The sequence below is a fragment of the Pinus tabuliformis genome, chromosome 9 (assembly GCF_031772625.1).
Source record: "Pinus tabuliformis cultivar Carrire ecotype Pingquan chromosome 9, CPIR1, whole genome shotgun sequence".
Taxonomy (NCBI): domain Eukaryota; kingdom Viridiplantae; phylum Streptophyta; class Pinopsida; order Pinales; family Pinaceae; genus Pinus; species Pinus tabuliformis.
Genome location: NC_142307.1, coordinates 1,977,590,241 through 1,977,662,329, shown reverse-complemented (window position 1 = coordinate 1,977,662,329; position 72,089 = coordinate 1,977,590,241). Strand labels below are relative to the sequence as shown.

General features: G+C 38.8%; 2 pseudogenes; one reads left to right on the top strand and one right to left on the bottom strand.

Annotated features, from left to right (window-relative positions):
* Positions 1-61,592: 61,592 nt before the first annotated feature.
* Positions 61,593-61,898, bottom strand: LOC149156936 (sm-like protein LSM8 pseudogene; annotated as a pseudogene).
* Positions 61,899-62,174: 276 nt separating this feature from the next.
* LOC149156935 (putative pyridoxal 5'-phosphate synthase subunit PDX1 pseudogene) lies at positions 62,175-62,962 on the top strand (annotated as a pseudogene).
* The last annotated feature ends 9,127 nt before the right edge of the window (positions 62,963-72,089 follow it).

The following is a 72,089-nucleotide window of genomic DNA, read 5'->3' as shown; positions in this document are numbered from 1 at the left end:
ATAATGAAAACTACATTGCATCCATAAAGAAGGAATTGAAGAAAGGTTTTGAAATGACTGATTTGGGCTATGTTCATTACTATCTTGGTATTGAAGTAACTCACATCCGAAATCCATATTCCTTTCTCAAAAGAAGTACATTGGAGATCTGTTGAATAGGTTTGGCATGACTGAATGCAATCCTATGACTACTCCAATGGAACAAAACTTAAAGCTCACATCCATTGAAGGAAAGGAATTTGAGGATGCAACAAAGTATAGACAACTTGTAGGAAGTCTCAACTACCAAACTACTACTAGACCAGACATTTCGTTTGCTGTTGGAATCCTCTCCAGATTTATGCAAAAGCCTTGTGAGGGACATTGGTCTACTGCAAAAATATTTCTAAAGTACTTGAAGGGAACTCAAGACTTTGAAATCAAGCATACACAGGTGGGCAACTTCAGCTTGATTGGATACTCTGATTCAAACTTCGATGGAGACAAAGAAATTGGGTTATCTACTTCAGGTTATGTTATGAGTCTTGGATTAGGAGCTCTCTCCTGGAGATCATGCAAACAATCAGTTCCAACATATTCCACAACAGAGGCAGAATATGTGGCAGGAACTGAGGCAACAAAAGAAATTGTGTGGCTTAGGAAAATTCTTGAATATTTTCAGGTAAAACAATTGCAATCGACTCCACTCACGATTGATAATACCTCTGCAATAAAGTTGGCCAAGTACCCATAGTTCCATGATCGAACAAAGCACATCAATACTAAATATCATATGATTCGACATCATGTTGAGGCCAAAACAATCCATCTCCACCATTGTTCCAATAATGATCAAATTGCAGACATCTTCACCAAAGCACTTAGAAGAGAAAAGCTTGAAAGATTCAGAACGATGCTTGGACTCACCAACATCCCTTCAGATTAAGGGGGGAATGTTGACACCTAATCATAGGGATTGGGTGAACAACTGTAATTAATGTAAATAAATAATAGAGAAGACAGAGAGTCATCAGGAGATGAACCGAACAGTCACTCCCTCTTGTATATAATAATGAACAACCTGAATGAATAAGATAGAGTTTTCATTTGAGGAGTTACCTCCTGGTCTGACATTTCTTTTCATTGAGCCACCTGTAAGCTTGCTTAGAGATCAGGATGTTCTTTGTTTCAAGCTTATCAATTTTCTTGTTCAATTTTTCATTTTCTTTGATTAGATTTTTATTGTTTTGTTTTTACATCTTATTCTCTTTCTTTAAATGCCTTTCCAAAATCTTTTTGACTTCCAACTTCCTTGTCAACTCTTTTATCTTCTTGAGGTGTTCTTCTTGATGCAGCTCTTTTTCTTCTCCTACGATCTCCTTGGAAAATGAATGTGATGAAGTGGCTCCTATCCATGCATGCTCAAAGTAGGAATCCTTTTCCAAAGGCTCTTCTTGAACTTCCCTTTCCATTCTTTGCAATATCTCGTTAACTTGTTTTGATGTTGTTGGAGGTTCAAAAATTTCTACCTCTTGGTCTTTTTCTTTCTCACATGGCTCTTCTTAAATTTTCTTCCTAGGCCTTCTGGGAAGAGATAGGAAGGATCTTTCTTTGTCAATCATGCCACTATCTTGTTTCTTCTTAGATCAGGTCCTAGGATACATAAGAGAGTTCATGATGCTTGTAGTAACATGCATTTGTTCAAATTTTTCCTCTGTTGTTTTCTCATCAATATGATGTTGAACCAAAAATTCTTTCCAAATCAATCCCTTGCTTCTCACCTGATGCTCTATGTTGGGTCCCTATAATACTAGTGATTACCCCATTACTATTGTAGTTATACCCCTTATTTATATTGTTGTGCCCCTATTACCCCCATATTGTTATTTCTGTGCCCCATAGAATCCCTCTATTGTTATTTTTGTGGCTTTATATTATTATTGTTAGGTCGGCTGGATTATATTGTGACTCCTTAGACTCCTATATATAGAAAGGAGGTTTTGTCATTTGTATCATCCAAGAATTGTTCATTTATGTAATGTAAAGGAGGTTGCCCCCTCGAAGAGGCTGAATTCTAAGGCGTTGATCTTTCTTTTCTATCTTTTCTTGAGCTGGTTCCATAACATTTGGTATCAGAGCTTTGGATTCTAGGGTTTCGCTGCTCCAAACAGGTCATCGTGGAATTTTCGCTATAACTTTTTTTCTGTGACGTTTCAGAGTTTGCAAAAAAAACCCATTTGAGAAGAAATCACGCTGAACCTTGGGTCCGAATTTCATAGCTTTTCGCATGATAGTTTCGGAGATATGATCTGAGGAAGTTGGTCTTTTTGCAGACTCATGAATTACACTCAAAACAGGTGACCTGGGGAAAATCGTCATAACTTTCTTTCTGAGCATCAGATTGAAATTTTGTAAGAAGGTACAGAAAGAGGACGGACTGTAGTTTTTTTTTATATATTTTTCAGAGTCAAAGGTTGAAGCAGTGACACGTGGCACTTCATACAAGTTCGCTCTACTGAAATAGTCTATAATCAGGTCACTGCGGGAGATTGTGCATAACTCATTCTTGGAGAATCCAATTTGGATCAGACTAGTGGCATTGGAAAGAGGACATACGAGGCTACTATAGGTCATAGTTTTAGAACTGGATGATTCGAAATTACAGAGATACATCAGATTCAATATCAGGCTTCTACAAAGTAAAAAAAGGTGTGTAGTTTTTTTTTTAATTTTTGCATAAGCTTGGTTTGAAGGAATTCAAAGGGCATAGTAAAGCATTATTATCGGTAACTGATGCCCCGAGGAAAGAAAATGCAAACACCTAGTAAGGAACCTGAAAGCTCTAGCATGACTCATGAAGAAGAGGAAGAAATGCTACATGATATATCAAAATTACAAGAACAAGTGCAACAAATGTCACGCTCACAAAAGCTAACAGATGCTAAGATAAATGGCGTGGAATCTAAGATAAATGGCGTGGAATCTAAGATAAAGGGCATGGAAGCTAAGATGGATGATCTGAAGACAGATTTGAGGACAGATTTGAAGACAGACATGGCAGATTTGAAGACAGATTTGACAAATTTTCTACAAGAAATACTTACTAATGGTGAAAAGGTTGTAAAGGAAACTCATGATGTGAACAAAAGAAATGTTAATCATGATTCCATAGACTCTAATGTTGGATCAAAGACCCACCATATTCCAAAAATCGATATGAGGAAGTTTGATGGCAAGGATCCCGCCACATGGATATTACAGATGGAGCAATTCTTCGATCTCAATAATGTGCAAAACACACAAAAGGTACGTATGGAAACTTTATATTTGGAACCAAATCAGTTTGTATGGTATCAATGGCTTTGTTCTCGTAAACAATTTATCACTTGGGCAATTTTTACGGAAGAATTGATAGCACATTATGAGGATACAAAAAGCAACACTTTTTTTAGCCAATTGATAAGTCTCAAACAAAAGGGTTCAATAATGGAGCACATTGAGGAGTTCCAAAAATTGAACATAAGGGTAAAAGATATTCCAGAGGAGCATAGGATTGATGTGTTCATAGGGTCTTTAAAGGATAATATCCAACATGATGTGCGCCTTTGGGAACCTGATTCATTAGAGAAGGCATTCAGGTTAGCAAGAAAAATGGAAAGCAAAATTATGGCAACTAGGAAGCATACCATTCACAACTATAAAGACGGAAGTGTTGTTGCCCATAGTCTTCCACAACCTACAAGGTTGACACCACAACAATTGGAAGAAAAAAGAGCAAAAGGGCTTTGTTACAATTGTGATAGCAAATACACAAAAGGTCATAAGTGTGCTGAGAAGAAATTATTCTACATAGATTGTGAAGAGGAAGAAGAAAAGGAGCAAGAAAGGTCAAAAGAAGAGGATATATTCCAGGAACAAAGCCTAGATGAAGAACAAATAAATCCGACCATATCTTGTAATGCATTGGCGGGAATTACCACTCCTCAAACCATCAAGATAGAAGGACAAATCAAGAAGAAAAAGGTAATAGTGTTGATTGATTCAGGAAGCACCCACAATTTTATTCATTGTAGGGTAGCAAAAGAATTGAATTGCTTCCTATATCCAGCACCAGAGTGTCAAGTGATGATTGCAAATGGAGGAACAATAAATTGTTCTGGAAAGTGCCATAATATCAAGCTATCCATGGGAGAATATGTATTGACTAGCCCAATGCTTTCCATTCCAATGGGAGGTGCTGATGTTGTACTAGGAGTCCAATGGCTACAATCCTTGGGTACAATAGCTTTTAATTTTCAAGAACTTTTCATGAAATTTTCTGTGGAAGGAAAGGAAGTTGAATTAAGGGGTATTGCAGGGAAACCAGGAAAGATAATCAGCTCTAATGGCATGACAAAGCTTCTAAAAAAGGAGCAAAGAGGTGTAATTGCACAATTATGTTCGCTAGATGTTTCCACATTGGAATCATCTATTTCTCCAGATCTCCAAAAAGTCCTGGACAATCATTCCAAGGTATTTGAGACTCCCAAAGGTCTCCCACCTATGCGTGATCATGATCATGCTATTCATCTGATTCCAGGAAGTGTTCCTCCAAACATCAGGCCGTACAGATATCCATATGTCCAAAAAAGTGAAATTGAACGTATGGTTGCAGAAATGCTAGAGGCTGGTATAATTCAACCGAGTCAAAGTTCTTTCTCAGCTCCAGTAGTATTGGTGCACAAGAAGGATGGATCATGGCGCATGTGTCCAGATTATAGGGAGCTCAACAAGCTCACTATTAAAGATAAGTTCCCCATTCCTGTCATTGATGAATTACTGGATGAATTGCATGGATCAATTTACTTCACCAAGTTGGATCTTCGTTCGGGATATCATCAAATCAGAATGAAGATTGAAGACATTCCGAAAACGGCATTTAGAACTCATGAGGGTCATTATGAATTTTTGGTCATGCCTTTTGGCCTTACCAATGCACCTTCAACATTTCAAGGTTTGATGAATTCAATTTTCAAACCATTCCTTAGAAAATTTGTGTTAGTATTTTTTGATGATATACTAATCTACAGCAAGTCTTGGAAGGATCATGTTGAACATGTTGACAAGGTGCTACAACTATTGGAGGAGAAACAATTATATGCAAAAAGATCCAAATGTTTCTTTGGAGTCCAGGAGGTGGAATATTTGGGTCATATTGTATCTCATGAAGGAGTTAAGGTAGACCCTAGCAAAATTAAAGCCATTAAGGAATGGAAAATCCCCACATCCATAAAGCATCTGCGAGGATTTCTTGGGTTGACAGGGTATTATCGCAAGTTTGTTAAGAATTATGGGAGAATAGCAGCACCTCTAACAACATTATTGAAGAAAGATTCATTTTCATGGACTCCGGAAGCAACAAAGGCCTTTGAACATCTTAAAGAGGCAATGTGCCAAGCACCGGTCTTAGCTACACCGGACTTCACAAAAACCTTTATTGTGGAATGTGATGCTTCAGGAAATGGAATTGGTGCTGTTCTAATGCAAGATGAAAGACCCATTGCTTTTGAAAGTCGTCCAATCAAGGGAAAGTTTTTAAGCAAAGCTATTTATGAGAAGGAAATGTTGGCAATACTCCATGCACTTAAGAAATGGCGACCCTACCTAATGGGAAGACACTTCAAGGTAAAAACGGATCATGATAGCCTTAAATACTTTTTAGAACAAAGATTATCCTCTGAAGAGCAACAAAAGTGGGTCACAAAGATGTTGGGTTATGACTTTGAAATCATCTACAAAAAAGGGAAGCAAAATGTGGTGGCAGATGCACTCTCAAGAAAGGATGAGGATGTGGAAGCATTGTTGTGTGCCATTTCTATTATCCAACCAGATTGGATAAACGAAGCAAAGGAGGAATGGAAGAATGACGAAGAAGTGTGGGCACTTATTCGAAAGCTACAACAAGATTCCAGTACTTCTGATACATTTAGCTGGAAAAATGATTCGTTATGGTACAAAGATCGCTTATACCTCTGTAAGAATTCCCAGCTAAAACAAAAGATTCTTATGGAATTGCACACTTCTCCCTTAGGAGGGCACTCAGGATTTTTAAAAACTTACCACAGGGTTAAGAAGGAATTTTTTTGGGATGGCCTTAAATCAGATATTCAAAAGTTTGTGGCGGAATGTTTGGTTTGCCAACAAAATAAAGTTGAAACAATTAAGACACCGGGTCTATTACAACCTTTATCCATTCCAAGCCAACGTTGGGAGGAGGTTTCAATGGATTTTATCACAGGTTTACCCAAGTCTGAGGGAAAGAGTGTCATCATGGTGGTAGTTGACAGACTTACCAAGTATGCACACTTTTGTGCATTATCACATCCATTTAAAGCCAGTACAGTTTCTACTGCATTTATGGAAACAGTTCAAAAGCTACATGGAAACCCAAAGATTATTGTAAGTGACAGAGATCCCATTTTCACTGGAAATTTTTGGACAGAATTATTTTCTTGTCTTGGTACTCAGTTAGCTCATAGCTCATCTTATCATCCTCAATCTGATGGGCAAACTGAGATAGTAAACAAATGTTTGGAAGGATATCTTCGTTGCTTTGTATCTGATAAACAGACACAATGGGTCAAATGGTTGCCTCTGGCTGAATGGTGGTATAACACTTCCTTCCATACAGCAACAAAAATGACCCCATTTATGGCACTTTATGGGTATCAACCACCATCAATCACATCATATTTAAGAGAAAATTCTAAGGTTCAGGCAGTGGAACATCACATCGAACATCAACAACAAGTCCTCCAACTCTTAAAGGATAACCTCGTGTTGGCACAAAATAGAATGAAACAACAGGCAGATCAACATCGCAGTGAAAGAAGTTTTGATGTAGGTGATTGGGTATTCCTACGGCTACAACCATATAAGCAAATGTCCCTAAAGCAAGCTAAGAAGGATAATAAATTATCACCAAAGTATTATGGTCCGTACAAGGTGTTGGAAAAGATTGGTACTATGGCATACAAATTGGAGCTTCCTGCAGCTTCTCGATTGCACCCAGTTTTCCATGTTTCATGTTTAAAGAAGGTTATAGGCAACAAGCTCCCAGTTCAAACAATATTGCCAGAACTTGACGAGGAAGGAAAAATTATATTGGAACCGGAAGCAGTCACAGAAACAAGAACTCGACAGCTACGAAATCGATCAATTTCAGAGTATCTTATCAAGTGGAAGAACTTATCCGCTGAAGATTCCACATGGGAGGATGAGAATTTTATGCAGAAGTATCCAGAACTGCTCAAGCATTGAGGACAACACTTTTTTGAAGGAGAGGGTCATGTTGGGTCCCTATAATACTAGTGATTACCCCATTACTATTGTAGTTATACCCCTTATTTATATTGTTGTGCCCCTATTACCCCCATATTGTTATTTCTGTGCCCCATAGAATCCCTCTACTGTTATTTTTGTGGCTTTATATTATTATTGTTAGGTAGGCTGGATTATATTGTGACTCCTTAGACTCCTATATATAGAAAGGAGGTTTTGTCATTTGTATCATCCAAGAATTGTTCATTTATGTAATGTAAAGGAGGTTGCCCCCTCGAAGAGGCTAAATTCTAAGGCGTTGATCTTTCTTTTCTATCTTTTCTTGAGCTGGTTCCATAACATTCTACAAGTATTTTAATGAGCCCTTGATGATAAATATGTGCCTCTTTTACTTCATTTTTATTTTTAACACCCTCTATCATTTTGATCAAGCTTCTTGAGAAGAAATAGGGTAGATTAATCTTGGATTCTCCCTTTATGTGTCGAAGTAGCCTAATGTGTTAAAGATAAACTACACTGAATCGATTGTCACGTGCAAAATATATTTGGAGGATCAATACTAATTCTGACCATGGTTAACTCAACTAGTCCCTTGGGATTCCTTTTGCTCTATCGAAGGATCCTTTTCTTTGTTTTTTTTTTAAATGTCCAACCTTTCTCTTTGAAATGTAATCCTTTGTGGTATTCTTCTCCTGTTAAGGGAAGATCTAGAGCTTGGGAAAGAAATTATGGGTTTAGTGGTATGGAGAGGTCACCCGCTTTTGTTTGTCCCTGTTCATAATGATTTATGAATTCTTGTGTAATCTTGTCATTATGCCCATTAAATTTATGAAGAAGCCCTATCAATCTTGCTTGATAAAAAAATTCTATGCTTTCTTTTCCCTAGTTCTCTATCTTGATTTCATTTGGCTCAATTATGGTTGCCATGTGCTATGTATACCAATTAATGTATCCTTGGACAGTTAACATCCTCATCACAAACAAAATTAAATGTATATATATACCTTTGTCTTCTTATTCATGCAATTTTTATTCATGGATAATTATCATGGCAAATAAGCTTACTCGATCTTTGAAGTTCTTTGGAAAAATTTAAATTATTCTCTTTCTTGAATCCTTTTCAATTTCCTCGGTTCTGCTACAAAAAGAAGTCCACTGCTCTTTAAAAAAAAATTTCTCACCATGTAAAAGATATCATAAACATCTTATCGATTTTTTACTGCTCCTAAACTCGTGCTTCAATCTCTACTTTCCCAAGTTTTCTCTATGAAAATCCCTTCTCTATTTGTTTAGAAATGCTCATTTTGCATATGAAAAATAGGACTCTGCGTTTTTCAAATATAGAAATTTCACAAATATGTATGAGGGAATTCGAGATAGGATGGCTGAAATGGAAGAAGACTTGTGAATGTCTCTGAGTTAATAACTTGTTTTCCTGTGTTTAAACAATGTCATTTTAATTAGAACTCCTTTCAACATCTTCAAAGATTTATTCATGACACAGGTGGCAAGGTCTTTTTAATGGTGGTAGAGTTTTCAAATCGACTACTAAAGTCTTTCTCCTTCATAAAATGACACATCTTAACCAACATCTTGAGCTTAACTACCCTTGGAATTTGTTTAGTTGCTAATAGAAATCTAGGATTTGGCTCTTACCTCTTCTCTTGTGGAATTTCTGGAGTTTTTTCGGAAGCACGGTCAACTTGGCATAAAGAGAATCTCAGCCTTAAATCTCCTCGTTAAAACCAATGTATCTTTCTTTATTTCTCCACGGACTCTTTAATCTCCTTGCCTATTTCTTATGTGCTTCCTTCTCTGTTCAGGGCTTCGTAAAACTCTTTGTTCTGGCTTCTCTGTCTTATGCAGACTTCTCTTCAATTTTTGCGTTTTCTCTGCACGTTTTCTTCTTCTGTGAGGGTTTCTCCTTATGCTGTGTAAATTCACATCGATGCTCTCACCTTCTGAGCTCAGTTCTTTGCTATGATGGCAGAAGAGAGACTTACACAGAGATCAGTTTATGTTATAATGGTGAAAGATAGTATGACACAGAGTTTTGTTTGTTTGAACGTATTTTGACCGTTTTACTGCTCCTAGCTCATACTTTGTCCTATGTTTCGTGGTTGCCTACGTGTCACAGTCTTGAATGCATTCTCTGCTTCATGTACACTCTTCCATTCACGAATTTGTATGCCTGTCTTATCACCATAATACTTGCACTACCCACATTCTGCTATGTTCATTCTTCAATCATAGTTTCGTTCATTTCTTTGTTTGCCCACTATAATTTGTAATCATATCCCGCATGTTTGCAATTGTATGTAGTTGATTTAAAATGACCATAGTTTTCATGTGGATAAGAGTTTTCTAACTTGTTGCATTAATATAAAAATTTAGAATACAATAATTATGATAAGAGGAAAATGGGCTTGCTACAATAAGAAAATCATAACCTAGGTGTCAACCAATGGCTTCAAATGCCTGAGAAGCCTCTCGAAGAAATTGCACCCTGCCCAGTGCAAAACTACTATTGGAAACTGGAAACAACCCTATATTTACCCCTCAAAATTGCCCAAAAAATTCTATAATTTTAATTGTAGTCTCCACATAAATCCCACAAAAACCCAAAATGGGTTTGGGAAAACTTTACCGACCACCAGAGACCCCAATTTTAAGCTTGCTTCTTCCAACTAGCTGCTAAATAACTACATAATTTTTTTTTGTATTAGAGGTCAAATTCCTCTAAAAATGCAGTTGATGCCTCCACTAAATTTTCACCACAAAACCTAGGAAGGAACTGGTCCCTAACCTCACCATTGCAAAACCCAAAAAAGTATGAATTTCCAGTCTCACCAGCTAAACACACTGCCTGGAAATGAGTTGTTGCTACTCCCCCAATCTTCCAAAAAACCCAAAATTCCTACAATTTCCCCACAAAGTCTCCCTTAATTCCACCAAGCCCACAAATTATGTTACTCCTATGCCCTACGTGTGTTTGTGCTAGAAGACTGTGCAGGCCCTAGAATGAAATTATTTGCCCCACAAATCCCCCTCATTGGCTGACCTCTAAACCACCCAAAATATCCTGAAAATATAGTTCCAATTCAGCCCTGAAAATTTTGGTAATTAAGCTTCTCCACAACTGGCTCCCTCAAGAAAATTGAATTTTCCTCCAGCATCCATGTGTTGCGTAGAAGTGGAAGCAAGCTCCTTATCCCATATCTAAAATAGCTCCAAAGGTATCAAGTGACTCCCCTAGCTTGGCACTCTAAGTCCACTAAAGAGAGAGCTAAGATCTCCACCTGGAAATCTCCTTGTCCTAAGCAACATTGGTAGTCCTGGCTAAATATCTCAAGAGTACTCTAATTCAGAAATTCAATTTGTCAAAAAGTCCCCAAAATGATGTCTCTTCCTTCTATTTATCTTTGTTACCCCTCTCTCTCTATGGGTCCAATAAGTCAAACTCCTTCCTTGACTTTTCCTCCCCAATGAATTTCCTTCCAAGGGGCTCAAATTTCCCTCCTTTAAGTGCCCCCACACTCCACCAACAAATTAATTTTCCCTTTCCTCTAATGTTTTCCGATCTTTCTCCCCAAAATTAAAAAGTGTCTTCACAACCCACCTTTCCTAAATTTTGATGCCAAAATTGAAAAAATGGGGAAGCTTACTTAGCAAATTAATTTGTGGAGACATTACGTGTAATTTCTCCTATTCTCCTAAGTCCTCAAGTCTTTAATACCAAAATTGTCTCCAATGCTCAAATTTCAAAATTGTGCTATGCTTAGCACCAGCCCAAAGATCCCGCTAACATCCTCAGATGAAAAATCAATATTGGGGATATTACACACTGCCTCCATGTGATCCTTCCAGGAAATGAAATTTGAGTTGCCTTCCAAGGCATAATCTAATCTCAGTCCATTGAAGGTCATTCTCCCAATTCTGATGAAATCCTGCTACACTAAAGCTGCAAATTCGAACCTCCTGAGGAACAAATTTGAAATTCTTGTTCTAATGTGAATCCTACTCTGATACCATGTAGAAATTTGGTAGAGTTTAAATTTCTCAAGGTATTTAATCTAAATCAAGAGACATAATTATACACTATCGCTCAATGGAAATTAATTCACAATTTAGAACAACATTCACAAACATGCATCAATCACATACACAAGTACAAAGATTTATCTAGGGGAAACCAACTGGTAAAAACCCCTCAAGTTTGCTTGCATTAATTAGATGATTAGAGAATCTATTAATTGCTAGCTCCAACTCTGAGCTCAAGCTGCAAAAGAATAATCATTCTCTCTGCTAAATGAGAAGTTATGACTAATACTTTGTCAATTTTTGTCCCCACCTGAGCTCCTATTTCCTTGTGGAAATCTTGAGGAAATTACCCCCTATTCTTTAAGAATTTACTCCAAAATGATTGCATTATTTCCAAGGGTTGATCATTGATTGTATGCAACACCTATACACTCAACACTAGTTTACAACTGATGTTACACTTCCTTGGAATATGCACCACAACTGAGCAATTTGAATTCCTTGCATGCATGAGCTATTTTTGGTTGAATGATCAGTTAACTGGATGATCTCTGAGTTAGACTGTTGTCCCACCATACAATTGACCTCCAACTAGTTTTATTAACTGTTAGAACTAGTTTAAATGAGTACAATTGGAAATAACTAAACTAGATTGCTATAAATTAGCAATCATACATGCATAACTGAACTATAAGCCCTCTAACTTGAATTTACTGAGATAATTGAGTGGTAAAAGCCATGTCACCTCAGTTCACTGCCTCCAAGTTGTATGCTAATGTGGAAATTTCAAATTTTCTCAATTTGACCAAGGCTACGCCAAACTAGGCCTTTCTCACTACACTTCTCAATAGAGCGGTTGAAATTGGCAAATGAAATGTTGAGTTTTCATGTGGATAATTTGGCTTAGTGAGAGGACATCAATGCTAAGAAGGATGTTAATGAAACAAATGATGATATCATGGCCATTGACTAGGATGCCGCCCCCTTCTCATCTCCATCCAGAAGCTAACAAAGGCCACATCGCTTATGTTATCAAAAATATGTTTTAATTTAAATAGTTGTTAGTTTTATTATTATTATTATTATAAAGTAAATTAGTTTAGAATAGATTCTATAGCCCAATTGTGAACTGTTTCAAGCAAGTGAAAGGGAAGCCAAAGGTCAGGTGTACCAGTATAAGAAAACAGAGAATTGCCTTTATGAGTTTTTATTGGCAAACTGGAAGAAAGAAGGAAGCCGATGGTCTAGCAGGATAGAAAGAAGGCGAAGGTCCAGCAGGACAAAAGGAAGACAAAGGACCAACTGTAGAGCTGTAACAAGGGTCTTTTTCACCTCTAGTTATGCTACATTAATAAGTCAATCCGGGAATGCTTTGTTATTGCAAAGAGTAGCTCAATCCGAGGCTATTCGTCAGAGTAATGTTCGTAGTACAGTGTCTAGAAAATACAAGAAGGATGCTAAACTAATTTGCGTTCAAAAGGAAACACACCAGGCGATTTATCAGTCGAGGGTGCGGAAGCGATAACCCATCCCCCTAGAAACTGATGGAAGGAAAAATAGAGTATGGACCAAAGTCTTGGGAGCTAAGCAGCGATTTGCTGGCTCTCTACAGCTTTCGACCTCCTCTCACACCAAAATAGTAAATGCAAGGAAATGGAACAACAGAAAGTAAAATAGATCAGCAAACGGAAAATGGAACAGCAAACCTGAAATGGAACAACAGTAAATGGAACAGCAATAAAAGGAACAACAACTCAATAAACTAGAACTTGCGAGTTAGAACTGAACTGGCTCTACTGAAATAAACTCCCATTCCACAATCAAATAACAATCTTTAAAAGCAACTCCAATGATCTTTATGTTATGCGGCGATATTCACAAATGAATTATGGAACAACATCTATCATATATGTACAACACACTTTATTATAGCAATCTGATGTTTCCAGAGAATACGACTTCTGCTTCCAAATGGAATAATATTACTTTCAGGTTCCCACAAATAAGAGTTCGAATGAATCCAATAGCAATATTTAATATAAAAGCTCTGTAACAGAAATGATTGGCCTAAATAATAATCATGCAATCAACTCTGAAGAGATTCATTCACACGATACAGAGTTACTTACATAAATCTCCCAAATGAAACCATTAATGCAGTAGTTATAACAGAGCATGGAACAACATATGACAAACACGTCAGATTACCAAATTATACAGACAACCCACACAGAAACCAAATTATAATGATACAAAAGCAAGTGTACTTCGGAGCCGGGCCCTTAGCTTCCAAGGATACACCGCTTTAGATTACTCCAGACGCAGAGATGAAATAAAGCACCAAGTCTTTCGTATTAATGCATTAACAAGAGTACAGCAAAACAAGTCTTAACGAGAGTCGATGATCAAAGTTCAACTGAAACTGAAATTTTACATATATGAAAAAAGGTCTCCCAGCTTAACATTGCTGCCCCTTTTTATAAGAGAATTGGCGGAGGTAGCTAGGTAGCAAAAATAAGCAAAACAGCGATCCCTCAGGATCTTGGTAGCAAAAATAAGCAAAACAGCGATCCCTCAGGATCAAAGATCCTGAGGGATTCGCCAAGCCGTTACTCCTTGATTTTCCTTTCCCTGCTCCGCCGAATCGATAATTCTTCTTTCTTTCCCGAGTCGCTCTGCTTCGATCCGCTTGATCTTGTTCGCATCCGGTTTCCTCCCAAAGGGACAGCAGTTACTCTTCCTTTGTCTTTTTCTCTTGAACAGTAATCCCTTGTTTCCACCCTTTTCTGCATAGAAAAATAGCAATTATTAGTGATTAAGCTTTTCATACTAATTCTCACATATTCTACCAAAAATGCTTTATCTCTTTAAGTTCATTATGCAAAAAGGGTTACAATTGCTATCGAAAAGTCACCAAGTTGTTGGTCAAAAACATACCTTTCCAGAGCTCCACACACCCCCCTGCTTACCCTGTTTCATGCCCTCATGAAAACATTATAGTTGATATGCAGAGCGGTAAGAGAGTAGGCCGGAGAGGGAATCTCGTGTGGAGGCCTACAACCGTGATGAGCAACCAAATCATCAAGAAACTGATTTGTTTGACCTTCAGGCATTTCATACAAAGCCTGGTACCCGGGTGCAGGGTGCCAAATGATTGGACTACGAAATCGATACCCTAACCAGGATGGCCCTGCTTGCAAAATTCGCTCGCCATAAAGGTTCAAACGGCTGGCTGCCAGCTCAAAATTTTCATATCTGAATGGTTCCCTGAGCTGGATGTTTGGGTTCGAAATCTGATATCGAAATTTTGCAGCATCGGTAGCAAGGTCCTTAATAGTCAGAAAATATTCCAAATTTTGTCTGATTAAATCCTCATGCATGGGTCCTAATGTCTCCATAACACCTGGGGTTCTCATAAGGTTCCTATGTGCTCTCCATAACTGTACTGGATCTCTAGGCTCTGCCCTTACCCACAAATCTAGGCTATTTTCCTGTCTCTGGAAAGTGGTATAAGCCCTGAGCCATTTTAGCTGATTAACCCTGAAGGAAACAAAGGCTTGCAATTGTATGTCCCCAACGAAAGGGCCAGGATTTAAATCAGTTTCCTGATCTAGCACGAGGTTATGCAAGTGAAATTCACATAATAATCTTTGGACTTTAATTCCATAATGCTTGCAACAGTTTATGAAATCATTAAGAGTATTGATTTGTATAGGGGCACCTGCCCTGACAGCTTTTATCTTTAATCGTAAATATCGTTCAAGCAAGAATAAAGCATAGTTTTTAGCAGGAGCCCTACAGGCTAGAACATCATTATATAAGGAACACACAGTGTCCATTTGTTTAACAACAATATCTAATCGACGAGTTACCTTTGCAACCTTTTCCTGCTCTTTTTGCCAGCCTTCGAAGGCTTGGCTCTCGGATTGGCTAATATTCCGAAGTTGCTGCTGCAACTCTTCATATTTCTCCCGGGGGACTGTTTGTTCCTTCAATTGTTCAGTTTCCTGTTGAGCTTCCTTCATCATTTTATGCAAGGTTCTTGTTTTTGGATCCTTTTTCCATAAGGCCGTAGAGGCCGGGAGTTTTACCTGAACCTTTTTATTATGCTGCTTAGAGTTCCGAACCCGGATCACCCCTGAGGGTGGTGCCTCTGTTTGGATTTCCTTATTCTCCTTTTCTTTCTTGACATGCACAAAAGGTTGCTGGGGTTCCTCTGCTAATGGAACGACAGTCTGTTCTTCAGTAGCAATTGGAACAGCAGTTTGTTCCTCAGTGGCCATTGGAACAGCAGTTTGTTCCTCAACGTCATTTGGAACAGCTGCAGGTCTTCTAATCGGATTTCGACCAACAGTGCGAGTGTAAGTCCTTCGGCGTCGGGATTCTGCTGTAGCGGTCCTCTTCCTCTTCTGTGTGGTCTTTTGTATCCTCAGGCTCGCTTTCAGAATGCGAATTTTTTGTCGGAGTCGGGCTATAGTGCTCAGTAGCCTCTGCTGTTTAGTCTTCAATTTCTTGATTTCCCTTGCCTCGGCAGAGGGTTTGGGGCTGGCCCTTAAATCTGCCCCTATATCTGGAATTTCTTCCGGCGCTTCGGGAACAGGTCGTTCCTGGTTGGATTCCCTTATTTCTTCCTCATGAACGGGTGGATTTCCTTCTCCTTGGTTCTCTGCATGTGAATTCTCGGGTATTTCTTCCTCTGGCGGTTCATCAGGAGGGCCTGCTGGGCTGGAGGGTTGGCCATATTCCCCCAGGCTGGCCAGGATTGCGGCCAATTCTTCTTCGCCCACAGGGTCTCGTAGCGGACTGCTTTCTGGCTGTCTTACTTCCTCCTTCCGGTTGTCTTGCTCAGTGACTGCCTTGGGGTGTTCAGCTTCAGAGTGCATTTCTCCTTCCTTTCCTCCTTCTTCGGCTTGTTCAGCCTCGTCCTCAAATTGGCCAGCATTTCCATCAGAAGGTATTTCTTCTGGTTCTGGAGGTTCGTCTGTAATCTCAATTGGTTGGCTGGTGTTTCGAATCTTCTCCATCCTCCCTCGTATTCGAGCTAGCCGAATTGATTTCCTTGGTTTTTCTGGCTGTTCAGGTGTACAAGCAACAAGTTCTTCTGCTATCACTTCTCTACGTTTTTCTGGTCGCTCCGGTGTGTCTGAAGAATGCTTTCGTTTCGAAGCGACACGTTTTCCAGCTGCCACTTCTCTCCGTTTCTCTGATTGTTCTGGCGTGCTGGAGGAGGTTTCAGGTTTTGGAGGTGGTGCAACCGATCCCCCCTTAATTACTGCAATGAGTTCCTCCCAGCTGCTCTGCTGTTGAGTGAGACTATGGCTCACTATTAATCGAATCAATCCATGGTGGCTAACAACTGCGTCTTCATGCTGGGCCATTTTTAGGCTTCGGGCCGCATCATGCAATAGTGAATTTAAAAGTGCAGGCATATTTATAGAACACTTTTCTTTTAAAACAGCTAGGAGTTTAAGATGGCGAGGTCTTACCACGTCCTTCCTTCCTTCGCAAGTAATGTAGCTCTGCACTATCTTTGCTAGCTCAGTCCAGGGTTCTCCTAACGTAGCTGGCAGAATTCCCTTCCCTTTCACTGTCAAGCTTTGGCCTTCGTCCTGAAAAACCTCCATAATCTTCTGCAGTCTTTCTTTTTTCAGAGTCCATACAGGTCCAATGGCTGGTAGGCCTGAAACTTCTGCAATTACCTCGTCGGTGACCAGTATCCGTCTTCCTCTTACTGTGGAGCGGTCTTCCTGCAAGTTTTGTAGAAATTCCAACGCTACTGTCTCGTTTGGTTCTTGCAAGCGATTGAAATAATTTAGCCATCCAGCCTTTTCCAGGATCTCTCGAGCAGCAGCAGAGGCTGTCAATTCCTGGGGCTCGCTTCAGACTGCCTTGCCTCCCATAGTTCTACTGGAATTTTTAATGGAACAACAACTACCTGAGCTGTTTTGGGATGCAGAGAAGGTGATCGTCGCGAGAGAAGAAAAAAAACAGAGCATGCAGAAAAAATAGACTGCGGATGGCAACTTTGCGTAAATAGACTTATCATACCGTTAAACCATGCCTTTCCTTCGTACATTATCTACCCCGAATGATGTGGTGACACGTACCCCGGAGAGTAATGAGATTACCTTCCCCCCCACGATGTGATAGGCTGCCCCAGCCGTCAAATAGAGGAGCAGCAGCCATCGTGTTACCAGTCATAAAGAACAGCATATAGAATTGTGCCATGTTTTGGATTGACAACTAAATACCGAAATCGAGGCAAAAAGATGGATCGCGTTTTACATAAGAGCTTTCGTAATATGATGCGAGGCCGGGGGATGGGACGTCTGTCACTCGTACGAAGTCCCGAGGGGTCATTGTCAGTTCCTTTGCCATGATTGGTATTAATGAGTATTCATGCGATATATTAATCGGGGAATAAAATATGCATTATTCATAAGATAGAAGAAACAAAGAGGTTTTAAGATTATTCGTGCTGGTGTAACCATTTATGACTTCGATACCATTAACAGAGCTCTGCTGCCAACAGGTGTTCATAACCTTGGCAAAGTTGTTTATTTCACCCATGGAACCATGATCCTGCATGTGTATAAAAATATTTTGTCAAAATACAGACCATTATGCTGGCTTGGTAACCAGGTAGCCATAATGCCATTCACCAGTAAGGCGCGAAACGTGGACAGGCCGGCTCGTGATGAGACCCCCTGTTCCAAGGTCTGCTTAGTAAATGTACCTTTGGACCATATCCCTGGTATGGTGGCCATGCTGGGAATGCCACTTCGCTTCCAACCTGATGATCATGGTAGGCTGGCTCTTGATGAGACCCCCTATCCTGCATTTGACAATAATTCACATTCGTCATCATTTTTCTTTTTCTTTTTTTCAGTACTTTTCTTATATATTTACACATGAGGGTGGTTCAGCACTCCTTAAGAGTGGGAATGGCGGAAGAAGTCTTATCATCCCAACAGGAAAATCCTTTGTTCTTATTCTTATGTAATAATCAAAGAATTTTTTTTTAAGGAAATCGCTATGATAAAGATAACCAACCGGGGCAATGGGAATGAGTCAATGACCACGGGGACAAGAAGTAAGTATGTCCCCCCTCTTGTCTTCTTATCAATACTCGGCTCTCTAAAGATAGCGATTTTATGATATGCTGACTTCGGTGTGTTGTAATCGATGCTAATGGCATAAGTGTATGGCTGTTTCTTAAAGACTGGAAAGAGGATGGTTCACAAAGCATCCTCAATATGAACCATCACTGAGGCAAAGATATGACTTATGGTATTCCCTTTGAAAGAGAAGAATCCATACAAGCAAATAGTTGGGATGCCGTTCTCCTAAGATCATGAGTGTTGTCAAAAAAATGGTCAATTGCTGTTCCTTTGAAAAGGAACAACGAAAACTCAAAACAGTAAAACTCAAAATGCTGTTCCTTTTTTCGAAAAAGGAACAGCAAAAACTCGAACTGCTGTTCCTTTTGAAAAAGGAATAGCAACGACACGCACTGCTGTTCCTTTTGAAAAAGGAACAGCAAAAACTCAAAATGTTGTTCCTTTTGAAAAAGGAACAGCAAAAACACGCACTGCTGTTCCTTTTGAAAAAGGAACAGCAAAAACTCAAAATGTTGTTCCTTTTGAAAAAGGAACAGCAAAAACACGCACTGCTGTTCCTTTTGAAAAAGGAACAGCAAAAACTCAAAATGTTGTTCCTTTTGAAAAAGGAACAGCAAAAACACGCACTGCTGTTCCTTTTGAAAAAGGGACAGCAAAAACTCAAAATGCTGTTCCTTTTGAAAAAGGAACAGCAAAAACTCAAAATGCTGTTCCTTTTGAGAAAGGGACAGCAAAAACTCAAAATGCTGTTCCTTTTGAAAAAGGAACAGCAAAAACATGCACTGCTGTTCCTTTTGAAAAAGGGACAGCAAAAACTCAAAATGCTGTTCCTTTTGAAAAAGGAACAGCAAAAACTCGCACTGCTGTTCCTTTTGAAAAAGGAACAGCAAAAACTCAAAATGTTGTTCCTTTTGAAAAAGGAATAGCAAAAACATACTAACTGTAAAGAGTAACCGAAAAGATAAAAACCTATATACAAGAAGTTATATACAAGTCAAAAGAAATGAGTTCCTTACTGAATTGTAGGTGAGGAAGATTTTACTTCCTCTCCTAAAATTTTCATGTCAGCATCTTGACGTAGCTGCTCACAGAAGGATTCCCGAGTGAGTGGCTTGCGATAGGGACGAACTCGATGGCCATTTACCTTGAATGCATATCCAGAGCCATCGATTGTAATGAGAGTAATAGTCCCATTATCATGTACTTTCTGGATCTCATATGGCCCCAGCCATCGAGTCTGCAGTTTCCCTGGGAAATCCTGAAACCGAGAGTCATATAACAGAGCCCAGTCCCCTTCATGAAAGACTTTGTTCTTGATGAGTGCATCATGCCATTTAGCTCGCTGTTGTTGAATAAGTGCTGTATTCTGTAATGCGGAAAGCCTTATTTCATCCAATTCATTAATCTGCTGTAGTCGATTGATTTGTGCCTCACTTAAATCTAGGCCGACTTCCTGTGCAGTTCGGAGGATTTGGATTTCGAATTCGATGGGGAAAATAGGTTGTTTCCCAAACACTAATTGATAGGGTGAATAACCAGTGGTACTTCTCCAGGTGGTTCTATAGGCCCAGAGTGCTTCAGGTAGTCGGGCGGCCCAATCACGTCTATGTGAAGCAATAGTTTTTGTTAAAATTGATTCTATTACCCTATTGCTGTTTTCTACTTGTCCATTCGCCTGCGGGTGATATGGGGTAGTAATTTTGTGCTGGACGTGATAGTTGTTAAGTGTTGTAGCTAATTTGTTTCCGGCAAATTGAGGTCCTCCATCTGTAATTATTTCTCTCGGCAGGCCATATCGTACAAACAAATGGAATAGGAACTGAATTACCGAATCTTCTGTAGCTCTAGGTAACGCTTCGGCTTCAACCCATTTGGTAACATATTCTGTGGCTACCAAGATATATGTTCTCTGATTTGATGATGGGTTGATGGGTCCAACGAAGTCAAGAGCCCACCATTCAAATGGTTCAATGACCAATTGTGGCCTCAGAGGCATCTCGTCGGCTTGCCCAGGTCGTCCCGCTCGCTGGCAACTGTCACAGGCTTGAACGAATTTCTTCGCATCCTTAAAAATTGTAGGCCAGTAGTATCCCGTCTGCAGCACTTTATGTGCTATTCTCTTTTCTGCAAAGTGTCCCCCGCAAGGTCCGTCGTGGCAGGCTTTTAAGATGTCAAAAATTTCATCTTCTCGAATACATCTCCTGATTTGCATATCTGCCCCTGTGTGAAACAAATAGCCCCCAATCCACGAAAATTGAGTGCTCTTCTGAACAATCTGCTTACGTTCGTTAGGGGTTAAGTGCTTTGGTAGTTTACCTGCTGCAAGGTAATTGGCAACATCAGCATACCAGGGTGTTTGGGCAGCAATAGCAAAGAGGTGTTCATCCGGAAATTGGTCTTCTACTGCTGCTGCTTCAATTGGTTTTGGTATCCGTGAGAGAAAATCAGCTACAGGGTTCTCCTTGCCGGGTCTATCTTTAATTGTGATATCAAATTCCTGCAATAAGATCAACCATCTTGTTACTCTGGCATTTGTGATAGGCTTATTTGCTAAATATTTAATAGCAGAATGATGTGTATATAAAACAACAGGATAGCCTGTGATATAATGTCTAAATTTATTAACAGCATGTATTACAGCAAGGAATTCTTTTTCGGTGACAGTGTAATTTAGTTCAGCAGGGGTTAAATTTTTGCTGATATAATAAATAGCATAAGGTTTTTTATCCTCCTCCTGTCCAAGGACTGCACCGATTGCTGTGTCTGAGGCATCAGATGAGATTTGGAATGGTAAATTCCAGTTTGGTCCTCGAAGGACTGGAGCTGTTGATACGAGCTTCTTTAAATCCTGGAAAGCGCAATCACATTTCTCTGTCCACATGAAATAAACATTACCTGTTAGTGCATATAAAGGTGCAGCAATCTGTGAATAATGTTCTATAAATCGTCTATAATACCCAGAAAATCCAAGAAAGCTGCGTACCTCTGTCTGAGTAGTGGGGGTGGGGATAAGCAAAAGAATCTGAATTTTAGCCGGATCTACCTGAATACCGGCTGCTGAGACGTAGTGGCCTAGAATAAGCCCTTCTGTCATCATCATATAACACTTTTCGTAGCTTAAGCAAAGCCTGGTAGCAATGCAGCGCTGTAGGACTTTTTCTAGAGTGTCTAGAGCTGGATCAAAATCATCTCCATACGGTGTAAAGTCATCCATATAGACTTCAAGCCCATCATTTATTAAATCTGCAAAGATGCTAAGAATGGCCCTTTGGAATGTGGCAGGGGCATTACATAAACCAAAGGGTAGAATTCTATAAGCGTACGTTCCCCAAGGACAAGTAAAGGTAGTTTTGTCCTGGTCTTCAGGGGCAATCTGAATTTGATTGTATCCACTGAAACCATCTAGGAAAGAAAAGAATTTCTTTCCTGCTAACGTGTCCAGTACTTGGTCTATGAATGGGAGGGGAAAATGATCTTTTTGTGTGGCTTTGTTTAGCTCCCTATAATCCACACAAATTCTCCATTTCCCATTCTTCTTGGGCACAACCACAAGTGGAGATACCCACTTGCTATCAGAAATAGGATAAATAAAATTAACATCTAGAAGCTTCTGAAGTTCTGTTTTCACAACATCTTTTAGATGGGGGTTGAGTCTTCTTTGCGGTTGACGGACAGGTCTTGCATCTTTTTCTATGTAAATATGGTGGGTGCACAATTGGGGATCAATCCCTTTCATATCAGGATAGTCCCACGCAAATGCTTCTTGATATTTTTGTAACAGATGGATGAGTTTTATTTCTTGATCCGGTGTAAGGTTGGCATTGATGTTTAGCGTTTTTCCCGGTTCAATTTCCACTACTTTATTATTAGCAACAGAAGTTACAGGTATTGTTTGGTCATGTGTATCTTTTAAGGGATCTTCTTCCAGTTCATTCTTGAATGCAGCTTCTATCATAAAACACTGTGCATGAGGTCTAGGTTCCGTTCGACTAACGAAGTTATTGATGGCGTCATCTTCTGTTATATCTTTAAAATCTAGAGCCTTTTGTATAGTTAATGGTGATCTGATATTGTCAATAAGGTATGATACCGGGTGCTGGTTGGTTTTTATTGCTGTAAGACTTGGCTGTGCTGGAGGATATAGGACTAAACTTTTGATATTTGGTCCTCTGGTTATTGTCATATTCCCCTGCTGACAACAAATGTATGCATCGGCTGTGGCCAGCCAGGGTCTACCTAAAATTAGTGGGTGCCCATCCAGTTGGGTTTTTGGATTAATTACCAGGAAGTCAGTCGGGTATTCCCAAGAATCTACAGAGACCATGACGTCGTATAGAGTTCCTTCTGGTCTCACTACAGATCGGTTGGCTAATTCTAACAAAGTAGAAGTGGGTTCTACCGATGTAATCCCAAGCTTTTGGCACGTATAAGTTGTCAAAATATTAATGGCAGCTCCTAAATCAACTAAAGCATTGGTCAAGGTCTGTCCATAGATTTGAACAGTGACTATTGGGTTTCCCGGATCTTCATGTTTAATGGGTATTCCTGATAACAAGTCAGATAAGGTACCGACTACTTGGATTCTTGGGTTAGTGGTTGGATTCCTCCTTGTTTTCTTTATGCACAATTCTTTTATAGTTTTTGCGTATATGGGGATGTCTTGAATGGCTTGGAGGAATGGAATTCGTATGTACAGATTTTGTAATTCTCCCAGAATGTCGAAGTCTGGTTGCTGTACAGGTCGTGGTAAGACTAATCGTTCTGGGAAGGGAGGAGCGGGTTCATTTATTTGATGAGGAGTCTGCTCCTTATTTACGTTCTCTTGTTGTAACGGTTGTTCTATTGGTATCTGATCTTCAATGTGTATTGTTTTATCTCCCTCTGTTTCTATTATTCGTCCAGATCTTAACTGAAGATCATTGCACTCCCTCAGTTCAGGTTCGATTTCTGTTGATTCTATAATTTGGAGAGACTGAACTGGCCTATTATTAGGATTAGGATTAGGTTGGACTGGGAGTTGCGGTCTCAGATTAGACTGGGGGTTTTGTTGCAAGGCTGGCAGAGTCGGTTGAGGGAGTGGAATAGTTCCTGTTGGCTGATATGTCGATCTTGGCCAATTTGTCTGCCAGGGTGAACTTTGTGAAGTAGGGGGGGTCCATTGCGGAGGGTATGAGCTATTCTGCCAATATGGTGGAGTGTAAGGAGAATTCGGCCAACCAAATTGGCTTGGGTGATTCATCCATGGATTTGGAGAAGGAAATGGTTGTGATGACCAGTTCGGAAATGGGGATTGGTTTTGCCACATGCTATATTGCTGAGCGTTATATTGTGGAGGTTGAAAAGAAGAGGTTGGATCTGAAAACATACCTGATTGCCTTGATTGCCATTGGTGACGCTGGTTAACAAAGTATGCTGACTCTGGTTCCTCTTCTGCTTCCTTATATACTGCCTTCAATCCAGGAAGTGAGGGGCAGCTTTCAATAAGATGATCCTTTGTACAGATAGCACACGCTTGAGCTGCATCCAGTGGACATTCCTTGTGGCTATGTTTTCTTCTACATCGGGGGCAGAAGATCGCCAAATTCTGTTCTGCCTCAATCTGCTTCTGTTTAGCCTGCACAATATCAAGTTGTGTAGTTAATGTCCCCAGAATATCAGTTTTAAAATTTTCTAATAAATTGCCAAGTTCTACACGTGTTACTGCTTCTGTTGGTGTTTTGTTATCTCTGACAAATCGATCATACTCTGCTGGTTTTATCCTTGTGCTGCCTCTTGAACTTATAATGCATAGATCAATGATGTCAGCAAAACTTTCTTGATAGATATCCCCTTTTCCCATGATATTTAGTGTTTCGATCCACTGCTCTTTCATGCCTCTGATTAATGCAGTTTTTAGTACATTATCAGGCAGTGGTAATGATGCATAAGGCGATCTTTGTAAATTATACTGAAAGCGTTCTACATATTCTTCTAATGTTTCATTTGGTCTAGCTATCATTTGGAAGATTTCATCTTTCAATTCTCTAGACCTACAGTAGTCTTGATATTTCTTTAGAAAAGATTCCTTCATCTGCTCCCAATTATTTATAACCCCACCACCTAAACCCATAAACCATCTTAAGGCCGCTCCTTTCAAGGTGGAGGGGAACAACTTTAGCTTTTGGGGGTCAGTGGTGTAATCATATCCCCTGCATAATACATCAAATTCAAATAAGAATGCATCCGAGTCTTCTGATGTAAGTCCATGAAATGTCGGAATGTGTTGAAGGGGAATTGCTTTCATAGGAGCATTTGCTGCGGAATCCACTGTAGGATATTGTAATGTAGAGGTTTGAGTATTGGGTTGATTCTACGCCATAGGATCGAATATGTGCCAATACCCTTCTGGGATTTCTAAAAGGGTATTCTTAGGCTGAGAAGGTGCGGTTTTGGTTATCTTAATAGCACTTCCTTTGTCTGGAATAATGAGAGCGCCTGTTACTTGAGGAGATTGAATCCCTTCAATGATTTTTACAGCGCTTCCTTTATCTAGACTTTCTAATGGGTGGATTACCCTAGGAGATCTTGGCTCTTCAACTTCTCCTGTCTCCCCTTCTCCTTCACAAAGATTGCTTAGATTCCCTTCCTGCAGTTGTTCTGGAATAGAATTTTCAATTTCTTGAAAGTCCTGTTCATCAGTCTGACTATGCACCTCAGCGAAGGCTACAGATGGTGATCCTGTGGCCTGAAGGGAACCAGTAGGCTGTTTGGAGTTAGTTTTTCTAAAACCTACTGATGGCTGAGATTCAGTTTTCTTATAGATTTCGTCTATGAAGGTCGTTCGGCCAAGGGTTACCGGCCCTTTGGCTTTTTCGGGTTTGAATGGAGGTTTGATAATTTTTTCTGGCTTTTTCTGCTTAGTCATTCATTCTATAAACTACCAAATTCTATTCAACCCACAATTCTGCCAGGAAAGCGGACGGTGGAGCAGGGCTTTTACATGCTCCGTACGCAGGTTCTTACCTTCCGTTTTTAAAATCCAACTCTCCCCCAGCAGATTCGTACACTACTCTGTAAAAGACAAATGGCTGTACTCTTTCCACGGCAACGGCGCCAAAATGTAGAGCTGTAACAAGGGTCTTTTTCACCTCTAGTTATGCTACATTAATAAGTCAATCCGGGAACGCTTTGTTATTGCAAAGAGTAGCTCAATCCGAGGCTATTCGTCAGAGTAATGTTCGTAGTACAGTGTCTAGAAAATACAAGAAGGATGCTAAACTAATTTGCGTTCAAAAGGAAACACACCAGGCGATTTATCAGTCGAGGGTGCGGAAGCGATAACCCATCCCCCTAGAAACTGATGGAAGGAAAAATAGAGTATGGACCAAAGTCCTGGGAGCTAAGCAGCGATTTGCTGGCTCTCTACAGCTTTCGACCTCCTCTCACACCAAAACAGTAAATGCAAGGAAATGGAACAACAGAAAGTAAAATAGAACAGCAAACGGAAAATGGAACAGCAAACCTGAAATGGAGTAGCAGTAAATGGAACAGCAATAAAAGGAACAACAACTCAATAAACTAGAACTCGCGAGTTAGAACTGAACTAGCTCTACTGAACTAAACTCCCATTCCACAATCAAATAACAATCTTTAAAAGCAACTCCAATGATCTTTATGTTATGCGGCGATATTCACAAATGAATTATGGAACAACATCTATCATATATGTACAACACACTTTATTATAGCAATCTGATGTTTCCAGAGAATACGACTTCTCCTTCCAAATGGAATAATATTACTTTCAGGTTCCCACAAATAAGAGTTCGAATGAATCCAATAGCAATATTTAATATAAAAGCTCTGTAACAGAAATGATTGGCCTAAATAATAATCATGCAATCAACTCTGAAGAGATTCATTCACACGATACAGAGTTACTTACATAAATCTCCCAAATGAAACCATTAATGCAGTAGTTATAACAGAGCATGGAACAGCATATGACAAACACGTCAAATTACCAAATTATACAGACAACCCACACAGAAACCAAATTATAATGATACAAAAGCAAGTGTACTTCGGAGCCGGGCCCTTAGCTTCCAAGGATGCACCGCTTTAGATTACTCTAGACGCAGAGATGAAATAAAGCACCAAGTCTTTCGTATTAATGCATTAACAAGAGTACATCAAAACAAGTCTTAACGAGAGTCGATGATCAAAGTTCAACTGAAACTGAAATTTTACATATATGAAAAAAGGTCTCCTCAGCTTAACATTGCTGCCCCTTTTTATAAGAGAATTGGCGGAGGTAGCTAGATAGCAAAAATAAGCAAAACAGCGATCCCTCAGGATCAAAGATCCTGAGGGATTCGCCAAGCCGTTACTCCTTGATTTTCCTTTCCCTGCTCCGCCGAATCGATGATTCTTCTTTCTTTCCCGAGTCGCTCTGCTTCGATCCGCTTGATCTTGTTCGCATCCGGTTTCCTCCCAAAGGGACAGCAGTTACTCTTCCTTTGTCTTTTTCTCTTGAACAGTAATCCCTTGTTTCCACCCTTTTCTGCATAGAAAAATAGCAATTATTAGTTATTAAGCTTTTCATACTAATTCTCACATATTCTACCAAAAATGCTTTATCTCTTTAAGTTCATTATGCAGAAAGGTTTACAATTGCTATCGAAAAGTCACCAAGTTGTTGGTCAAAAACATACCTTTCCAGAGCTCCACACCAGCCAAACAGGAGGCAGTTGAAGGACGAGCAACTCTGTTGATCGTGTTACCCTGTGAAAGACTCAGACCTGTGATGAATTAATTAGGTACATAATGCATTCTGAAGAACAATTATGTGATATAATAAATAAAGTTTTATCTGACATCGTTTGAAGGGAGCAGTAGCTAGCACTAGCATTGAATCATATGTGATTTTGTTTCTGGGAAGTAAGAGAACAATGAGAAGCAATCACGCCTGAAGCATTTACTATGACTGGTAGAACAGAGGCTTGAAACAGAGAGTTGGTTCTCGTGCAGAGCTTAGTACAACTAATAGTAGACTCACTAAAGTTGTGTGGAGACATTATCAGAGATTATGATGGCTATTTGATATCATCATGAGATAACTTTTGTAGACTCTGTGTGGACAGTATGAAGAGTTGTAAAGACTTCTTCATATGAAGATTGGTTGCCATTGATGTTGTAGCATGGAGACTACAGTGAAGCTGTAAACAGACAGAATTCAGTAAAGAAGAGTTTTGGGAGCAAAGAATCACTATCAAACATGCCTTAACAAGATTGGGTTGGAGCCCTTGGGGTTTAAGCCTTAAAATTGGAAGGATTGGTGTCCTTGGGGTTGGTGCCTCAGAAGTGGAAGGATTGGTGTCCTTGGAGTTGGTACTCCTATATCCAAGGTTGGTTCCTTGACAGTAGAGGGTTGGAGCCCTTGGGGTTGGTGCCTCAGAAGTTGGAAGGATTGGTGTCCTTGGATTTGGTGCTCCTATATCCAAGGTTGGTGCCTTGACAGCAGAGGGTTGGAGCCCTTGAGGTTGGTGCCTCAGAACTGGAAGGATTGGTGTGCTGGGAGTTGGTGCTCCTAAGTCCAAGGTTGGTGCCTTGACAAAACAGATTTGGTGCTCTGGAGGTTGGAGCCTCACAAAAGTCCAAGTTTGTGCTTGGCAACAGATTGGAACCATATATATATATATATATATATATATATATATTTTATTGCAAAGATTATATTAATAAAAACATTTATTCTTGTTGTTCATCTTGTGTTCTGAATATAAATGTTTTAACTGGTAAAATAACAGTTGAAAAGAAATATTGATTCCCCCCCACCAGTATTTCCAACAATTAGTATTAGAGCCATTACCTTCATTCAAAGCCTAACAGCTTGAAGGTTGATCTTTAGAACACAAATAGCGAAGTTAAGGAAGAAAGTCTCCAATCCTCCTAAGGATGTGTCTCCCTCTACCACTAAAATAGAAGACAATCAATTTGAGGAGGCTCCATGGTTCAATGGGAACTTTAATATATGGGAAGCAAGAATGAGGAATTTCTTAAATAGTCAAGGCATTGAAATCTGGAAATCAGTAATTGTTGATAGCATGATGGATGGAGAATCCAAGGAGTACAATGAAAAAGCAATGAAGGCAATCTTGAATAGGCTACATGATTCTATAAAGAACAATTTAGGAAAATATTCATTAGCAAAGGGTATATGGGACAAACTTCATGACCTTCACTCAAAAGGAGCATTGACCATGACCATCAGTCAAGAAGATGATGGAAATGAGGAAGGAAATCCAGAACCCATCATAGAAGTTGAAAATGAGAATGATGACATCAAGGCTAAAGCAGACCTAGAAGATGAAGAAAATGAAAAATATTTTGTAGAAGATCTCCTCGGTCAAATTATAGCTACCATGGAAGAGATTGTCAATTTGAAAAAGGAAAACAAGGAACTTAAGAAGAAAGCACTAGCTGGTAACCAAGACCAAACAAGGAAGAAAGTTGACCTTATCCATCTTCAAATACAGGAAAGGGATGAAGATCTTGTCAAGATTAATAAGGAATTTCATCAAAACAAAAGAAAGCATCATGAAGAAGTCATATCCATGAAAAATCAATTGGATAAAGCAAAGAAACAGGAAGATACCTTGTCAAGTCAACTTGAACAAAGGCACAAGAGCTTGAACAAACTTGAGGAAGGGATTGGTCAGTACAAGGTAGAGGCCTCCTCTCTCAAATATCAACTACAAGAAGCAAGAAAGTTAGCACAAGGAGCTGAGAAGACAATGGAAGCATTAGAAATCATAGAAGAACAGGTCGATGAAGCAGAAAAGGAGAGAAACACCATGATATGTCAACTAAAAGCAAAGGATGAAGAAATCTTCAAATTAAAATCTGATGTAGGAGAATCCGACACTCTTAATTAAATGAGGAATCCAAAGCGGGGCAAGGAGGACATGGACCATTGGAGCAAAACAGGGGACACATTTATGTTAAAATAGAGCTAGTTTGATGGACTTAATTAAATGTAATCTGCCATATGTATGCGTATAGAGAGATTAGGGATTTGTTGGGTGATTGTGGGAGGAAATCATGCATCTTAAATGATCCACGACTATTGTAATCTCTTATAAAAAGAGAGTTTGTGTGTGTGAGAGTGAGATATATAGGGACAGGAAAAAACTGTGAAAAAAGAGTGTGGGATACAATGTAGTCAAAGTAGAACTTGTGCCTAAGGCTGAAATGCCTTAGATTGTAACTATTCTGTATAATATAAAAGTGTGCTTTGTGTTGAAATTGTGCGTCTGTGTGTTGTTTCATAAATAGTCTGAATATTCCGTGTTGCAGGTTTGATCGACCATCGATCACTGTAAGGATCGATGGTGATCCAAGGTTAAGCGAGTTATTGTTGTATGGTGTGTCGTGAGAATAGAGATGGCAGAGCGGAACTGTTTTAAAATGAATTCCATCAATAAGCAGAAGATTAACAGCATAGGTGACAAAGAACGGGAATCGTTAGATCGTTTAGATCGATGGGAAGTAATGGCAGAAGGTGAGAATCATCGGAAGTTGATCTGGATCGTAATATTAACAGATCCGTTAGATTGAAGGTTATCGCGTGGGTAAAATGCATGAGTGTTAATGCGCGAGAAAATTAGTTTCATAACAAAAAATGGTATTTTGCATGGGCTCTAAGTGGTAAGTGATATTGAAGGGTAGTCACCCGATTCCATTAATCGTTCGACATGTAGCAGCTGAGGAGAGAGGAAAACAGCTTTTTGGGCGGGTAACCCTCGTGCTATTTGTCCACCCAGAATCTCTGACAGCCGTCGGATCAAGTGTGTTAGATCAACAGTGGAGGATTGTCTTGCAAGTTGATTTGATCGGTGACCAGATTTTGGAGAATGCGATGTGCCGATGGCCAATAAGCAACATCATTGATATCCAATAAAGCTAATTAGAGATCGGAGAATGGAAAGCGCAGCGAAAAGGTGATGGACTGAGAGATGGACCCAACTATTTATGAATGCGGGTTTATAATATTTGAAGTCTGGCTTATGTGTTCGGAGCGGGATTTTCCCGTGTAATCCATGTATTTTGATATTTTGTATGGTCCCTGGTTTAAAATCATAAGGCCTTAATAACGCTTCCAATAGATTTGTGGGCCATAACCCACAGGCCTCAGGATCGAAATTTGTAAATGAAAGGGATTTAATTTTATGTTCTTTACTATCGTGCAGATAGGGGCAACCGAAGGTAAGAAGACTTGCAGCAACCTAGAGCAAGGAGTGCTCAATTGGTTCCAGAGGAGGGAACCAAAAGGATGCCAAAAGATTAAGCTCAGAGGAGAAAGCTTGGTGAGGTATCATGTAGCAGAGAAGACTTTTACTGCAGAGGTTGGTTGTAGCTCACAAATGATCATGAAGGCAGTTCCACTGAGAAGTGGGTAGAATTGCTAAGGATAAGGAGAAGCATATGACCAGGAGGTCATCAATTTTTGCGCCTCGGGAGTCTAATGCAGGAGCATCTGACACTATTAATTAAATGAGGAATCCAAAGCGGAGCAAGGAGGACATGGACCATCAGAGCAAAACAAGGGACACATTTCTGTTAAAATAGAGCTAGTTTGATGGACTTAATTAAATGTAATCTGCCATATGTATGCGTATAGAGAGATTAGGGATTTGTTGAGTGATTATGGGAGGAAAACATGCATCTTAAATGATCCATTACTATTGTAATCTCTTATAAAAAGAGAGTCTGTGTGTGAGAGAGTGAGATATATAGGGACAGGAAAAAACTATGAAAACAGAGTGTGGGATACAATGTAGTCGAAGTAGAACTTGTGCATAAGGCTGAAATGCCTTAGATTGTAACTATTCTGTATAATATAAAAGTGTGCTTTGTGTTGAAATTGTGTGTCTGTGTGTGGTTTTATAAATAGTCTAAATATTTCGCGTTGTAGGTTTGATCGACCATCGATCACTATAAGGATCGATGGCGATCCAAGGTTAAGCGAGTTATTGTTGTATGGTGTGTTGTGAGAACAGCGATGGCAAAGCGGAATTGTTTTAAAATGAATTCCATCAATAAGCATAAGATCAACATCATAGGCGATAAAGAATGGTAACCCTCAGTTCGTTTATATTGACGGGCAGTAATGGTGAAAGGTGAGGAATCGCCAGAAGTTGATCTAGATCGTTAGATTAACAGATCCGTTAGATCGATGGTTATCACGTGGGTAAAATGTGTGAGCATTAGTGCGCGAGAAAATTAGTTTCATAATAGGAAATGGTATTTCACATGGCCTCTAAGTGGTAAGTGGTATTGAAGGGTAGTCACCCGATTCCATTAACTGTTCGACACGTAGCAGCCAAGGAGAGAGGAAAATAGATTTTCGGGTAGGTAATCCCCGTGCTATTTTTCCACCCGAAATATCTGATAGTCATCAGACCAATTGTGTTAGATCAACGGTGGAGGATTTTCGTGCAAGTTGATTTGATCAGTGATCGGATTTTGGGGAATGTGATGTGATGATGGCCAATAAGCAACATCGCCTATATCCAATAAAGCCGATCGAAGATTGGAGAATAGAAAGCACAACGGAAAGGTGATGAACCGAGAGATGGATCCAACGATTTATGAATGCATGTTTATAATATTTGAAGTTCGGATTATGTGTGTGGAGTGGGGTTTTCCCGTGTAATCCATGTATTCCAATATTTTGTACGGTCCTGTGTTTAAAGGCTTAAGGCCTTAATAACGCTTCTGATAAGTTTGTGGGCCATAACCCATAGGCCTCAGGATTGAAATTTGTAAATGAAAGGGATTTTGCCTTACCCAAAAATCTCCTTTCATCAAAATCTAACATCAAACTTCTCAAGGCCGAAACATGTAAAGCTACAAGGATCAAGGAAGAAATGGAAAGCAATTTAGCAAAGGAAAATGATGAAATCTTCAAAATGAAGTAAGATATTATCTCCTTAAAATAGAAGCAAATGAAGCTGCTCATATCAAGGAAGAAACTAAGAAACAACTTGCTAAGAAGAATAATGAGTGTGAAAGATTGGAAGAAGAGATTGTCTTCCTTAGGAAAAAGGTTGAAGGGATGAACAAAATATTGAAGAGCTCTCAAGCCTTGGATGACATGCTCAGCCATCAAAGATGTCCATTTGATAAATCAAGTCTCAGGTATGCAGGTGAATCCTCAAACAAGAATGATAATGCTTCAAACAAAAGGGATGTGAAGAAGCCAAAAAGAAATGGTGATGCTCCTAGTTCTAGCAAAGGCAAGGAGAAAAATCAAGGCAACAATGGAAGAAATCCTGCTCCAAGAAGAAATGTAGATAATTTCAAGGTTTCTAGAAGCAATGGTTATCATCAAAGGATCTCAAGACAGAAAGACTTCAGAAGTACATCAAGGAAATCTCCATCTCCCAGGTACCAAAGTTTATTTCTTGGTTATTGTTATTCTTGTACAAAATTTGGTCACATGGCAAAATATTGTAAAGCATATCATAAAGATAGATGTTATGGTCCCCAACCATATCATAAAGATAGATATTATGGTCCCCAACAATCTCCAAGGAACAATTTTGCAGGAAGAAATCATGAATTCTTATTCATGAACAATGTAGAATGCTTCAAGTGTCATAACATTGGTCATATGGCACGTGATTGTAACTTAACTTGGGCTCTTACACAAGCTAGAACCATGCAAAAGAAGAAATTTACACATGTATGGAGAAGGAAGCAAATACAATCTGAAAGTCCCTTGAACTCTCTAGCCAACAACACATGTTGTTGACTTGACATTCAACAATCTTAGCATTTGATGGGAAGACTCTGCCAAAAGAGATGATGCATACAGTCAGGGGGAGCTTGTGATTCTTGATCATTATTGCAGAAGCTATTCATGAAATGGTCCTTATAAAATCCTTGTTGATCTATATTAACAATCATTCTTTGATAAAGATCATTTCTCAGGAGTACTCCATTGAAGAACATGATCTTGTAACCATTCTTTGGACTGTTGTTGAAGATGTTTTCCACTTGATCACTAAGTAGAAATTGGAGCAACAGAGAAGGTCATCTAATACTAGAGAAATAGGGCATATAACTATGTTGTTGTTACTACAGAAGTTTATTTCTCGACTTAGGGTTTCAATGTGAGAATAGGTAAATTATGGACACAAATAGAGGAAACCTTCAAACAAACAGATACATATGGGAATGAAGCTTGAAGTAAGAGCAGCTGGCAGCATAAAACAAAACTGAAGCATTGCAAAAAGATGCAAATCAACAAAAAGAATTTGAAAGTCAGTCACAGTTTGGATATCAAAATCTGCTAGTGGAGATAACTTGCAGAGACTTTTACAAGAACTCAAGGAAAAGATGGCTCATTAAAAGACTATAGAAAGGAGAATGTTGTGAGAAGCACAGAGATACAAAGGAACTTGGATCTAAAGAAAGATATCAATTTCAGTGGAATCTTTTTTCCTTTTGATTCAGATTATGAAGGCCTCTTAATTCTGGCTGTGGAAACAACAAAATATGGATTGAAGCATAAAAACTTCGACTTGAACATTTGGTGTGTGGCTATTTGCAATCCATTTGAAAGCATTGAAGTGGAGCATCTTTAAGCATTGTTGAAGCAATGATAAAGTAGTTTTGAGACATGAAGAGGGGATAATGTGGTAATTGATGATAAAGCATCAATCCTTCTATCTTGAGTAAAAAGAAGAGCACTATTACAGGGGGAGTAACATACCCATAAAGATCTACTATTCATAAATAACAGAAGTAGTTTGATAGGGGGAGTCCCTGATCACTCCTTTTCCATTGATGTCAAAGGGGAAGAGAAGAAGAATATTGCCATCAATAACAAAGGGGGAGATTGTTGACCTAGATTGTCATTGATGTTAATATGGCAATATTCTAGGATACTAAATGATGATATGAAGCCAAGGAGAAGTAGAGAAGATCCGTGAAGAAGCAGGAGCAAGAAGGCATGAGGAGAAACTAGAGGAAAGCCAAGATAGTCAAGCCATTGGAGAGAATATCGGAAGTCATAGGAGCTATCATAGCAGAGCTATCAAAGCAGAGAAGAGGTATTGGAGCGGTATCGGAAGCCACAGGAAAGCCAAGTAAGTGTAAGAGTAGGAGATTGAGGAGGAGATATATCGAGAGTATCGCATGTAATATATGCCAAAGAAGAACTATCAGAATCCAAAGGAGCTAACAGAGGAGCCATATCAGACCAGAAAAGAGCAGAGGAGTATATAATATCGGCAAAAGTCAAGAAATGGGTTAAAGTCAAAGTGAGGAGATAGCTGAAGAGTGAATGCACGTGGTTATATTCAAAAAACAGGTTTGTAATAGTGCTAGTGGTTATCAGGTGGACGCTAGGCAGTAAGTGGTATTTAGAGGAGCTCCCCCAATTCCATTAACCGAGCGACACGTAGCACTCGGGTGGAGAGATAATACCACCTTTTTTAGGTGGTTATTTCCCTTCCAAGTGGCTCACTCGAAATTCATGTAGGCCGTTGGATCTAGTGCGAGTTGATCGACGGCGAAGGATCAACGGACGGTTTTAGGTTGATTGGGTTAAGTCAGGACCGTTAGATCTGGAGAGAAGAGATCTACGGCGTAGCAAGCTTTCGATGGATTGTGTTGATCGGACCGAGTGTTAATCGTCAGATATAATACAAGAGAAATCGATGGTGCGGAATGAGGACCACTATTATAACACGCCCTAATGTTATATCGCGTTCGTTGTGTCCGAAGTTATGTATCGCAAGTTATAAAGGGATGGTACACTATAAACTGTGATTGCGATATATATATATATATATATATATATATATATATATATATATATATATATATATATACAGACCCGACAGGTATATTAACTTCTGTTTATTGTTATATCGCATCCATCGCATATCGCAAGTCGTGAAGAACTGTAACTATGTCAAAACGCTAATTACGATATACTACACGGACCCGATAGCTCCATCAAATATACCTTTATGTAATATCGCGTCTAGGTATCAGGGAAGTCATGCAAATCATAAGGGTTGTCGTTGCCAGACCGCCGATTGCGATTGAGATAGTGACGTGGCATGTGGGACCTCCCTATTGGTACAACCTCTCCTATGAAATCCTCTGTAAATAATGAAGTCTATTGTATGAATATTAAAAAGGGATGAATATTAAAAAGGGCCTCTTTGATATTTTTTAATATGTAACTCTATTGTAATTCAGCCTCTCTTCTGAATTAACGTGTCCTGTGAGCGTTGGTGAACACAAAGAGACAAAGGAAGCCAAAGATCGGGAAGTAGAAGATCAAGTGATCAAAGGAGGAATCCAAAAGGTCGAGCGAGCACAGAGGAAGCTGAAGTTAAAGTGAGCGAAAGGGAAGCCAAAGGTCAGGCGTATCAGTATAAGAAAACAAAGAATTGCCTTTATGAGTTATTGTTGGTGAACTAGAAGAAAGAAGGAAGCTGATAGTCCAACAAGATAGAAAGAGGTGAAGGTCCAGCTAGACAGAAGGAAGACGAAGGTCCAGCCGGACAGGAGGCAGTCGAAGGACAAGCAACTCTAGTGATCATGTTACCCTGTGAAAGACTCAGACCTGTGATGAATTAATCAGGTACATAATGCATACTAAAGAACAATTTTGTGATATAACAAATAAAGTTTTATCTGACATCGTTTGAAGGGAGCAGTAACCAGCACTGGCATTGAAGCATATGTGATTTTGTTTTTGGGAAGTAAGAGAACAATGAGAAGCAGTCACGCTTGAAGCATATACTGTGACTAGTAGAACAGAGGCTTGAAACAGAGGGTTGGTTCTCATGCAGAGCTTAGTACAACTAATAGTAGACTCACTAAAGCTATGGGGAGACATTATCAGAGATTATGATGGCTATTTGATATCATCATGAGATAACTTTTGCAGACTCTGTGTGAACAGTATGAAGAGTTGTAAATACTTCTTCATATGAAGACTAGTTGCCATTGATGTTGTAGTATGGAGACTATAGTGAAGTTGTAAATAGATATAACTTAGTAAAGACGAGTTTTGGGAGTAGAGAATCACTATCAAACATGCCTTGACAAGATTAGGTCAGAGCCCTTGGGGTTGGAGCCTCAGAATTGGAAGGATTGGTGTCCTTAGGGTTGGTGCCTCAGAAGTGGAAGGATTGGTGTCCTTGGAGTTAGTACTCCTATATCCAAGGTTGGTGCCTTGACAGTAGAGGGTTGGAGCCCTTGGTGTTGGTGCCTCAGAAGTTGGAAGTATTGGTGTCCTTGGAGTTGGTGCTCCTATATCCAAGGTTGGTGCCTTGACAATAGAGGGTTGGAGCCCTTGAGGTTGGTGCCTCAGAACTGGAAGGATTGGTGTCCTGGGAGTTGGTGCTCCTAAGTCCAAGGTTGGTGCCTTGACAAAACAGAGTTGGTGCTCTGGAGGTTGGAGCCTCACAAAAGTCCAAGTTGGTGCTTGGAAACAGATTGGAACCATATATATATTGTATCTATTTTATTGCAAATATTATATTAATAAAATCATTTATTCTTGTTGTTCATCTTGTGTTCTGAATATAAATGTTTTAACTGGTAAAATAACAGTTGAAAAGAAATATTGATTCACCCCCCCCCCCCCCCCCCTCTCAGTATTTCCAACAATCAGGTGATCTATAGTGAGAATTTTTACATGGTATCGGAGCAAAGGTGATCAAAGGGAAGAACAGTATACAAAGGTATACAAAGAAGGGAGAAGTTCGAATTTTGAAGTTCCTGATTATAGAAATTGAATTCTTATCACATCTCAAATTTCACCAATGGTGTTCAACGGTTTGAGACTCGAGTATGCCCTTGATGGTAGCTCAAATTATATAGCCTGGAAGGATCACATGGAAGCGGTAATAGAGGACAATGGTTTGAAGGACTTCATTGATGAAGAAGTCCCAAAGCCTGCAACAGCTAATGCCCAAGAATTGGCAAAATGGAAGAAATGTGTGGCTAGAGCAAGGAGGATCCTTCTAGAGGGAGTTCGAGACCACATTGTCTTGAGTCTCCATGGGAAGGAGACACAATTTTCAATGTGGAAAACATTGAAGGATCTATATTAGAACAACAATGATTAGAGGAAGATGGCACTGAAAGACAAGCTTCAAAAAATCAAGTGTGAAAAGAGAGACACGATCTCTACATATCTGAATAAGCTCATCACTTGCAGGGATGAGCTTGAAAGTGTAGGGATCACGATAGTCGATGATGACATGGTGAGTCTTGCTCTCCTCGGTCTTCCTAAGAGCTGGCATAGCTACCAAGACTCGATAAATGGAAGAGATAAACTTCCATATTGGGAATAGCTTTGGTCGGATCTGATGCAGGAGGAGATAAGGAGAAGCACTAGAGATGGATCTTCATCAAAACAAGATGATGAAGAAAATCTAGCCTTATCGAGTAAGCCGAGGAAAGGGAAAGGGAAGGCATCCCATTCCAAATCCAGTTCTTCCCATGGTGGGAAGAAGCTTGAAAAATCAAAAGTGCGATGCTTTCATTTTCAAAAGGTGGGCCAATATGCTACAAATTGTCCACAGAAGAAATACAAGAAGGGATCCTCAAAAGGATCAGATGGTGAGGCTCTGGCCTCACAGTTCAATTTGGATTTCACCCTCATTGCATGCATGGTTTCATCGATGGTGGGATGTCTTTGGTAACTGGATAGTGGAGCCTCATTCCACATGACCAGCGACAAGAGTCTTTTTAGTACCTTGGAGGAGAAGGATCTCTAGATGTGTATCGAGATGGGAAATGATGGAAAGTACCGTGTTTCAGGTGAAGGTACAGTTGTGTTTCAGAGGGAGCATGGAGCTCCTCTCACCCTGACTGATGTAAAGTATGTACCTGGTCTAAAGAAGAATCTTGTGTCCTTCGCTATGTTGGAAGACAAAGGTTATGATGTAGTCTTTAGTTAAGGAAAGGCATTCCTGAGGCATATCAGCACTGGACAGACTGAGAAGATTAGGATTCAAGTAAAGAATCTCTACAAGCTGGAGGTAGATGATTGTGTTGCATTGACTTCCAAAGCAGAGTTGGTGTAGAGCCAAGATGTTGGCGAGCTATGGCATAGAAGATTGGGCCACTTGCACCATGGGGCCTTGAAGATCATGCAACAGATTTCTACCAAACTACCCAAGGGAAAATTGGAGCAAGTGGATACATGCAAAGGTTGTACCTTGGGTAAGTATGCAAAATCTTCCTTTCAAGATCAAGACAGTCGAGCTGGAGAAATCCTGGAGCTAGTTCATACAGATGTGTGTGGACCATTCTCGAAAGCCTCCACTGCTAAACAAAGGTAATATGTTATTTTTATTGATGATTTTTCTCATATATATTGGATCTACTTTATGTAGAAGAAGGATCAAACCTTCTCAAGGTTTTGTGAGTTCAAAGCCTTGGTTGAGAAAGAATCTATAAAGAAAATAAGGGCCTTGCGAAGTGATAATGGTGGAGAGTATTTCTCTCGACAATTTAAGGACTTATGTGTAGTAGAAGGAATTAAACGGGAGTTGACGGCACCCCATAACCCATAGCAGAATGGGATGGCTGAAAGGAAGAACAAATCGATTGTGGGAGAAGCTTGGGTGATGCTGCATGACCAAAGCCTACCACTTCATTTGTGGGCTGAGGCATACAATACAACATTATACTTGCAGAATGGAAGCCTGCATCGTATACTGGGGATGAAGACACCAATGGAGGCCTTTTTCGGGAAGCAACCAGATGTGAGTCACTTTCGGATCTTTGGATCATCAGTCTATTGCCATGTTACCAAAGATGCTCGGAAGAAGCTAGAGCCAACAACTGAGTTGGGGATACTTGTGGGGTACACTGATACCCCCCACAACTATCAGGTGTTCTTGCCTACCAGTCAGAGGACAGTGGTATGTAGAGATCTGAAGTTTGACGAGCAGAAAGCCATGCGAGAATCACTTGAGAGGGAGCTCAAGTTGCATGCAGAGGAAGAACTTTTGGTTCCAAATGAGGAGGAGCCTCATACTGATGTAGAGTAGCCGCACGCATAGGATCGGGGAGTGGAGGCATACACTCATGCAGAGTCTTCTAGAGATGGGTGGAAACGCTCAAGGGAAGCTGAAAGATTGATGTTGGATGTGAGTGACAATGTGGGACAACCATCTTCTCAGTGCAGAGAGAGGAGGTCACCTAAGAAGTACACTAGTTACATGGCCCTGGTTGGGGAGTGTGTAGATACCGAAACTTCTTCCGTTGAGGAAGTAGTGCAGCAGCCAGTCTGGGTTTATGCTATGGTGTAGGAGTGTGACTCCATCGTTCGGAACTGTGTTTGGGATTTTGTCCCAAGACCTGAGGACAAGTCAGTGGTGAGTTCTCGATGGCTTTACAAGGTAAAGCAAGCAGTTGATGGGAGTGTTGGGAAACATAAGGCAAGGTTTGTTGCCGGTGGTTTCTCACAGGTCGAGGGGATCGACTGTGATGAGACTTTTGCTCCTTAGCAAGGTACTCATCTATCAGATCAATGTTGGCACTATCAGCACAGATGGGTTGGAAGATCCATCAGATGGATGTGAAGACTGCCTTCCTGAATGGCAAGATTGAGGAAGAGGTGTACATAGAGCAGCTAGAAGGTTTTGATACCTTCGATCATGAGTCGCATGTGTGCCGACTCAAGAGAGCTTTATATGGGCTGAAGAAAGCACCTCGTGCTTGGTACACCAAGATCAACAGCTATTTCACTGGGTTGGGCTTCACAAAGAGTGAAGCCGATGCAAACCTTTACCACATCATGGTAGAAGGTAAGCCATTGATCATTTTTCTTTATGTTGATGATCTGATATTGATAGGTGATGATCAGTTGATCAAGTCTTGTAAGGAGGACCTTGCAAGAGAGTTCAAGATGAAATACATGGGTCTTATGCACTACTTTCTAGGCATGCAAGTGTGGCAGAAGGATGGGGAAGTGTTTGTGTCTCAAGGCAAGTATGCAAATGAGATACTCAGGAAATTCCACATGGAGAAGTGCAAGCCCATGCAGACTCCTCTAGCTGGTAAATGGAGGAAGGAGGATGCTACTTCAAGTGAGGTAGTAGCTACTATTGTTTATCGACAGCTTGTGGGTTCACTGATGTATTTAATGAACACACGACCAGATTCGTGCTTTGCGGTGAACCAACTGAGTCAAGCTATGGTTCAACCTACCAAGTTGTTTTGGAAGGCAGTGAAGCATGTGTTGAGGTACCTCAAAGGCACATCTCAGTATGGATTGTGGTACAGACGGATAGAGGGAGTGAAGCTTCAGGGCTTCAAAAATGCAGATTGGGTAGGGAGTCTATCAGACCGGAAGAGCACTTCAGGAGGAATTTTCAACCTTGGTTCAGCTACAATTTCTTGGTACAACAGGAAACATAGGTTAGTTGCACTTAGCTCAGTAGAGGCTGAATACATGGCTGCCAGTCAGGCAACATGTGAGGCCATTTGGATGCGGAAGATTCTAGTTGGATTGTTTGGTTAGAGGATGGATCCAACAGTGATCTATTGCGATAATCAGAGTTGTATCAAACTCTCTGAGAATCCAGTATTTCATGACAGGTCCAAGCACATCGATATTCGATATCATCATCTGTGAAGAGGATCATGTTGTTGATGTATGTTTTGACTGAGGAGTAGGATGCAGATATTTTGACTAAGGCATTTTCAAAATGCAAATTCGAGTTCCACAGAGACAAGATTGGGGTGACTGATAATCCCTTTCTTATTGAGAGGGAGTGTTGAAAATAGCAACAAGAAATGCTAAATATAGAAGTGCTAAAAATGGCATTGCTATAAATAGAATTTCGGGATACATTCCAATTTTAGTTAGTCGTTGAACTAAAATTGAGAATTAAAATTCGAATTTGATCTTAGTAGCAATTTGAAATACAATTAATTAATGCATATTGAGTTAATTAGTTGGAGAAAATCAAACATGAAGTCAATGTGAAGACATGCAACAGTTATCCCTTTGATTTAGGAATTTATCCCTTAATTAAAGAGATGATGATGAGTTGTAATTAGTTAGCTCAGTTAACTGAGTTGAGTCCAGTTAGATTAGTTCCAACAGTTTGTGGAACTGATTGTGAGTTCAATTAGTTAATGCATGCATGCATGTAACTATTGCACTTCAGATAATTGAATATTCTCTCATAAATAACCAATGCATGTCAGTTCAATCAGAGACCCTATTGAGTGTTGGGTTGTGTTATATTCTTTCCACGACTAACCTACGTAGTTAAACGGGGGGTTAGAGGGGGCGGTAGCCCCCCTTCGTTGCGCTGATTGCGCAACGGGGGGCTCACAGGGGGGCGGCAACCCCCCCTGTCCAGGGGGTTTGAGGGGGGCGGGTAGCCCCCCTCTACGGGGTCCGGGGCAACGCCCCGGGAAATTTTTTTTTGGACCCTATATTAGGTTGGGCGAACCTACCTATGGTTTTGTGCATGATTTTCGCACATGGTATTGGACGCGATGGTTTTTCGGTCCATGGTATTGAATGCTTCGGCATGTATAAATATGTATTGTAACATTGAAAGGAACATAATGAAAAATCAAGCTGATAGTCCCGGTTTTGGGATCCAGGGAAAAATCTCTGTGCATATGTGTTTTATGGGTTATGCTCTCGCATTGTTTATTTTCTTTGTTTAAGAATTCGTATGCAGGTAATTTCTGTACAGGGTTAAAACCTACATTTGGTATCAGAGCTGTTTTGGCTTCAAGGGGACGCCTTTGTTGCTGAGGGGTTTCGCTCGGGCCTGTGGTAGACCCTGTTCAGTGGGAGATCTGCGAGATCGATTCTGGTGGTGAAAGAAGATGGCGAGCAGTGGAAAGATCGAGATTGAGAAGTTCAATGGTCAGAGTTTTGAGTTGTGGAAACTCAAGATGGAGGATCTGTTGGTCGATAAAGATCAGTGGATCGTGGTAGATCCGGGTACTAAACCATCGGGAGTGACCGATGAAGAATGGAAGAAATTGGATCGGAAGGCAAAGAGCACAATACGATTGTGTGTCTCAGATTCAGTATTGTTGAATGTATCAGGGGAAGCTACGGCGAAGGCTTTGTGGGTCAAGTTAGGGACTTTGTACCAATCTAAGTCTCTGGTGAATAAATTGTTCCTACGGAAAAAGCTGTATAACCTGAGGATGAAAGATGGAGACTCGGTGATAGAGCATCTGAATGCGTTTAATACTGTGGTAAGTCAGTTATTATCTGTTGATATTAAAATTTCAGATGAAGATAAGTGCATCAGTCTATTGTGTTCTCTACCAGATTCGTGGGATAGTCTGGTTATTGCAATAGGTAGCAATGCAACTGCTTTGCAGTTTGATGAAATAGTCTCAGCCTTGCTGACGGAGGAGATGAGACGGAAGAATATGGACAACCAGAATGGTGATGCCTTGTCTGTACGAGGACGGTCCCAGAACAGAAACAAAAATAAGTCATCGAGTGGGAGATCTAAATCTAGAGGGAGATCTAAATCTCCAGGAAAACCTACAAAGGTGGTGTGCTGGAAATGCGGAAAGGAAGGGCACTTCAGAAGGGATTGTAAATCTAAAGCTCCTGATAAAGGAAAGGGATCTGATGATGCTCCTTCTGCAGAGGTGAAAACCACCTCAGATGAAGGTGGGGATGTGTACTTGGCTTCTTCAAGTACACATGTAGATCATGAGGCATGGTTGATTGACTCAGGTGCATCCTTTCACTTCACTCCCCATAGAGAGTGGTTCTGCGAGTATGAGAAATACGATGGTGGTGATGTCTTCTTAGGAGATGATAGGAAGGCTAGAATCATTGGTCGGGGAAAAGTAAAGTTGAAGTTGCAAGGTGGAAGGGTTAGAACACTTCTGGGTGTTCTACATATTCCTGCATTGGCCAGAAATCTGATTTCTGTAAGCAAGTTGGATGATGCAGGTGTAAAGACGGTGTTCGAGAAAGATACCTACAAGATGGTTCGAGGAGCACTGATATTGATACGGGGAGTTCGGACTGGAACTCTGTACAAGCTGCAAGGTAGCATTGTTGTTGATGGGTGCAACAGTTCTGCAGTTCCTGAAAGTGGAGCTGAAAATATAGTGGTCTCTGGAGAGAAGACCATGTTGTGGCATCAAAGGCTTGGACATATTGGAGAGAAGGGCCTTCGAATACTTCATGTTAAAGGTATGGTAGAAGGTATGAGTAATAGCTCTCTGGATTTTGATTTCTGTGAAAATTGTGTATATGGGAAGTAGAATCGGGTGAGTTTCCCCTCTGGTGCTAAGAGGGCGAAACAGATATTAGAGCTTGTGCACAGTGATGTGTTTGGACCTGTGAAAGTTCCATCACTGGGTAAGTCTGTGTACTATGTATCATTTATAGATGACTTCTCAAGGAATACATGGATATATTTCCTTAAGAAGAAATCTGAAGTCTTTGACAGGTTTAAAGAATTTAAGGCTCTGGTGGAAAATCAGACAGAGAAGAAGATAAAGGTGCTAAGGACAGATAATGGTGGAGAATTTTGCAGCAAGGAATTTGAAGAATTTTGTAAGAAGTGTGGTATAGCACGGCAGAAGACTACTCCATATACACCTCAGCAAAATGGAGTCGCAGAAAGAATGAACAAGACGTTGATGGAAAGGGCAAGAAGCATGCTCAGTGGTGCCGGGTTAGGACAGGAATTCTGGGCAGAGGCGGTGGATACTGCACGTTACCTGATCAACAGATCACCCTCATCAGCGTTGGAGGATAAGACTCCACAAGAAGTATGGACTGGTAAGAAACCCTCTCTTTCACATCTGAGGGTATTTGGATGTGATGCATATGTACATGTTCCAAAGGAGAAACGAACCAAGTTGGATAGTAAATCTGAAAAGTGCATCTTTATTGGGTATAAGGATGGTTTAAAGGGTTATAAGCTTTGGAACCCAGTCACACGGAAGGTTGTGTACAGCCGAGATGTGGTGTTCAGAGAGGTAAAAGATGTTATTCAATCTGAAGTCCAACCAAAGGAACCTGAGAAGATAGAGTTTGAGCCAAAGGAGGAAGAATCAGACTCTGCAGCAGAGGAGGAATCAGAAGATGAAGAGCAACAAACTCCGGCTGTGAGAAGATCAGGTCAAGAAAGAAGGCAGCCAGAAAGGTATAGTCCATCTGCTTTCAGTTCAAATTTTGCTTTGTCTGTTACTGATGATGATCCCAGAACTGTGAAGGAAGCAGTGGATTCAGAGGATGGAAAACTCTGGAAAGAGGCCATGGTTGATGAAATGGCATCTTTGCACAAAAATGAGGCTTGGGATCTGGTAGAGTTGCCGGCTGGAAGGAAACCCATTGGCAGCAAATGGGTGTTCAAGAAGAAGACTAATGCAGAAGGAAAGGTGGAGAAATACAAAGCTCGGTTGGTAGCAAAAGGTTATTCCCAAGTGTCGGGAATTGATTTTGGTGATATTTTTTCTCCTGTTGCCAAGGTAGCTTCTATTAGATTACTTTTATCTGTTGCTGCTGCTTTTGATTTTGAGGTAGAACAGATGGATGTGAAGACAAAATTTCTTCACGGGGATTTGGAAGAGGAAATCTACATGAGGCAACCTGAAGGCTTTGCGGTGAAGGGTAAGAAAGAACTGGTATGCAAGTTAAAGAAGTCTCTGTATGGGTTAAAACAGTCACCAAGGATGTGGTATCAGAAATTTGATACATTTATACGGGGACTTGGCTTCACCAGAAGCAAAGCAGATCATTGTGTGTATTTTAAATTAATTGGTGACCGTGTTATTTATCTGGTCTTGTATGTGGATGATATGTTGCTGGTTGGAAATGACAAAGAAATTATCCAGGATTTGAAGACCCAATTGTCCTCCAAATTTGACATGAAAGATCTTGGTGCTGCAAACTATATTTTGGGCATGGAAATTAAAAGAGATCGGGCAAAGAGGAAGCTCTGGTTAAACCAGAGGAAGTATGTCGAGACAATACTGCAGAGGTTTAATATGCAGGATAGTAAACCGGTGAAGGTTCCTATTCCTGCAGGTGTGAGGTTATCTGCTGAACAGTGTCCCAAGACACAAGAAGAGGAAGAGGACATGTCCCGTGTTCCATATGCAAGTGCAGTCGGTACCCTGATGTATGCAATGGTCTGTACTAGACCAGACATTGCACATGCAGTGGGAGTATTGAGCAGGTTTATGTCAAAACCTGGGAAGGAGCACTGGACAGCAGTGAAGCGGGTTTTCAGGTATTTGCGTGGCACTAGTGATTATGGTTTGTGCTACCAAGGAAGACTAGGATTGGACAGAGTGTTGGATATTCATGGTTTTGTTGATGCAGACTGGGCTGGAGATCTGGATCAGAGAAGATCTACAAGTGGGTATGTGTTCAACCTATTTGGAGGTGCAGTCAGTTGGATGAGTAAGAAACAATCTGTAGTGGCACTATCAACTACAGAGGCAGAATACATGGCAGCCACTCATGCAAGCAAGGAAGCAGTTTGGTTGCAGAGATTGTGTTCAAGTATGGGGTTAGTACAGGGAGCTATAAGAATAGACTGTGACAGCCAAAGTGCAATTTTCTTGGCAAAGAACCCTGCTTATCATTCAAAGACAAAGCACATTGATGTTCAGTATCACTTTGTGAGGGATATGATAGAAGAAAAAAAGGTGTTGCTGGTAAAGGTGGAAACTTTGAAGAATACTGCAGATGCATTGACAAAATCTGTGAGCTCTGAGAAGTTCTCTTGGTGTAGAGAAACAATGGGTGTTTCAGGGCTGGAAAAATGACTAAGCTCTCCTGTGGCCCCTTGTGGAAAGAAAACAACAAGTGGGAGATTGTTGGGTTGTGTTATATTCTTTCCACGACTAACCTACGTAGTTAAACGGGGGGTTAGAGGGGGGCGGAAGCCCCCCTTCGTTGCGCCGATTGCGCAGCGAGGGGGTCACAGGGGGGTTTGAGGGGGGCGGGTAGCCCCCCTCTACGGGGTTTGGGGCAGCGCCCCGGGAAAATTTTTTTTGGACCCTATATTAGGTTGGGCGAACCTACCTATGGTTTTGTGCATGATTTTCGCACATGGTATTGGACGCGATGGTTTTTCGGTCCATGGTATTGAATGCTTCGGCATGTATAAACATGTATTGTAACATTGAAAGGAACATAATGAAAAATCAAGCTGGTAGTCCCGGTTTTGGGATCCAGGGAAAAATCTCTGTGCATATGTGTTTTATGGGTTATGCTCTCGCATTGTTTATTGTCTTTGTTTAAGAATTCGTATGCAGGTAATTTCTGTACAGGGTTAAAACCTACATTGAGATCAGATGATGGGATAGTGTACTATCAGTTGCAGGAATATTCCATTGAGGATATCTCTTGCATGTATAAGGAATTCATCTCCTTTAGGATTGTGCAGTTATTTCTGAGCTTTGTGAGTTATGTGAGAGGTGAATTCACACAGGTGGTAGCCAGAGGACCCAGGAGAAACTGCACAAGGAAATAGGAGGTTTGGAGGATTGAAGGAAGGCATATGTTGTGTCTATTCAGTTTATGAGCAACATTGAGGGATTGTACTGAGAGCTGCATAGCTTGTGAGCTAAAGCTTTGTGTAATCCGAAGATATTTCCACTTGTATGATAATACAGATATTGGGGTTTTTTAGCTGAGGCTTTCCCCAGTGTATTCTTCTGTGTTCATGTGTGATTGATTTCTCATTCTCTGTTATATGTGTTCTATTTGATCTTGCTCAAAATTAATTAAGCTTCTACAAGTTTGTTTGTAGAAGTAGATCAAGTATTTTGCTTTAATATATTGCATTATCAGGTGATCTACAATGAGAATTTCTACAATAAATTCCCTCGAGTGTCTCCTCTTCCTTGTGATGTCTTTCTTTCTAGCAACTAGCTACATAAAACTGTGTCATACCAGAAACCCCCCTTTGTTGAAGCTTCTATTACGCTGCTTCTCTGTTGTTGACAAATTTTTATCTGGAAATCCTCCCTCTTCATCGACTCACTCAGAGAGAGATTTACCATCAAAATCTTGCCCTCTTGGCCTAAACTGTGCAATCCCTTTGGGGATTCGAATTTCTGCATCTGCAGTAATTTAGAACTCTCTTCTTCCTTCAACGATGGGCTCTTCCGGCACCGTTATTTTGTTTCACCTGCACCTCTGATACCATGTGAAATTCCCAAACCTGGAATCCCTACTACAACAAACAGATGTTACTTCTCCTACTTGGTAATTCATACAAGTTATTTACTATTTTCTACAATTAATATAGAAGTAAATTCTCTGTAGCATTCACTCTTTAATTATTGTATGCGGAAACAAGAAATTAAACAAGAAAGAAATACACAACACATATACACAATTATTTTTGGACAAATGTCCCCTAAAATACCCAATGCGGGGAAAAAAACGTGCAAAAACTCTGAGGGTTTTATTATTATGCAATAGTAATTTCTGAATACAATCTCTTGATTCCTTCCTCGAAATCCATTTACGGAGAATATCACTGACAGAGAGATAAGTGAGGTTACCTCACACTATCACTAAAAATATTGGCTGATCCAACCACTAAATGAACTGCCCTTGGCTACCTTTGTGGTGCCTCCACGTCAGCCCAACATCACACGCTCTGGGGAAAATGTCACCCCTTCAACTAATCGATTTTCTACCCAGAAACTTCGATTTGAACCTTTTGGTCTCGTACGCCGGTGTTCGACTTTTGCAATCGATTCCTTCAACAAATTTTCAGATTCCCTCTTGGATTTTTCACTGTCTCCGCGTAGCTCTGCATCAACCTCCCTAGCTCTGCGCCGCCTTTGCTAGATCTCTCTTTGCCTTCTCTGTTGAGTATTCTTTGACCGAGAAAGATTTCCCTTCAGATACTATCCCTGGCACTCACTGCAAAAGATCACTATCGAAAATCTCTCCGGCAGCTGCTTTGCTTCAGAAAATCAAATTTTTTATCTCCACTCTGTGTGTTCTTCAAGTGCCCCTCAAGCCTCTTCTTATATCTTTTTGTTGGACAACCAACGACCTAGATTAACTTCTAATCAATGGATTAGATTATTTTTGCTTGATCCTCATCTTATTCTAGAAGTTACACCCACATTTTAGATTAATACCCATTAATTATTTTAATTTCCTAAGTTTAGACTTAGGGTCCCATTAAAAATAATTAATTATTTTAATAAAACTGTCTCTGGGTGGAATTTACCAAAATGATTTATGGGTATTGGAGAATGCATGTGTCTAAACATCCCTACAAATTTTGAGACTTAGAGCACATCCAATGCTACCTGAAATCAACATATCCGACCAAGAATAAAGACACCAACAATTGTATAGATATTTTTGTAACTATTTTTGGCATATGCTCCACCTTCATGACCAACATACATAAAAAGAGATCCTGAATGCTTCAACGAAACCTCTAAGGTACCCTTTCCATTTGACACCATTTCAATCATATTTGTCCTCATCTCTTGGTTGGATTTATCATTTTCAAACTTGGGATAGAAATTAGCACGAATTTGAGAACAACCAAAAGCCCGCTTGTCTACCTTCAAACCTTCCACAACAAGGCCCCTTAGTGACTTCCCTTCTTCAACCGGATTTCTTTTCAATATAGTATCCACGCTCTGCCAAAAAGCTGTTGATAATGGTTTTGCCCCAACTTGTGTAGCACCACTGCTACTAGAACTTGAGCTTTCACCAATCGCTATCATTGAAGGTTTTCCTTGATCCCCATTAATAGCTTCAAATTTCTTGGATGTTTGATTACTTCCCAGTGCTTCTAAATCAATTGATGCAAGGGAGTCTTCAAAATCTGATATGAAATCGTGCTCTTCATCACTACTCTTGTAATTATAATATCCAGGTTGTCTTTGCACAATCAGTGGACCAATTTTGGATGCATTTGACATTACTCCTTCAGACTCCTCTTCATTTTCAACTATCCCAGATGAGCTTCTTGACTTTGTCATTGAATTATATTCATTATTAGGACTAGCACTAATGGTAATCTCATTTCCTTGAGAAGATCCCAATTCAACATTTTAAACATCAATTTCTTGATTAGAACATTCTTCAATGTTAGTTTCCTTCATGTCAATGTATTCTCCCTTTAGACATGCTATAAATTATGCACATGATTTTTCTAATTTCTGAAACATTTCTTGAATTTTACTTAACTCCTCAATGAATTCAGGTCGAAAACTTAACGACATATTGTGCGGTGGATAACGTTCAAAGACTTGCATGGCTCTGATACCACTGAAGCAACAAAATTGTAGCTTGTTGACTTTAAATGTGAAATACACAAATGTATTTTGTAAATAATATTTTATTAATATATAAAAATGTACAAGTATATTGAATTTTACAATGAGGCCTTGCTTATATACCTAGGAAGGTGTCCTTTCATGATTGAGCATGTATTTTAGACATGCCTTTTCACTTAATGACTATTTAACATAATCATTATTTTTATTTTTATTGCTTATATTATTTATATTTATTTTATTTGTTATGAATTATATTCATAACATAGTACCTTTCCTTGAACTATTTTGAAGTTTATAACAAGTTACTTGGTGAATTTTCTAGTGTTTGAGGTGGAAAGTCTTAGATCTATTTACATATTTTCAAGGAAATCCTAACTGACCCTATATGTTCAAAAAACAATATAGGCATTAGTCTTCCCTTTTAGTCAATTATCTTTTATAAAATCAAATTTTATTTTATGTTTTACAATAAAATTAGGGTTTTCTTAGCATATATTTAATTATCAGGATAAAAATACTCTAGACATCTAGGCTTTCTATGTATATTTTTTTAATCAAAAAATCTACATCCTTTTTCATATCCTTGATTGAAAATCCTAGGGTTTTTCTTGTATGTCTAACTTGAAATGATTTTGCTGAATAAAAATGGTTTGAACATAAAATGTATAATAGTACAAATAATACTTATTAATTAAATAATATTTAGTATAATGAAATGACATGTCTTGAAGGGTATGACTATTATGAAAGGGCACGTCACTTAAGTAATATATGGGGCTTTGGTGTACTATTATCATATCAATTCTCTCCTACATTTATATATTATTATTTTATCCTTAATAGATATCTTTATTTTCTGAATATTCTATATTATTATTTTGTGAGCCATATTATCGTTATCACATTTGTTATCAAAGATTCATTTCTAATTTGGCCTTTGGCCACATTTTTATTGGAGTTAGTTTTCTAATCCCTAATTATTAGGCATACACACTTTTAACCACACACAAAAAAGGTCAGAGATTCTCTACCTTAGATCTTTGACCAGATATCGGCTTTTGGCCATTTAAACTCAAAATTTGTGAAGAAAAGTATTTGTTTATTGATAAAGAAAAAACGTTTTAAATCATAATATAAAAAAACAAAAAACGAAATGAATCACAAGAGTGAACATTGTATAATGGCATGGCTGCAAAATTAAAATATGACATATAATTGTATGAAAAAATTGATTGGAATGTTACCAACCAACTAATCAGTTTGTACATCAACGCACTAATTGTTTTGCATGTATAACTCTCTGTATCAAATTTTTGTTCCATACAACCATCAGATTTGTGTTGTACAACCATGAGTACAATGAAGTCAAAGCTATAATACCTTCATCAAAAGACTTCAAAAATTTCTCAAAGGTAATGTTTCAAGGAAGTCAAAAGTTAATATCAAGGATGCAAAAATAACATAACGAAGTTATCTTAGATAAAAACAAAGAATTTTCTCACTTAAAATATGACAGTAAAAGAATGCTTGCACAAGGAAAGAAGTAAAAAGCTATGAAGCAAAATATAGAACAAGAAAATGAAGGTCTCAAGAAGAAACCCAATGAAGACCTATTAGAACAAGATGAAAAAAAATTTCATCTAAAAATCCTTAATCAAAAGTTGTAACAAATCAAAAAGTCAAAAGATAATAAATTGAAAAGTCCAAATTTTAAAGATATCAACTGTATGCAAATAATGAAGGAAGTTCATGTCTTAAAAATCATAATCAAAATTTTCTCATTCAAATTAGGAAGCTTAAGAATGATAAGAAATCATTGGAAAATAGAATAGAACAAACTTATCTAGGCAAAATTATAAAAATCTTTAGATAAAAAAATCTAAGTTGAAGAAAAAGGAATCAATATTCATACATATAGTATTGTTAATTTTCTAGGGAACCAACTAGGATCAAGTTTTTCTTCACTTGATAACTACTTTAATGATCAATTAAACATTAGTTTTCATATATCATTAAATTCAATATCATTTAAGAAGTTATACAAAAGAAAAGTGTCAACTAAGAAATATGAAAGAGTGATAAAGTAACCATGAAACAAAGGGACAAGAGATACAAAAATTAGGCACACAACCAAGTCAAAACCCACAAGGGGAAAACCCATAAAAATTCTTCCTTCTAAAAGAAAGAGTTTCCAGATTCATCAACTAACCATAGTAGAAGAATAACCAAACTAGTAACCAAAGGCATGATCAAATGTCATGTCAAGAACCAAATCCCTTAAATTTCAAAAATTTCGGTCCTCCTTAGAATTTCGACATCCTCCTTAAATTTCGGCCCTCCTGTAAATCCACTGGGTCAGAGATGAAAGAGACCAAATTGACATGTTCAAATGAGGAGAAATGATCACCTTTATATAGCCTTCAAGTGGGGTTGAGTGGGTGCCTCTTAGGGGCCTATCCAACCTAATAAATTTTGGAGGCAAACTTAAAAATTTTAATTTTCATTTATTTTCAAAATGAAAATTCCGACCATGGCTAACATGTTTTTCAACAAAGATCACGATCTAGAAAAAAATAAAACCACTTGAAGTAAAGACATACTCTGACATTGTAGTACAAACAATGAATATTCCAAGCAAAGATCTAGAAATCAAATCAACAACATCAATATGTGAAAAATATTATATACCAAAAATAAGCAAAGAAAACACTACAAGCATGACAAAGGAAAAACATATTACAAAAATACCTTATAGACACCTCATCATAAAAGTAGATTCTTTAACCAGTTAGTGTATCAACATCATTTACAATGGAAACAACTTATGCTTAGGAAAATATTGATGTCGGAAAAGTTAAGACTCGCAATAACAAATAATCTTGAAAAACCTATAATTACAACATTTCACAGAAGAGCGAATAGGGATGTCTAGATCATTTTTTAGTTCCACAATTTTTCTCAACAATTTAGAAGTTCCTATCATCTTGTATCATTGAAAATGATAACTCCAAAAACTGGGAAAGATGCAAAGAGATCAGAAGGCAAAGGAAAAATATATCAAGCATTTTCATCAATATTCTTTGAAGACAACATTTCTCAAGGAAAGTGATATATATATATATATATATATATATATATATATATATATATATATATATATATATATATATATATATATATATATATATATATATATATAACGTTTAATTAAATAATGATGAATATAATAAAATTGACATGTCTCAAATGACTTGACTATTATGAAAGGGTACTTTGTTTAAGTATGTTTACAGGGTCTCATTGTACTATCATCATATTAATTCTCTCATACATTTATCTATTATTATTATTTTTATCATTAAGAGATATCTATATTTTCAAAATGTTATGGATTATTAATATGTGAGTCATATTTTGGTTATCACATAAATATGTTTTGTTGAATTTTATCGATGCATGATTACGACTAGACATCTTGTTTTGGTTGGTTGTTATATGCCTTGTAATTGTATATTTTAGAAGTTAATCTACCCTATATTTATTAATTATTTTAGCTCTATTTTTTTACTAGTTTATAATTCATTTCAATGGCTGAATTGTATTGTTGTTGTAACTTGTCTACTATTGTAATTTATTAAGTTTTATGCAAGTTTTACTAAAGCGATTTATAGTCCTCTAATTTGAGTGGTTTTGAGATTATTTTGCGTGATATTGTTTCTTAGTGAACACCCTAGATCAACCCAAGAATACTTTAAACCAAATTGATATTCATATTCATTGTCCACCTAAACCGTAACTTGTTGATACATATCTTTAGTGGTGAATTGTGCAAAAAATTAGGATATATTACACTTGATTATGGCTTGCCTTAGGAATCTTAATACCTAATAGGGATTACTATCTTGTGTTGGATTTATTCTTCACTAAACAAGGGAAGTTGTTGCTAAGGTGACAGTGGTAACACTGACGTTTCACTAAGCTTAACACTTTATCAAGGCGTCACATTAAGGTTCTAAATTTTGTGATAACATTTGGGCATCATTGTTTCAGATACTCGAGTTTTTTTCCTTACATATCAAAGGCCTATGCTTCAAAATTTTTGAAGAGTTCAAACCAAAGCCTAACACAAGTTTACACATTTGGTGATTGCATTGGAGGAATGAAATCCTTGTTCCTCATAGATTTATGAAGACCTTATGCTTGTAGAGAGAAGGCATTAAAGATTCACTTTGGTGACTTCACATATCATTGGTATGAGATAACACTTTGTTTTTGAATTTTTGTGTCTTTAAGCATGGTACCATGAGATTTCATGAATGGTAGCCTCCTTTTGAGCTTAAGAAGATTTTGGGATACCCAAATAAGCTTCTTTTGAAATGGGAAAATAATTTTCAAAAGATCAATGGTTCTCTTTTGGCTACACAACACATCTCATTATTCTTGAAATCTATCTCAAAGCTCAATGTAATACATGAGGACATATAGATAACTATATATATATCTATATATATATATATATATATATATATATATATATATATATATATATATATATATATATATATATATATATATATATATATTAGAAATGAGATCCAAAGAGTTGGACCACCCAGGGAAAGCATCTTCTTTTGCAAGTTTAATCCTTCTCTTCCTCAAATGTTGGGATCCCTATTATGACAAAGAAAAGGATGAAGAGGTTATTGAAAACTTTACAAAATTATTTTGTAAAAATTAACAACAAGAAGAACAAGGTCCTTGTGACCCAATCAAAGGTCAAGCACATGAAGAGCATGTTGATGGAGATCACATCAAAGATCACACCCCAAGTATTTATTGACAACTTAGAGCAAGAAGATGAAGAAAGTTATCAAACATTTGAAGATGAGTAGGAGCCATATCATGAGTCCATTAAAGAGGATGACTTTGATGAAGATTTAGATGATGAGAACATCTAAGCTTCCATCTTCCCTTCAAATAGATATAAGGGTTTGGTGAGTTCCTTCCTAGATTTTTGAGTGTTGCATCCTTTAATGATTTGGAAAGTGAATAAATTCCAAAGAAACACTTGGATTGGATAAATTTTTCATTTGGTGAAGAACATCATGACTATGAGATTAAACATATTGATAATTTTCTACATGTTGGGAGGCATAAATGTGATATGATTTGTTTTCATTTCGGTGGGGATCATATGTATGATACCAATCATTTCTCTAAAATCAATATTATATTATTGTTTCCTTTCGATCAATTATCATTTTCAGAAAATTCTCGTAATCACTTCCCACCATATATATACATTAATGATGCACATATTTGACAACATTAAGATGATATTTTCACATATTTGCTTCAACTATCCAAGATTGATCTATTGTATCCTTTTCATAGAAATTTATAGCCATATTCTATGAGATGTGATACATATTCTTTTGCACTTTAAGTGTTATATGAAGCTAAAAATTTGGAAAATTTTCAACCACCCTTCAATTCTCAAATTTTAGTGAACATTCATTTGCCAAACTGTCATGAGAGAAATATTATGGGGTCATGATTCACATAAGCCAATGAGTATCTCATTGTAGAAATTTCTGGCCATTTTTTTCTTCTTCATCTTTCCCTAAATATGTCATTGGGGATATAGTTGGGAATGATGCTCATGGTGCTAAAATGTATATGAGGTGAAAGTGTTTTCGACTTATGGTTTGTTTAAGGATTTCTTGCAACACATAAAAATGCAAGAAGACCCAAATGGGGATAATGTTTTTTCCAATATCTAAATGTACACCATTTTTTTCATCCATGTCCTTGTCAAGAAATCATAAGGCATTTTTCAAATTTCTTATGATTCCATCTCAAGCCTTGGGAAATGATGTTGTACATGGGAGCCAAGGAGGCCATTTATTAAAGTGTGTCCTGGTGAACATTTTGAGATACAAAGGTTGCATCATGAAAAAATTTCTTAGATAAAGGATGAGTCAACATTATTATATTGCAACCCCATTCAAAGATGGTTTGAGAAAAGTTGCAAATGCTCACATTAATCTTGGCATGATTTTTTCACTCACGTCCATCCTCATGAGTTGGATTCTATGTTTAGCCATAATATAATGCCTATACCAACTCATGATTAGAATGATTGACCTTGACAAGATGCAAGAATGACTTCTTATCAAGAACATTAGATTATTATAGTTGCAGGTTATGTTGTATATTTCATTTATGCACTTGATTGTGCTTCTTTGTTGATTACTTTTAATTACTGCTTGAATTTGTGCATCTATAGTGAGTTGCAATTTTGATATAGTATTGTGAATAAAATTTAAAAAGGCATGATAAATGATAAGTCCTTTTCTACATTTACTTCATACCTTCATATACTAGGGGGGTCATTTCTCCCTGCCCCTCTTACTAACAGTTTTATGTTATAATCTAGCAATAATTTCTGAGTGGTGTAGAGTGCAAATCCTAGAGTTCCAAAGATGTTAAGGTTCTTATGCACTCTACAATGAGCATATGTCCACATGTTGGAGACAATTGTTAACCCCTCTCTCCTTGGGGTAATTAGTGGATATCTTTTTCAATGATCCAAACAAGAAATAGTGATTCTAATGATGACATTCAAGATTCTCTAAACATTTACCCATAAATGCCTTTATTTATTTTTCAAGGATCTTCTAATATGATAATTACTTCTTATGATTTATTAAGTTATTCTTTCATGTATTCACATTCATCTTAAAGCAATTACATAAAAGATCTCAATAGCATAAATAAAAATGGCAGTATGATCATAAAGAGACAACCAAGCAAGAGACATAAGTATTTTACCATGGGAAAACCCAAATAACTTTTTCTGAGAGAAATTACTTAGTTCATCAAGAAATACATATAGTCCTTCTTGTCAAAACAAGATTAAATTGGCTAGCAATATTCCCAAGTCAAACATGGTAAATCCATCCACAAGATGAGATAAGACACTGCCTAAAGATTTGGTCAAGGCCAATAAAAGAAGCCAAAATTTAGAGCTGCTCCTTCCACATAAAAACTTAGATTGTTCCCAGTGAAGATGCCCATAAAATCTCGACTTATTGTGTGACACGTGTGAGGTCAAATGGAGAGAGAGAGAGAGCTCAATCTTCGTCTAATCTACTTCAACCTTCTTTTTCCCTTCTCGTTTACAAAAGATAGTTTGTTATGTTTGTGATCAGAATTGGCCAATAAGAGGAAGTCAAATGGAATATATGTAGTGATCCTGTGAGGCCTAATTGGTATGACCCTTCACTAGGGTCAACATGAAGTCGAATTTACATTTGGAGGAAAAAAATTAACATTTGAAAATTCAAAATTCCCTCTTTTTGAAATCAACATGAAGAACATGTCTTACATATATTTGGAGGGCTAAAATATCAATTATGAAGATCAGCCATAGCTAAAAAAATTCAACACTCCCTCTTAGCTAGGGCGGTATTCATAATGACTATATAGATGTTCTCTTGATGAATAATTTCTCTAAGAAAAGGTTGAGACAATGTCATTTATTACCAACATCAACATCATCCAATTATCATAATCTTGGTCAATAATTATGACCCATGGTAAATTAACAACATCAACTAGTCACCGTAATTTTGATTAACATCTCTGATCCAAGGTGTATCATCAACAACAGCTAGTCACCATAATTTTGGTCGGTGTGTTTAACCCATGGTATACAGACTAGTCCTGGTTCACCATCATCATGGTCAACATCTTTGACCCATGGTGAAATCCTAGGGACACACTCAATCCATTTGTGTAATCCTTGTCCTAATCCCAAAGGCCTCACTCCACATGAGTAATTCTAGGCCTAATGCTAAATGTGCTCATTCAACCTATTTGGAGAGTAATTTTAAGGTTAATTCTGAAAGGCAGTCACCCAACTATATGATTGAGTAGTTATGGGTCTCCAAGGCTATTATTCCTAATCTTGGTCAACATACTTAACCCAGGAAGAATGACTATCCTCTGCCACACCATTCTCCCTAATTTTGGTCAACATACTTGACCCAAGTAGAATGACTGTCCTTTTCTAGACCATTCTTCATTCTCATATGATGTCTCGATACTAAATCTCACTGTGCTTTGGCATGTAATCATGGTAGTCACTTCCACTTCATCAAACAATTTTGTGAGTAGTCTATGAAGCCATACAACTTCACAACTCACCAATAAAGTTCTAATATATTTGACCTTTGTAGTACTGAGCCCAAAAAATGTTTGCTTATTGGTCATCCAATAAATCATAGTGGATCCTAAACTAAAGTAGTGTCTTCATGTACTCTTTCTGTCTCCCACACTCACTTCTCAATCTAAATCTATGTATTCTTGTAGGTATACTTCATCACTTCAATTTATTTCCAATTGTACTATGCAGGTTTCAACACATGTTGAACTGCGTGTCTTGGCTTAACTATAAATTGACCGAAATCCTTTACTGGAGACATCATCTGGTAACCCTAACTCGGTTCTCATTCTGAAATAAATCTTGTTGTGGAAATCCTAGCTTCTCCTTCCGCCACTACAACTTTCTAGTTACTGTAGTATATCAACTATTTAGCCATGACAATCCATTATCCCAAAATATCTAAGTGATCTCAATAGTTGCATGCTTCTTTTGATCAAGGGAGAAATACATCAAATCTAGGCCCTTCATATCAAACCCAGAGGTCAACTCCCTCTGAAGTTAAAACAAGGCTTCTTGAGAAAGCCCTAAATACTCCCTATGTTACAGAACCAAATCTTTCTACCACTATTGCTCCATATGACACATGAGTCCTGCTTCTGTCAGAAACAAATCATATAGGATCATTTTTTATCCATCAATCCAAGTTTGAGTTACAATATTCTATTTGCAAGCAAGAGATTGTTGGCATTGTTGTCATTGATGACAAAGGATCAACATGAGCAACAAGAGAGGTATGCATGTTGATTCTTGTTATAACTTGATGCATTATGGTTTTGTGAGATGCATTATGTAGTAGAGGTACAAGGCAAGGCATTGATGTATGCATAATTGATGTTGTGATGCTTGTGAGCAACAAGGCATAACAAAAGAATGTAGAACAAAGAATATTGCAGAGAGGTGCAAGGCAAGGAAATATTATGCATTGAGTTATGCTTATGTTGAAGCTATGTTGTGAATGAGCTTGTTATTGCTTGCATATGCTTGTTGTTGTTATGTTCTATATTGTTGTTAATTTGTTATGCTTAATGGCAAAGGTATGTTGCTTGATGCTTGCTGTTTGATGCTTGTTATGTTTATGATGGCTGGAAGAAGTATGTGAGGAGGTATGAGTAGCAAGGTATGCTTTATTCATAAGCCATGTGGGTCTAAAGACACAATTTGTGGCATGAGATTGGAATGGGCTTCAAGTGGATCCTAATTTTGTCAGCTTGCAGGATTGTTAAACTCAAATCTATTGCAGGAATTCTATCGATGGGAAAGGCAGATGGAAAACAGTGAAAGGATATCATGGGAAGTTAGGGGAATGGTTCTTACAACAAGAATTATTTTCATAAGCAAACGAAGAGACCATAATTAGCGAAAACAAGAAGCATTTCAATGAACTAAAAATATGTTGGAAGCAAGAGTGAATCAACAAAGGTAATGGTTATCTTGATCTGTAATTCCTTGCATGGAGGTTAGTCAACCTTTGATGATCGAAGCTTTGCTTTGGCACCCTGCATGTGAATTAGTTAAACTAGCCTCATATGGGTCCCACTCATATTCACATACACCACTCCTAAGTTATATTTTGTAAAGATATAGCACATTAAAATTCATCTCTTTTGCAAAAGAGAACATTATATATCTCGAGAAGAGGCTTTGACTACACGACAAAGTAACCCAAGGAAAATAAAATACAAAATATAAATGAAATGCAACATCCACACGTGATACCCAAAGAACTAGCAAAGGACACCATAACATGTACATAAGAGAATTTACAGAAAAGGGTTTGCAAAGGAGAATGAAGCAAGTAAAATTTAGATAGTTCAAAGAGACTCAATGGAACGCGAAAATGAATATTTGTAACATTATGAGGAGAGTCAATAATGCAGAATATGATCAGTAAAGTATGGATAATAAAAATGACAGAGGCAGATGTGACAGGGACACTGTCAAAAAATCAGTGAGCTTAAGCGGATTGCAGATTCTCAGAATATTCAGGAATTTGACGGATCTGGGTGCGGTCAAAAAATTGACCGCACCCATGTCCGTCGGATTCCCGAATATTCCGAGAATCTGCAATCGACTTAAGGATGGCCGCAAAAAATGACCAGAATGCAGTGCTGCTCAAACCACAGAGTTCACACAGAGACAACAAAGATGTTACTTAGACCATCCAAGTGCGTTCCAACAGGTTATATGTTGCATATGTTGGGTTGTTGGCGTGTTAATGTTATGGTTTGCGTGGGATATTTTATACAACCATCCAACTTTGTTGTTTGAATGGTATTTGACCTCCGCTATAAGAATGGTATTAACGTTGGATATGACGTATGCCATTAATGTTGGATATAACAGACGAAACAGTCAATGCGTAGACTTGTAAAACAACACAATGACATAACGAACAAGTAGCCAACACATAGAATAACACAAAGAAAGCAGGCTGCCACACAAAGAGAGCAGGATGTGCCAACACATAGAAACACAGTAACGATAGTAATGCTCAAAACACTAAAAAATTCTGAATGGGTATGTTTTAATTTGAATGGCCATAAGTGACAGAGATGACGAGCAATGCAGACGACAGGAACACATTATCCAGCAATGTCTAACGCATTAATATTGAACGGATTATTTGTATATTGAATGCATTATTGGTATTATTGTTGAACCTAGTATCAAGGTTGAACGCATTATATTATTGGATTGGTTAATAGTTGCAGTGTTAACATTACATTACAGAGTTCATTATTACCAACGTTCACATTACATTACAACGTTCTTTAATACCAACATTAGTGGCATTATGCAATGTTAATACATTTGCATTATGCATTAATACATTGGCATTATGTAGCATTAGGGGCAACGTTAATACATTGCAAGCATTGATATTATGCCAATGCTAATACATTGCCAGACATATTGTGTCATTTTGTATATTATAGTGGAAACGTTCATATTGGGACTGACAACGTTCTTACATTGCCAACATTACAATTGATAGTAGTGTTATTATAATTGCAGAAGCATTATTGGCAGCGTTATTATTCTTGCATTTCAGAGGCAGAAGCATTATTGATGGAGCAGTGGAGTTAATATATTAAATCAGTGAGAAGTATATATTACATGGATAATACAGGCGTTGATTGGAATTGATTAAATTCATGCATTATTATAGGTTATTTCGACGTTGATTCTATACATTATTATTGGTTAATAGCTGTGTTGGCTCATACACGTTGGTCAATAACTGTGTTAGTGCATACAATTTGTTGATTGATAGTTACGTTGGTGAATACAATCTACAATGTATGCGTTGGCTAATAGCCATGTTGGATCATATACAATGTATGTGTTAGTTAATAGCTGCTGCGTTGGTGAATACAATTTGTTGGTTGGTTAATAGATAGATGAAATGAACACACAATCTTCTGAAATGTGCAGGTTGTGGAATTGGAGGTCACACTTACTATTCGATCGTCAGCATCAAAATCCCTCGTCAACACATGGAATGGTCAATATTTCCTAGTCGATATTTGTCGTGCCTATAGCAGTGCGGATATTCTCATCCATTTAGTGACCAATATATTCTAATGCGTGGTATAGCCTATTAGTGTGTGTATCACCCTACGCGTATTACAGTGCGTGCGTTCATTGAAAATTAAAGTGCGTTCAAGGTCTTCATCCAACGCACCAACTGCACTAATTTTATCTCCTCTGGTGATGTACAAGCCCAAGACAAGTTTCATAGAATAGACACCCTCATGAGACTCATCCATAATGAGATTGGTGTCCTAATCATATCCTTTCAAAATACCCACTACGTTATGGCCATCATTGGTAATGACGGATATTGTTTCATCGACCAAATCCTCCCAGCCAGACATAATAGACATTGCAGAATGCATATAAGAAGTGGCGCACAATAAATGCGCAGGAGGCTTTAATGCTTACACTATGTCTTTATATCCTATTCTTATAGTAAATACCAAGTCAAATATTGAAAGAGTAGCATCATCTCTAAAGTTTCTATTGAAGAACAAACTTATAGTGATATATAAGAAATAATTAGTTGGCATTCGTTATTTGTAGTCGAGGTTTGAGTTGTAAATGTTTAGATAGAAAGAAATGAAGAAGCCCAACTTAACATATTCTCCATCAACAATGTCGAAATGGCAAGCGACTGAGTTGTTACTGTCTATAGTAATGGTGCAATAATTGATGCAAAGAAATCTTCACATGCAATCAAGGTCGGCTTGGCTCAAATGCTTAGAGGGGGTGTTATAATGGACGTTGTCAATGTCGAACAAGCTACCTGAAGAAGTTGGGGCTACTGTTGTGATGGCATTGGAGTGAGTCCCTACTGATATTAGAGATCAAAGGGGAGTGGCTCGGATAAAAGATCCTGGTCTCATTAATGAAATTAAACATCCGTGACCATCCTTGTCATGGCCAGGGCAAGAATAGGTCATTTTGTTGAAGCCCAAATCCTTGAGGCAATTGGTATTGATTACATTGACGAGAGTGAAGTGCTCACTTTTGTACCTGTGACATGCATCATATCCACAAACATAACTTCCATACACTGTTGGTTTGTCTATGGATGCCGGAACCTTGGTAAGGCACTAAGAAGGATTGTTGAAGGAGCTCCCATGATCAAGACTAAGGGAGAAACTGGCACAAGCAATGTCATTGAAGTTGACACATACATATGAGGTTTGTTTTGGATGATATACAAAAGCTTTAGAGCTTAGATGATGACGAGGCTTTTGCCTTTTCCAAACAAATTGTTGCTCCATATGAACTTGTGAGGCAAACTAAACATCTAGGAAGGCTTCATGTTGTGAATTTTGCACTGGGAGTTGTTGCTACACCTGCTAATGTTGCTTTGATGATGATGCATCTGGGATGTGATGGGGTTTTTGTTTTTGCAATTGAATTAGAGAAATTTGAGGTCTAAAAAGGGCCTTTTAAGGAATATTATAAAATAATAGGGGAAATAATAAAATAACATTAGATGACATCATCAAATTTGGAGGAGAAAAGAAAAAAATTGTTGAAATATGTAACTAGGTTTGGTCTTCATAATGACATATGTAATGTTGATTTTATGTATTTAATGAAAATAAAAAAATAAATATATTATTATTGTGCTTGAGCCATGGGTTTCATGCTCAAGGGAAATTTATTTTAGTTTAAGCTCCCATTGAGAGCTTCTAGGATTTGTCATTGAGTCTATAAAGTGAAAAGAGTCATTGTCATGTACGACCCTTATTGGGCATGTTACATAGTGTAAGAAAATTATTTGAGTCAAATTAGAGTCAAAAGGCCCTCCAATACCATATCAAACATGCAAGCATCAAGCAGGCCTCATGGAGAAACAAGTTGGCCTAACGACATGTCAAGTCGGCCTAATAGGAGGCTCAATGAAGCTTATATATAGGGTACTCGATCTCATTTTGGGGTACCACACTCACACACAAAAGTTCGATGATAAGGACAAGAAGAAGTGCGAAGAAGAGGAAGAAAAAAAAAGAAGGAAAGTCAAGCTATTTTGGATTTGTTTTTGGGCTACTTCTCTCCACATGTGCTAAGGAATTAAGGCATATATTGCTATAGTGAGGCCAAGTTGCAGAAGTAAATTTAGGTCATCAAGAAGAGCTATTTTGGAAGCCGAGTTGTCTAGGAGAGAGAATCTACCCAAACAAAAAAGAGAAGTTGTAGTTTTTGTGCAGTTGAAGTTGCACTTTCTAGGCAGTCGAAGTTGCACTTTCTAGGCAGTCAAAGTTGCAATTTCTGTGCAGTCAAAGTTGTAGTTTTTGTGCAAACGAAGTTACAGTTTCTTGGCAAGTTGAAGTCACATTTTCTGGGAAGTCAAAGTTACAGTTTCTGGGAAGTCAAAGTTGCAGTCGAAGTTGCAGTTTTTGGGCAAGTTGAAGTTGCAGTTGCAGAGTAGGTCGAAGTTACTAGAAGAAGTTATTCAAAGAGGAAGCATTGATTTGGTCTTAGAGATGTTCTTGGTCAAGGGTCTAGGTCTTAGAATTCGTTAATTGAAGATTCTATAAAAAGAAGAATTTTGGTGAGTTTTAATCTCATTTTAGAGAGGTTTTGGCCCTGGATGATCACCTACATCTTGTGTCCTTTGTCTCATTATCTTTTATGGTTTGGTAGCTATTTGATGAAGAAAACACTAATAAGAAACAAGAAAAGAAGAATCTAATTAAGAAAAGTAAAAATACATCACAAACAATTATCATAATAAGAGAAATCTCCTACTCTTCCTGCCCCCAGATTTCTCAACATGGTATCAGAGCTAAGGTAACAAGTCAAGGAAGGGTGACTCAATAAAAGAAACTGAAGGATCGAAATACGAGAAAAGTATCAAGGAAATCAAAGCATCAAGAAGATTCTCTCATATCAAAGGCATTTCAAGGACAAGGATGATTCAGAGACAAAATTTTGCTCAAAAATTAAAGTTCTCATAATATTTTGAAATCGATGTCAAGTCATAGTGTTTGTCGTTCTGAATCCAATGACACTTGAATCACCTCAGTCCAATTTCATATGACAAAGTTATGTTGTTCTGATTGTTTGGCTCAACAACTAAAAAATTTGCAAGTGGGATGACTTCAATTCTGACTAGGCAATCTGTACTACTGATGTCAGAATGCCTATTGCGTGTATGGGACCAAATGCAACTTGCCACGTGTTGGGATCATATAGGGTGAGCTAGTAGTAAATGATTGGTTATATTTCTTTTTGGTGGGACAATGGGAGGCTGCCACGAGGCCCAATCAGAGGTTGCCACATGGTGCCTCCACACTGGCTAAAATTTTATTAGGGGTCGGATGGCCTCAGTAGGATTCGAACTAGTGACTTGCCACAACATAGCCGAATGCTCTACCAACTCGCCTACATGTTGATCCTTACCCCATATGATCTCCACCTGTATTTAAAGTTTATCGTGTTGGCACATTTGGGAGAGGGGCCAGGCGATGAGCCCCAACTCTGAGTCGTATTATCCCCACATGACCCTGGCGCAATCGAAACAGATTAGAGTAGTTTGGTGTCTAGACCCTAGCCCCTGCTCACAGAACCCCCACAGGACCGAGCGCGTAAGGGTTAGGAACTTGGAGGAGGGGGTAAGGCTGTAGGCCCTAGCCCCAGGTCCCATTGCAGTCCATGCAATTAGAGGATGAGAAGGAAAAGGGCTTCAACGACAAGGGCAACATTTAAGGCCCGACCCCCAATCACATGGCCAGTGTGTAACCTTCAGCTAAAGGTTCAGGAGTTAGCATGGCGGGGGCGGGTGGTTAGCCCCGGCCCCCCACCACATCACTCGCATGTGACACCCAGCCTAACAGAAAAGGTGCCAAGGACGGCCAGGGCGAATCGTTGGCCCAGCCTGTGGCCCTATTTTTGCGCCTAAAGGGTTATTGGGTGAATCAACTAAGCAAAAATTTGCATCGGATGTGAGCGAATTTGTCACCTCCCAAGCATATTAAAGGGCGGATTTGTCACTCAGTTAGTAGGTTCTACCAAATTGGAGGATGAATAGCAGAAGAAACTTGGGAGAGCCATAACTTGATGAGTTTTTTGTCTTTTTGAGCCAAAGGAGAACTTAGATAGGGGTTTTTGGACATTCTGAATCTAATGGAAGCCTCTGTTTACTGATTGGAGCACTTCTTGAAGGATTTTTTTACAAGTTTGAGTCTATGGGTGCCAATGACAATTAATGGTTTAAATAAGTTTTTGAAAGGTTTTGAGGATGGAGAGGACCTTGTAGGGGTTTTCTAGCCTTCATATGTTATCTGCATTAGATGTGACTTCTATGGTGCAACTCATGTTTGTCTTTTATCATTGGGAATTTTTGAGGAAAACTCTCTTTTAGTACTTCAATGTGGAATTGTTGTACATGTATGGTCCTTTTCAGATAAAGTACAAGGTCTTGATTTGAGAGTCATTTTCTTGTTGACTATTTCATGACTGACTATAGGTTGCCATGCTTTTTAGAGTGAGAGTTCTTTGTAGGAGAATGTTTCCTTGAAGGGGAAACTATCCACTCATTTGTCAACACATTTCTCGTACTCTCTTATCACTAAAATCTATGGAGTGGTCTAGCTGTGTTAGTAGGCCCAAAGATGTAGATTAGGAGGGGTGAACACCGTCACCAAATTTTGTTTTGTCTCTCTTATTTTCTTCCTTTATGAGTTTCTTGATGATATGTTTCTTGTTTAAAATTCACATGAAAACTAAATCATCATCTTTAAAGAGACCATAAACTTGTTTTTTTCATAAGACCCATTTTTACTTGCAAAGTGTCAAAGGACAACCAATTTTTAGGAAGGATAAGTTCTCCTCCAATTTCAGATCAATTGGTATCAGAGCTAGTTCTGACCAAGTTGCAGGTAGGGGATAGAAGATTAAAAGTCTCCAAGAGCTAGAGGAGATGAACTTGTATCTTAGAATAGAGAATGTTGAATTGAGGAGATTGCTTGAAGTTGTTGAAGAGGAGAAGAGGCATATGCACCTTTAGTTGCAGCATGTGCTTGAGGAACAAGTTGGTGAAAGTTACACTCCATAAGAAAAAAAGAATTTCTCGAAAGTGAAACCAATTTGTGGGCATGGTCCAAACACATGTTATGAACCCTATGTGGAGAATGATGCTTACGAGTTTTGTTAGCATCTCAAAGATTATCATTATATTCCTATTGGTAAAAGTGGGTGGCTTGAGTCATCTTCAAATTCTTCATCAACATCTAAAGCAGAAAAGATGGGTGGAAAATCCAAGGAGATAATTAACATCTCTAGTTAAAATCCTTTAGTTCATGTCAATAACACATATTTTGCAGCCTTTGAACAACATACTAAAGGCATTGGTATGAAGTTGTTAGCTCCTATGGGTTATGAAGGAGGAGGCCTTAGAATCAATGGCCAAGGTATTACCAATCCTATCGAGGTAAGGAGAGACCAACATATGAAGGATTGGGTTATGGTCATAGAGTGTTTGGAGAGTCTTCCAAACTTTTTGAGGCAAAGAAATCATTAAATGATGATAAGTCTGTTGGAAATAATACTGAGAGGGGGGGTGAATCAGTATTATCAAGCAATTTACCAAATCTTCCTTATTTGATCTTTTGAATTATTCTTGCATATCAGTACCATAAAATAATGAGCATGAATAAAGAAAATAGACAGTCACACCAAAGAACACAAGATGTAAGGTGGAAACCCAATGTGGGAGAAAACCACCTGCTGCAATATGTCTCTATCTTCTTTCAAGAAATTCTTTTTACAATGATTTTGTACTGGTGCAGTCCTTTACCAGCACGCAGGCTGCAACCTGCAGAGAGCTACAACTCTCTCTCGTTTTCCAGTCTCTCCTGGAAGGGAGCTACAACCCCTACTTCTTTTCATGAAGAATCAAATGATCAACAAGTATACAACAGATACAGTCCACTACAGATATCAGATCAGTAATTACAGAAATAACCCAGAACACCTTATGAACAAAAATATACAGTCAGCAGATCATCTTAAGACAGGGACGCATATTTTCTTTCTGTGACCTGCGACTGGACGCAGTCTACCTTCCACTGTTCTGCGTGCCGACGCACTGTTCCTCTATGCTTTTCTGCGACCGGCGCACCCAGAAACACTATCGCGCCGCGTCTTTTGCTTCAGAGACGCACCCAATAACACAGTCGCGCCGCGTCCTTTGCCTCAGAGACGCACCTGAGCCTTTACTGTACTGCGTCCCGGCGCACTTTCCCTTCACTGAACCTGCGTCCCTTCAGATATAAAAGATATGAGGACTTCAGAACCAACCCAAACACTCAGATCCACAGATCTGATCATGTGCCATAGAGATCACAGTCCATTAGAAGATTCGCCTTCATAGATCTGGACTAGATCTCACCAAAAGATATTCAACCAAGATGATGCTTAATCCAAATGAACTCCTTTGCTTTATATAGGCAAGCTTCTCCCCAAAACATGGAACAAAACCACGAGCCGACACCATAGAAACACAAAACCGTCGGCTAGATACCACACAAGAAACCCCCACGTGCTTTTCTCTGCCTTGAAATGTGTGCACTGGGCGGACGCACCTCCTGAACGGCTGGTCTGCGTCCCTGGACGCGGGTTCTGTATGGTATACCTGCGGGGACGCACTTGCTGAACATATTTCCTGCGTCCTTCTTGATTTATCACCTGAATGGGTTTGCCATCAAGGACAACACCTGAATCATAATGCCAACAATCTCCCCCTTTGGACTTGATGGCAACCACATAATCTTCAGCTTCATTCTCCCCCTTTGACATCAAGGGCAAAGGGTATGCTCCCCCTATGCTCATGCATCTCCAGATCTGTAACCAGAAATCCATCATGAAGGAGATAGAGACATATTGCAGCTATTTCCAAGATCTCCTTCTCCATAATGCCAACAATGCATTATGTGCTCCCCCTGAGCCTATACCACCAATAGGAAGATGATCAACAGTAAGATGATGCATCAACAACCCCCAGCTTTTGCCTGAGGTATTCAAAAGTGTCCCTGGGCAACGGTTTGGTGAAAATATCAGCAACTTGTTCCTTAGAAGGAACATACTCCAACTTGACCTTCTGTTCAAGTACTTGTTCCCGGAGAAAATGGTACTTGATTGGTATGTGCTTGGTTTTTGAATGCATAACCGGATTCTTTGAGATGCTGATTGCACTTGTGTTGTCACATAAGATAGGGATTGGAGGAGTACAAGTGATTTGATAATCCTGCAAATTCTGCATCATCCAAAGGAGTTGGGTGCAACAAGATGCAGCAGCAACATATTCTGCTTCAGCTGTAGACAAGGCAATTGAACTCTGTTTCTTGCTGAACCAAGAGACCAGTCTGGGACCCATAAAGAACGCACCACCACTTGTGCTTTTCCTGTCATCCACGCTTCCGGCCCAATCTGCATCTGTATAGGCATGAAGAGTAAGATCTGTATCTCTAGGATACCATAAGCCATAATTTTGAGTCCCTTGAAGATATTTGAAAATTCTCTTTACTGCTTGAAGATGAGTCTCCTTCGGATTTGCCTGAAATCTTCCAACTATTCCAACTGCATGCATGATGTCTGGTCGGGTACCTGTCAAATATAGTAAACTTCCAATCATAGATCTGTAGGTTGGTTGATGTACTGCTGCAGATTCATCATTTGCACTGAGACTACATCCTGTGACCATGGGTGTACATACTGGTTTTGCATCTTCCATGCCATATTTCTTCAAAATCTGCTTGAGATACTTGGTTTGAGATAAAAAGATTCCTCCTTCCTTCTGTTGGATTTGCAAACCAAGGAAATATGTCAGTTCTCCTAGCAAGGACATTTCAAATTCTTTCTGCATGACTGAGGCAAAGCTTTGACTCATAGCTTCTTCATTGCTGCCAAAAATAATGTCATCTACATACACAACAAGTATTAGCAATTTGTCATTTTCAACTTTTATATACAGATTGCTATCTGCTGAACCTTTTAAGAAACCTTGTTGATGAAGATATTTGTCCAACCGGTAGTACCAAGCCCTTGGAGCTTGTTTGAGACCATAGAGAGCCTTTTTCAATCGGCATACAAGATTTGGATCATTTCCAAGAATGAACCCATCTGGCTGTTCAATGTACACTTCTTCTTCCAAGTCTCCATTCAAAAAGGCTGATTTCACATCCATTTGAAATACTTTGAAGTTCTGAAAACTTGAGAGAGCAAGGAACATTCGGATGGCCTCAAGTCTTGCAACAGGAGCAAAAGTTTCTTCAAAGTCTATTCCTTCTTGCTGCGCATACCCTTTACAGACGAGTCTGGCTTTGTTTCTAATTACTTCTCCATTTTCATTCAATTTATTTTTGAAGACCCATTTTGTTCCAATAACATTCTTATCTTTTGGTCTAGGAACCAGCTCCCAAGTGTTGTTCTTTTCGATTTGCTCAAGTTCTTCATCCATTGCTTTCACCCAACATTCATCTTTGCATGCCTCTTTCACATTTTGTGGTTCGGTGGAGGAAAGTAATGCCAAATAGCTTGAAGCTTCTGCAACTGTTCTTCTAGTTTGTATACCTGCTTCTTTTTGTCCCATGATCTGAGATTCTGGATGGTTCTTCTGAACATATCTGGATGGAGTCTTTTCTTCTATTCTTGTCCGTTCTTCTGCTTCTTCGTGAGGTTCTTCTTGAGATTCTTCTTGAGGTTCTTCTTCTTCATCATTCTGTCTTTGAGGGTAGCTCTCATCTTCTTCGATGTCTTCACGATGTATTTGCCTAGGAATATATCCCTTTTCATCAACCACTACATCAATGCTGTCAACAATTCTGCCAAGTCTTTTATTGTAGCATTTGTATGCTTTGCTATGTGGAGAATAGCCAAGAAGAATGCCTTCATCTGCTCTAGGATCAAGTTTGCCAAGCTGCTCCTCAGTATTCTTGATATAGCATTTGCTCCCAAATATTTTGAAGTGCTTTACCGAAGGAGTTTTACCACTCCAGAGCTCATGAGGGGTTTGAGTGCTGTTCACCCGGACATTTGTCTTGTTGAGAATAATAACCGCAGTATGTGCAGCTTCACCCCAGAAGGTTGCGGGGGTTCCTGATTCATCAAGCATAGCACGAGCCATTTGTTGGATTGTTCTGTTCATTCTTTCAACAACTCCATTTTGCTGAGGCGTTCTAGCTGTAGAGAATTCTCTCCTTATCCCATGTTCATCACAGAAATCGAAAAATTCATTTGAAGTAAATTCCCCACCTCTGTCAGATCTGAGGCACTTAATTTTGTGACCTGATTCATTTTCAGCCAAGGCTTTGAAGGTTTTGAATTTTTCGAATGCTTCATCTTTGTGCTTCATAAGACCTAACCAAACAAACCTGGAGAAATCGTCAATAAATAATATCAAGTATTCCTCTCCTCTAGGTGTTCTTTTTCTGAATGGTCCACATACATCTGTATGTACTAGCTCAAGAGGCATGCTGGCTGATCCTTCTTTCTCTGGAAAGTTAGTTCTGGTTTGTTTTCCAAACTGACATGATCTGCATATGGTGTTGTCAGGAATTTTGATATCTGGAAGATCGCGAACTGCCTGATATTTGCAAGCTTTCCTTATTTGTGAGAAGCTTAGATGTCCCAACCTTCGATGCCATAACCAGTGCTCTTCATTCTTGCTTAGATAGCATTGTTGTTGTCCTTCATCAAATATGTATAGATTATTTGGAGTTCTCTTTCCTTTGAGAACTGTTTTACCTGTATCAAGATCACGAACAAGGCATCCATTTGATCTGAATATAACCTCGGTTCTTTGATCACACATCTGGCTGACACTTAGTAGATTATGCTTCAATCCATCAACAAACAAAACATTTCCAGCCTTAACATCTTCTTTTAAAGGAGCAATACCTTTTCCTTTTATAGTTGCAGGAGTATCATTTCCAAAAGAGACTTTCTTTCCCTTTTCTAAATTAGAATAAGACTCAAGTTTTTCTTTATCACCTGTCATATGCTTCGAACATCCACTGTCAATGTACCATAGATTTTCTTGTCCTTCTGCATAAAATGCTATCCCACATCTTTCTGTTTGAGGTTCCTTTATTCTCCATGTTTTGGCGCCTGAGGCTTGTTCCTTTTTCTGCTCTTGTACCTTTCTTTCCGGAAACCTGCTTCTGCATTCAAAGTCTTTATGTCCAAAATTATTGCAAATAGAACATTCAACTTCATTTTCAAGAGCTGAAAAGTTGTTATAGGTCCTTTTTGTAATCCCTGTCATACTTCTTTGTTTTTGAGCTTCCCTAGTCATGATTGTTTTATACGCAACACATTGAGCTGCTTTGTGACCAAAGTTATGGCAAGAAAAGCATTGTCCATTGAAGAAGCTTCTGCGATTATTGGATCTACCAGCCAACTGATTGTAATTTCTATTTTCATCTATTCTTGAACCAAATTGACAAGATTTTACCTGTGGCTGGTTGTGGCTTTTGTTCACCCTTAAGCTGGATTGCCCCTGATAGTTTCTGCTTGACATTTGTCCCTGCTTTACCTGATGATCTTCCTTGTGCTCTTGC